The sequence below is a fragment of the Polypterus senegalus genome, chromosome 4 (assembly GCF_016835505.1).
Source record: "Polypterus senegalus isolate Bchr_013 chromosome 4, ASM1683550v1, whole genome shotgun sequence".
Classification (NCBI taxonomy): domain Eukaryota; kingdom Metazoa; phylum Chordata; class Cladistia; order Polypteriformes; family Polypteridae; genus Polypterus; species Polypterus senegalus.
Window position 1 is genome coordinate 140,872,877 of NC_053157.1, and position 52,919 is coordinate 140,925,795.

The 52,919-nt window shown below is 37.0% G+C and overlaps 1 protein-coding gene across 1 annotated transcript; it reads right to left on the reverse strand.

The window, feature by feature from the left end:
- Positions 1 to 9,080: 9,080 nt before the first annotated feature.
- guf1 (GTP binding elongation factor GUF1) lies at positions 9,081 to 50,939 on the reverse strand. Its single transcript, XM_039751379.1, has 17 exons — positions 50,504 to 50,939; positions 49,772 to 49,883; positions 49,371 to 49,519; positions 46,703 to 46,783; positions 43,821 to 43,898; positions 42,123 to 42,206; positions 33,114 to 33,178; positions 32,711 to 32,914; positions 32,195 to 32,334; positions 26,034 to 26,157; positions 25,458 to 25,590; positions 24,823 to 24,966; positions 24,172 to 24,305; positions 23,796 to 23,897; positions 17,087 to 17,206; positions 9,677 to 9,713; positions 9,081 to 9,580 (listed from the first exon to the last, which is right to left on the reverse strand). Exons 1-17 carry the CDS (start codon positions 50,687 to 50,689, stop codon positions 9,446 to 9,448), a joined length of 2,028 nt encoding a protein of 675 aa, XP_039607313.1. The 5' UTR covers positions 50,690 to 50,939; the 3' UTR covers positions 9,081 to 9,445.
- Positions 50,940 to 52,919: the final 1,980 nt, after the last annotated feature.

The window sequence follows — 52,919 nt, forward strand, 5'->3', positions numbered from 1 at the left end:
CTAACCGCAACTGTCAGATAAGTAAATCGGGCGCCACTGCTTAAAGCAAGGGTGGCAAACATAAGTTTGTCCTTGGCTAAGTTGTATAGCCAGCAGCTGCAACCATGCACTTCAGACTAGGTTGTCCACCTGAAGCTATGCATATTTGGGCCTGGCCAGTACTTGGATGGGAGACCAACCACAATAAACTTGGGTTGCTGCTGGAAGAGGTGCTGGTGAGGCCAGCAGGAGGGATTTTACCCTCTTGTCCGAATGTGGATCCCAATGCTCCAGTGCGATGAGGGAGACACTGTGCTGTAAAAACAATGCCATCCTTCGCATGAGACATAAAGTTGAGGTCCTCTGTGTAGTCATAAAAGATCCTTGGGCCTCCTTTGTAAAGAGTTGAGTGTCGCCCATTGTCCAGGCTAAACTGCCCACTGCAGCCTAGTCATTTTGGCCTCCTAATCTTCCCCTGCCTCTAACAGGTTAACTGCCTCTCATCCCTTCACCACCTAACAGCTAAATGTTTGGTGAGTATAGTGGTGCAAAAATGGCTGCCGTCACATTAGCCAGGTAGATGCTGCACATTGGTTTAAGTGGCTCCTCACTCACTATGCAAACTGCTGTGTATAGTGGGAAAAGCACTATACACTCACCTAAAGGATTATTAGGAACACCTGTTCAATTTCTCATTAATGCAATTATCTAATCAACCAATCACATGGCAGTTGCTTCAATGCATTTAGGGGTGTGGTCCTGGTCAAGACAATCTCCTGAACTCCAAACTGAATGTCAGAATGGGAAAGAAAGGTGATTTAAGCAATTTTTTGAGTGTGGCATGGTTGTTGGTGCCAGACGGGCCGGTCTGAGTATTTCACAATCTGCTCAGTTACTGGGATTTTCAGGCACAACCATTTCTAGGGTTTACAAAGAATGGTGTGAAAAGGGAAAAACACAGTTGTGTGGGCGAAAATGCCTTGTTGATGCTAGAGGTCAGAGGAGAATGGGCCGACTGATTCAAGCTGATAGAAGAGCAACTTTGACTGAAATAACCACTTGTTACAACCGAGGTATGCAGCAAAGCATTTGTGAAGCCACAACACGCACAACCTTGAGGCGGATGGGCTACAACAGCAGAGGCCCCACCGAGTACCACTCATCTCCACTACAAATAGGAAAAAGAGGCTACAATTTGCATGAGCTTACCAAAATTGGACAGTTGAAGACTGGAAAAATGTTGCCTGGTCTGACGAGTCTCGATTTCTGTTGAGACATTCAAATGGAAGTCAGAATTTGGCATAAACAGAATGAGAACATGGATCCATCATGCCTTGTTACCACTGTGCAGGCTGGTGGTGGTGGTGGTGGTGTAATGGTGTGGGGGATGTTTTCTTGGCACACTTTAGGCCCCTTAGTGCCAATTGGGCATCGTTTAAATGCCACGGGCTACCCGAGCATTGTTTCTGACCATGTCCATCCCTTCATGACCACCATGTACCCATCCTCTGATGGCTACTTCCAGCAGGATAATGAACCATGTCACAAAGCTCGAATCATTTCAAATTGGTTTCTTGAACATGACAATGAGTTCACTGTACTAAAATGGCCCCCACAGTCACCAGATCTCAACCCAATAGAACATCTTTGGGATGTGGTGGAACGGGAGCTTCGTGCCCTGGATGTGCATCCCACAAATCTCCATCAACTGCAAGATGCTATCCTGTCAATATGGGCCAACATTTCTAAAGAATGCTTTCAGCACCTTGTTGAATCAATGCCACGTAGAATTAAGGCAGTTCTGAAGGTGAAAGGGGGTTAAACACCATATTAGTATGGTGTTCCTAATAATCCTTTAGGTGAGTGTACATGTAAGGATTATTATAATATGTATTATGCTTTAAGATGTAAAGGAAAATTTATCACTGTTAACTTTTACACCATATGACCAGTTAGAGTCAACTGAAAGTGGAACTTTCTTAGGATCATCTAAACTAACCTATTAAGCACAGGTAGGGGGGCTGCAAGACAAAATGAAATGTTTTACCCAAGCCCACAGCGTCAGGTGAAATGGTAATAGATGAAAGGCTTGAGAATATAGGTTGTGCCTGGCCAGGGCTGGTCCAGAAAATTATAACGAGGGCACAGAAAGGGAGTTGGCCCTAAACTATGATGTCCCATAGGTCCAAAGAATGCAGTAAATTAGAACAAAGCTGGCATAAATACAGGGGATGTCGTCTCTCCTTCCATCAATATGCGGCTGGAGACTTAGAGTGAATCAAAGATCCATCAGCTCAGAAGCACAATGCAATGGTTGCAAGAAGAACTGCTATCCATCGAGGTTGTATTTCCTGATTGCCACACCAATACTACTTTAGGCACATTTAAAACCACTAAAATTTTTCACGGTCCTGACTGCTTTGTCTTTACCATGGACATCTCCTCTCTACCCAAATTTATTCCTTACAATGAAGGTCTCCATGCCCTCAGAAAGACATGCACCAGACAACCAATATCCTGGCACAGCAGCCTACCAGAACTGATTCTTACCTGTTTTCCCATTTGACAACAACTTTATTCAACAGCTCAGTGAAGCTGCAGTGGGTATCAGAAGGGGACCTATCTATGCCAACATTGTGGAACAGTGCTTTTTTCCCTTTTCTTTCTGCCTAGGCTTTGTACTAGACCTGTGCAAAAGATATACTGATGATTGTGCCAGTACTGTGTTTAGCACCAAACGCCAGCAACACAAATTTATTAATTCGTTCATTTACTAGACATTTAATAGTTTCCATCCATCTCAAGGGATAACAGATGTTTCCACCACAACTCTTACCAGTTTTTGATATTCTTTCTACCAGCTTTCCAGGACTTACCAGTGATATTTTCATAATGAAAATGAGAACTTAAAATATTGTTTTTCATTTTACAAGAACGAGAACTGAAATTAAGGCAAACAGAGAAACTAAAAGTCTATGAAAATTCTCAGTCATCCAGGTGAAATTATCTGGTAGCTGAGTCATGGCAACTGGACATCGTTCTTGTTAGATAGATATGTTTCACTGCTCATCCAAGCAGCTTCTTCAGTCTGAGGAATGTTGTTAAAGACCACAGATTTATCCTCCAGGTTAGTTTCACTTCACACCTGCCCTGAATAGGCTCAATGAGTAAAACAAAGGAACGGGGAGTGGGTAGATGTTACCATCACACCTTTTGACAGCCCTTCCTACCCCCACAGTATGGGTTGTTAAGAGTGGTCCACCTGGTGGAGGTGTGAATTGAGCATGATAAATTGAAGACAGGTGATGCCTAAGGCCTCCACCTCTGTTGAGTGAGGGGTTGTTGATTTGCACATGCAAAGCTTCCCTCACTCCTCTCTCATACCACTTGTCTTCTCTATTCAATATCTGGACATTAATGTCCTCAAATGAGTGTCCTTTGTCCTTCAAATGGAGGTACACAGCTGATTCTGGTCCTGCGGTGTTACTCTATTTGTGCTAGGCTATCCTCCTGTGTAGTGGCGGTTTGGTCTCTCCAGTGTACAGTTCAGGGCACTCTTGGCTGCACTGAATGGCATATACTACATTGCTCTTCTTCTGTTTTGGTATCCAGTCTTTGGGGTGGCCGAGTAAGAAAGAAAAAAAAAAACAGTAATAGCATTTTCGTTCAGTCCGGATCAGTCGTGCAGAGGGGTTGTTTGTAGGTCGCCCTGAGCGTACATTTATGTTGCGCTGTTCACTATGCGGTGATCTTGTAACTTGGGCTTACTATAGTCACGTGGCACAACTTCCGTAAAGGACCGTTGTCTGTTTGTTGAGCACATTTGGTTTGTCGGGGTGAAGCAGTAAGCACTTGTGGTTGATGATGGCGAGTTTTACACAGATGTTTGCAGGCAGAAAGCAAGAAAGTAACGTGTGAAAATACTTTAATTACAGCGCAGATGATAATAAAAGTAAATGTAGCGTGCAAGAAGGAGAAAAGAGTTTCAGTGCAGGACCAGCTGGATCAGTACTTGGTGGAAGTCCAGCACTTCTCTAGCACCTTGACTGCACTTCATACAGGGACATGCGGTCTAGCCTGTCATCACGAAAAGTAAAAAAAACTAATAATAACATAAATTAAATTTGTCCACTGGTCTATGCTATAAATTTGTTTTCAGTATGATTCCAATAATTTTGATCATTATAATAGTCAAAATCGCTGAATCTACGCATTTCCTGATCAAATATAGGGGAGAAACACGAGGCGTGGCTGTGACGAGACGAGACAAGCCTCCCCTCCCCTGAGACTGCGCTATCCCTCACACACTGGGTTTATACATGCAGTTGGCGCGTACATGTTGCTGTCTCTCTGTATGTCGCCAATATAATGTTTGCACACGTGTTTATTATACACCCTGACTTTCCACAGTCTGGCTGATATCTTTAATGAATGTGTGTGACATATCTAGTCTTGCTGATTGGACATAAAACCGCAGTGAAAAGCTACAAGGTGAGGCAGACGGTACCATGGCACACTTTTGGAGAACTGCTGCCTGCAATACCTATGACGTCGGAGGTATTGCAGTCTGCAGCTTCACTCTGTTGCACTGAAGGGGGCGAATGTGAGCCCAACAGGTGCTTCTTGCTGCTGCTCTTCTACTCAGAGGCGTCAATACGTTAGCAATATCAGAAAGTCAAGTGCACTGCAGCGGCCTGTTTATTTTTATTTTTTGTTCCGACTGACTGACAAAATGGAAGATTAAGGGTTAGGGTTAGGGTTAGAGTTCAAACTAACAGAAAATAAGGGGGACTTTTACAAGAAAGTAACAGAGATTTTCGTGGAGAAGGATAGGAGCATGGACTTCATTTACAAATAAAGGTAAGACCATAACCAGTTTTCAATTTTATAAAAAATGGGATCAGACTAAAAAAAAAAAACTATTTAAAAACTAAAGTTTTCGTTTTTCATGTTACCCTTTTGTTGAGCACCATTCTATACTCTCATTTTGATTGAATGAGTGTGAATTGTGAAATTGCAACAGCAAATTTAGAACACATGGAGGATGCAGAGCAAATGCGCTCTCTCTCAGCACTATAAATGTAACAATCTTTCTTAGCCAAACATGTGCCTTACCTGCAGTTGTGGTTGAAAGTTTCTGAACCCTTTAGAATTTTCTATATTTCTGCATACATATGACCTAAAACATCATCAGATTTTCACTCAAGTCCTAAAAGTAGATAAAGAGAAACCAGTTAAACAAATGAGACAAAAATATTATACTTGGTCATTTATTTATTGAGGAAAATGATCAAATATTACATATTTGTGAGTGGCAAAATTATGTGAACCTCTAGGATTAGTGGTTAGTTTGAAGGTGAAATTCGAGTCAGGTGTTTTCAATCAATGGGATGACAATCAGGTGTGAGTGGGCACCCTGAGTTATTTAAAGAACAGGGATCTATCAAAGTCTGCTCTTCACAACACATGTTTGTGGAAGGGTATCATGGCACGAACAAAGGAGATTTCTGAGGACCTCAGAAAAAGAGTTGTTGATGCTCATCAGGCTGGAAAAGGTTACAAAACCATCTCTAAAGAGTTTGGACTCCACCAATCCACAGTCAGACAGACTGTGTACAAATGGAGGAAATTCAAGACCATTATTACCCTCCCCAGGAGTGGTCGACCAACAAAGATCACTCCAAGAGCAAGGCGTGTAATAGTCGGCGAAGTCACAAAGGACCCCAGGGTAACTTCTAAGCAACTGATGGCCTCTCTCACATTGGCTAATGTTCATGTTCATGAGTCCACCATCAGGAGAACACTGAACAACAAAGGTGTGCATGGCAGGGTTGCAAGGAGAAAGCCACTGCTCTCCAAAAAAAACATTGCTGCTCGTCTGCAGTTTGCTAAAGATCACGTGGACAAACCAGAAGGCTATTGGAAGAATGTTTTGTGGACGGATGAGACAAAAATAGAACTTTTTGGTTTAAATGAAAAGCGTTATGTTTGGAGAAGGGAAAACACTGCATTCCAGCATAAGAACTCTATCCCATCTGTGAAACATGGTGGTGATAGTATCATGGTTTGGGCCTGTTTTGCTGCATCTGGGCCAGGACGGCTTGCCTTCATTGATGGAACAATGAATTCTGAATTATATCAGAGAATTCTAAAGGAAAATGTCAGGACATCTGTCCATGAACTGAATCTCAAGATATGGTGGGTCATGCATCAAGACAACGACCCTAAGCACACAAGTCGTTCTACCAAAGAATGGTTACAGAAGAATAAAGCTAATGTTTTGGAATGGTCAAGTCAAAGTCCTGACCTTAATCCAATCAAAATGTTGTGGAAGGACCTGAAGCGAGCAGTTAATGTGAGAAAACCCACCAACATCCCAGAGTTGAAGCTGTTCTGTATGGAGGAATGGGCTAAAATTCCTCCAAGCCGGTGTGCAGGAATGATCAAAAGTTACCGGAAACGTTTAGTTGCAGTTATTGCTGCAAAGGGGGGTCACACCAGATACTGAAAGCAAAGGTTCACATACTTTTGCCACTCAGAAATATGTAATATTCGATCATTTTCCTTAATAAATAAATGACCAAGTATAATATTTTTGTCTCATTTGTTTAGCTGGTTTCTCTTTATCTACTTTTGGGACTTGAGTGAAAATCTGATGATGTTTTAGGTCATATTTATGCAGAAATATAGAAAATTCTAAAGGGTTCACAAACTTTCAAACACAACTGTATGTATGTGTAAAAAATGCTGATGACATATGAAACATAACCAGTAGTCAATGGGCATGCTGCCAACTGAATGGTGAAGAAGCTACTCTTTTGGGTTCATACAGTATATTTGTAAATCTGACTCAAGAGTCGGTGCCTCACCAGCCACGAACCTCACTGCATGTCACTGCTTCAGTACTGCCAGCAGAAATCGTCAACATACAGTCTACTGGCGTCAGTGGCCGAGGACCTCGTCTGTGCACCTGCATTACAAGCGCTCATCAAGCTAATATTTTCACTATGTGGCTATGCTGTTGCAACATGAACAAATCTCTCGAAATGCGTGCTCGTTTAAAGCTTAACAACAACATGCTTGCACAGACTGGTTTCTTGGGTTGAAACATTTGATCTTGCTGTCTGTACTCTTTAGGCCACTTAATTTGTTTGATCTTTGATAGTCAAGCTGTGTTTAATGGCATTATGAACTGTGAGTGTATTTTGTTGACTGAAACATACCTTGCATTGAAATGTGTGTTGGCTAGTATTTGTAGTCTGTACTAATAAAAAAACTGTACTAATATTATGCAAAAAGCGAGAACTAAATAAAATAAAAACTAAAATTTTAAACACAGAACTAAATAAAAATACAAATTGATGACTCCACTGAAAACTAGAAAAATAAAAATTAATTTTATAAAATAAAAACTAAAACTACAAATAATATCAGAACTGAAATATCACTGCTTAAAACCTCTGCCTCTTACAAGTCTACTGACTCACACATTCACCTTCTCAACAGCTTCTTCCATTCTTGGCACAATAAAAACATTCTACCTCTTTCACAACTCCTTATACTCTGTTGTCTCTGCAATGATAGTCACTTCTGTAATGTACTCAGAGTGAGGATTTTCTTAATTGATAGGTGATACCCTTCTCAGACTGTGGACAAGGCCCACAGCCAAGCTTGGTGAACTCCACATAACATCCACTCCAAAAGCAACACCAATAATGAAACTGCATCCCACTGGTGCTCCCATTCCAACATAACACTCTGACTGACTCAAAGGTCAACAAACACAATTTTCCAGTTTTGCAGACTGATCCTTCCACAGCAGCCTTTTATCCTAAAACTCCATTGATCTTCCTTCGACCATCTAACCTGTGCAAAATTCTCATCCACAGCACACTTCACAGTAAAAAGCAATATTCTACAATAGACTTTTTGAGCTGTAAAAGGAGCCACTGGGTCACTTGCAAATATGTCACCAACATTACTCTTGTATCTGGTCCCTTTGGTAAATTCAATATTAAGCTATGGTCCTCTTGCCAGTCTACAAATCTTACTTCCTGCATTTCCTGCAGGAAGTGTCCAGTCATCCACATTGATGAATGTGAGAAAATGTAAGACAATGATTAAGGTTTCAAAAGAATGAGAAAACAAATCCAAGTTCAAATTTATGGAGCCTACAAGACACCACTTCAGTACACCAAGGGTTACTGTACATGGTTGGCAGAGCGGGGCAGATAAGTGCGTGCAGACATTGTGTGCCAAAGGCACAAAAGTATGGAGGACAGATTTTTTTGTGCTCAGTCCCAAGAAATTGTCAATAACTCTGACTAGAAAAATGTAAAATGGTACATTCCAGGACACACCTTAGTTAAGAAATTACTTCTGTGGAAACCAAACATGAATTCTACATTTAGACATTTTTCCACCATATTTTGCCACCTATGTTTTGTCTTAGTCCACTTTGAGGTCAATTTAAATAATATACTGTATGTGTAGGGTTTGGGGAGAGAGTAGCTAATAATAAAAACTTGCCATAACATCACATACTACCATCCATTAAGAGAAAGCTGTAATAGTGAATGGGTGCCTGATGCTTGCCTGTAGGTGGCAAATTAAGAATGATAAATATATCTGTATACTTACATAAATCCTGCTTGAATTTAATGACATGTTTAAGTAAAAAGTACTTGTGCACAGTTTTTTAAGTAAACACTGTCTTCATTGGCAATTAAGTTTTCCTTGCTTTTTTGTAAAAACTTTTGCTCTCGAGGTTGCTCTTGGTCATGTATAAAAACTGGTGATGATAAATAAGTACCACTAATGTATTAAGTTTCCTGACCAATGGAGATGGAGGAGAGGGTTTGCATACCAAAATGTACAAAAACGAATGTAACAATACAGTTATAAACACACACATCTGCATTGGCCTTAAAATCTGTATTCTTTAAGCAGGTTGTCCTGCTTCTGCATATATGTGTTTAATACTATCTGCTTATTCAGTGCGTCCATTTACACATGTTGCGTAGCTTTATGCAATTTACTAATTATGAATATAACCACGAGATTGAAATTTGTAAAATCTGAACTGTGTTGTCCATGGGCTGTAAATAGATATAAGGACTACAAAATAATTAAAATAAATGTCACATAAAAACAAAAACTTGAAAATGAAACCAAGCCTGTAACATAAAACTGATATGACACCTCTCATAAAACCACTACCAGCTCTTTTATGTCTATTTGAAGCTCTGTTTCCTTGGACCTGGATCCAAATAATAATTATTACTTGACTCACATCATTTTGTATGTTATAATATACATTAGTGTCATGCAGGAATATTACAGTTCAATGTTAAATAAATATACATTTTATTTTCATTCTTTTTTAATCTGAAAAAGTCTCAATCCTTGTGTTTTAATATTTTATATTCACATTATATACCATCAAAATTTATGACACTGTGTTGCACTATTTTTCATTTCTCTTTAAAACATTTATAAACGTGTCCTTTGGCACTTCAATATTTCCAATTTTTCTCATCTTCTTTTTACCTTCTGCCTGTCTCTTTAGTAATTTCATCTTGCGTGTTATGTCACCACCATACTGTAAAACAACAAAAGAAAGTTAACAATCAGTTACATATGCAGGTCTAGAGACATGCATTTAAAAAAATCTGTAGAACACTCAGTGTTAACTTACACATTTAGCAAGCACATTCTTCCTATATGCTTTTATTCTGAAAGGCAGAAAACAGAAAACGTTAGTATTTCAGAACAGGTTTAAAATATATTGTAATCATGTGTACAGTCTTTCTTCTTCTCTGTGAGGAAACCGCACCTCAAAACAGATAGCTTAAGGACTATGACTACACAATAGATAACACAAAATCTGAGGGATGATGAAATTGTTTTGAGCCTGAACTTGAATGGGGAATTCTACAATGATGGTTTAGTAATTAGCAAAATATTTGTTCCTGTGTACTAAAATATCTCAATTACAGGTGTTTAACACTTGTGATTTCTAATGTACGCTCTTGGTTCACAATCTAGTCAACATGGAATATGAAAACCGCAAAATAATATGTGATATTACTGAATTTCTAATGCAAAAGAACAACATGCCAATAGGTTGGAGTAAAACAAGAAACAAACACTAAAAAAACTTTGGAAACTCCCCAAAATGGGTGCATAGTCAAGTCAGTTTACTTTTGGGTTGTGCTCCTCACTCAGCTAAAGGGTCAAAGTGGAGACACCCTTAGTAGCATGCCTGTTTGTAACAGACATCAAGTGTGAATCAGTCCTTTTCTGTGGCAGAGAGCACTATGGTGGTTGAGAAGTTCCATACTATCAAAACTGCAGGAGAGGATGAGCAGCCTGGAAATGCTGAAGTTCAGCTTTATATACAAGAGACACAATGAGGATTAACACTAGAATTACCAGAGCCTACGAAAAAACTTGTAAATCCGTCCCACCTTAAATCGCTTCTTAAAATCATTCACAGCTCTCCGCCAGCGTCTTTTGTCATCTAAATGTGCTGATAAAATCAGGCTGCAAGCAGCCGGCTATTCCATCCCCCCACCGACTTAGAATGTGCACAAACTTCTCCCAGCTCATGCCTTGATTGATTTTCTGGGAGTGAAGTGGAGTTTTAGAGTGGAAATAATAGATCGTTGTTTGGAACACACGCATTTCATGTCTGTTCCGTTTCTACAGTAATCTGTTTAAACACATTGTTAAAACAGAAACGTTTTTTATATTCTACTAGTAGATGACAAAATGTAGGCATAAACTATATAATGTATGAAGCCTGAAGTCCAAATATCAAAGAAATATTTTCACAGAAGGTACAAATCTAACACAACAATTGCGCTTTTACTCAAAAATATAACTGCAGAAACAAAAAGCCGCCTTAACATGCGACATTGGCACTTGTTTATTATGACTGCCTCCGTAGCACAATAGAATCAGCTCCCACCTGGGAATAAAAAGGTCGCGAGTTCGATCCTGCACCACTCCGTTTTGAGAAGTAAACTGCTCTTAGTCTTACTATTTTAGAATAAAAACATACATTTTATTTCAGTCTGTAACAGCCGGTGTAATTTATGATACTTGTAAAGGTTAGCTTTGGTTTTTTTTTAATTCACTTTTTATTCTCTCAGTCGCGTTCAGGATCCTTCCCAAAGCAACCCCTACCCCCATCTGATACTGCTGTTTTCACATAGACGCGCTGTAACTGAGGTAAAACTCAGCTCCCTTCTACATGAACAAGAATGCACATACCATTGCTTGCATACTAAAATGTCAGCAGGCACTTTTCGTGGCATTACACATGTATTTTATAATTTTTCCGCCACTAGCCATGATTAAATGAACAGTAAAAACTAAGAGCGGCGAGGATGATTTATTCAGGCAGGCAGGCGACAGCTCAATAGCTCAATTTGGATATAAGTACAGTAGGTTCTATTTAGTCGGCAGAAATATCTTTGTTACGAATGGAAGTTGAATTTAGTCTTTAAATTTCTATGGTAAAGAAAAGTTATGCAATGATGACTAAATTTAACTATATGAAGTCAAAACTTGTATCTATAAAGTCATTCCGAATATATAAAGTCAAAACTTGATTATATAAAGTCAGCTGGAATATATAAAGTCAAAACTTGAATATATAAAGTCATTCCCAAAGTCAAAACCTGAGTATATAAAGACGGTGTTGGAATATTTGAATATATAAAATAATCGCTGGAATATATAAAGTCAAAACTTAAATATATAAAGTCAGCGCTGGCCAATCCCAGCCAAAACTGGGCACAAGGCAGGAACCAATCCTGGGCAGGGCACATGCATCATTTTCAAAACATTAACCGAACAGTGTTTTTAAATTTATTTTTTGAACACGTTTTTGTTAACTTAGTTCAGTTCAGAGTCGTTTCAATCAATAGATTTTGACTTTCACTTTATATATTCAGGAGTGAGTTTATATACTCCGATGATGACTTTATATAATCAGGAATGACTTTATAAATTCGACGCTGACTTTATATATTTAGGTTTTGACTTTATATATTCTGACAGTGACTTTATATATTCAAGTTTTGACTTTATATATTCGTGAATGACTTTATATATTCAAGTTTTGACTTTATATATTCTGACGCCGACTTTACATATTCACAAAATCAATGTATTTGCCTGTTTGGCACCCCATAGTATATGTGTGTGTGTATATATATATATATATATGCCAGCAACACTCATGACAATGACAAAACATATATATATATATATATATACAGTGGTGTGAAAAACTATTTGCCCCCTTCCTGATTTCTTATTCTTTTGCATGTTTGTCACACAAAATGTTTCTGATCATCAAACAAATTTAACCATTTGTCAAATATAACACAAGTAAACACAAAATGCAGTTTTTAAATGATGGTTATTATTATTTAGGGAGAAAAAGAAATCCAAACCTACATGGCCCTGTGTGAAAAAGTAATTGCCCCCTGAACCTAATAACTGGTTGGGCCACCCTTAGCAGCAATAACTGCAATCAAGCGTTTGCGATAACTTGCAATGAGTCTTTTACAGCGCTCTGGAGGAATTTTGGCCCACTCATCTTTGCAGAATTGTTGTAAATTCAGCTTTATTTGAGGGTTTTCTAGCATGAACAGCCTTTTTAAGGTCATGCCATAGCATCTCAATTGGATTCAGGTCAGGACTTTGACTAGGCCACTTCAAAGTCTTCATTTTGTTTTTCTTCAGCCATTCAGAGGTGGATTTGCTGGTGTGTTTTGGGTCATTGTCCTGTTGCAGCACCCAAGATCGCTTTAGCTTGAGTTGACGAACAGATGGCCGGACATTCTCCTTCAGGATTTTTGGTAGACATTAGAATTCATGGTTCCATCTATCACAGCAAGCCTTCCAGGTCCTGAAGCAGCAAAACAACCCCAGACCATCACACTACCACCACCATATTTTACTGTTTGTATGATGTTCTTTTTCTGAAATGCTGTGTTCCTTTTACGCCAGATGTAACGGGACATTTGCCTTCCAAAAAGTTCAACTTTTGTCTCATCAGTCCACAAGGTATTTTCCCAAAAGTCTTGGCAATCATTGAGATGTTTCTTAGCAAAATTGAGACGAGCCCTAATGTTCTTTTGCTTAACAGTGGTTTGCATCTTGGAAATCTGCCATGCAGGCCGTTTTTGCCCAGTCTCTTTCTTATGGTGGAGTCGTGAACACTGACCTTAATTGAGGCAAGTGAGGCCTGCAGTTCTTTAGACGTTGTCCCGGGGTCTTTGTGACCTCTCGGATGAGTCGTCTCTGCGCTCTTGGGGTAATTTTGGTCGGCCGGCCACTCCTGGGAAGGTTCACTACTGTTCCATGTTTTTGCCATTTGTGGATAATGGCTCTCACTGTGGTTCGCTGGAGTCCCAAAGCTTTAGAAATGGCTTTATAACCTTTACCAGACTGATAGATCTCAATTACTTCTGTTCTCATTTGTTCCTGAATTTTTTTGGATCTTGGCATGATGTCTAGCTTTTGGTCTACTTCTCTGTGTCAGGCAGCTCCTATTTAACTGATTTCTTGATTGAAACAGGGGTGGCAGTAATCAGGCCTGGGAGTGGCTACGGAAATTGAACTCAGGTGTGATACACCACAGTTAGGTTATTTTTTAACAAGGGGGCAATTACTTTTTCACACAGGGCCATGTAGGTTTGGATTTTATTTCTCCCTAAATAATAAAACCATCATTTAAAAACTGCATTTTGTGTTTACTTGTGTTATATTTGATTAATGGTTAAATGTGTTTGATGATCAGAAACATTTTGTGTGACAGACATGCAAAAGAATAAGAAATCAGGAAGGGGGCAAATAGTTTTTCACACCACTGTATATATATATATATATATATATATATATATATATATATATATATATATATGCCAGCAACACTCATGTTAATCACGTTATTATTAAAATGTTTCCTTTTCATTTTACTTCTCCGCTGCAAGCGTAGGTATTTTGCTATATATATATATATATATATATATATATATATATATAGTGGAGGATGGCGGTCGTTTATCCCGCCAATACCCCCAAGCCGCCAGGTGAAGCCCTCCTTGCAGCATGGAGGTCCCCAGAAGACCAGCAGGGCATCATGGACAATGGAGTGTTTATGCACCGCCCTGCTGGATGCCATGGGGGCCACGAGAAGGAGCTGCAGGGAGGAACGAAGAATTCTTTGTGCCCTATGACCCGGAAGTTCGTCATTGGAAGAGCGACTAGTACTATTTATAAAGTACTACTATAAAGTACTATTTACCCTGACCCGGAAGGAATAAGGACTTGTGGAATGTTGGCTAGGAACACTTCCGGGTCAAGGAGTATAAAAGGACTGTGGGAGCTCCCAGACGGCGAGCCGAGCTGGGTGGAAGGGTGGCAACGCGTCTGGGAGCTGGAGGATTGGTTTATTATTGTAGTTATTGTTATTATATGAGTATTGTGGTGGAGAGTGTGCTTTGTGCACTGTGGCAACAAAATAAAGTCAACAATTGGACTTTTACCTGGTGTTTGGAGTCGTGGACAGGGGTTCAAGGGAGCGAGAGCGCCCCCTATCTAAAACAATATATATAATATATAGATAGATATATATATATAAATATATAGATATGACAACAACACTCATATCAATGACAAAACAATTACATTAACAATTATGTTACGTTATTTTAAAAATTTTTCCTTTTCTTTTTCATAACTTTTTTAACACACTACTTCTCCGCTGCGAAGCACGGGTATTCTGCTAGTACATTATATAGTTTATGCCTACATTTTGTCATCTACTAGTAAAATATAAAAAACGTTTCTGTTTTAACAATGTGTTTACACAGATTACTGTAGAAACGGAACAGACATGAAATGCGTGTGTTCCAAACAACGATCTATTATTTCCACCCTAAAACTCCACTTCACTCCCAGAAAATCAATCAAGGCATGAGCTGGGAGAAGTTTGTGCACGTTCTAAGTCGGTGGGGGGATGGAATAGCCAGCTGCTTGCAGCCTGATTTTTATCAGCACATTTAGATGACAAAAGATGCTGGTGTAGAGCTGTGAACGATATTAAGAAGCGATTTAAGGTAGGACGGATTTACGAGTTTTTTCGTAGGCTCTGGTAATTCTAGTGTTAAGCCCTGTTCAAGTAACAGTTCTCCAACTATTTGCCCTTGCATAGGTATATTTGGAATACAGTAATCCCTTGCTATATTGCGCTTCGAATTTCACGGCTTCACTCCATCGCGGATTTTAAATGTAAGCATATCTAAATATATATAACAGATTTTTCACTTGTTCGCGGATTTCAGCGGACAATGGGTCTTTTAATTTATGGTACATGCTTCCTCAGTTTGTTTGCCCAGTTGATTTCATACAAGGGATGCTATTGGCGGATGGCTGAGAAGCTACCCAATCAGAGCACGTATTACATATTAAATAAAACTCCTCAATGATATACGATATGCTTCCCGCACGGTACTTTGCACACTTAAAAGCTCTAACAGCCCACATTGATTTTTGATTGTTTGCTTTTCTCTGTCTCTCTCACTCTCTCTGACATTCTCTGCTCCTGACGGATGGGGTGTGAGCAGAGGGGCTGTTTACTTAGAAAATATGGACGCTAATCTAAAAAATGCTGAAAGACTATCTTCACATTGATCCCTTCATTCCGGCCGCTTTATCGCAGTGCTTGGCATACATAAAAGCCCAACAGCCCAATTGATTTTTGATTGTTTACTTTTCTCTCTCTCTCTAACATTCTCTCCTACGTGCACTTCTTTGAAGAGGAAGATATGTTTGCATTCTTTTAATTGTGAGAAAGAACTGTCATTTCTGTCTTGTCATGGAGCACAGTTTAAACTTTTGACTATAGGGTATATCTCATGTCTAGAGGGCTCTAATAATGTTAAAAAACGTATTTAGAAGGTTGTAAACAGGTTTCAATGCTCTAACTGCAAAAATACTAGATTTATAAATAAAGAATCCTACTTCGTGGAAATTCATTTATCTGTCTGGAGCGGATTAACCACGATAAACAAGGGTTTACTGTATAACTGTGCAGAGAATATTTATAAACAGTGTGGGAGAGTTTCTAAGGGCTTAAAATATATAAAAATAACCATACAAACATATGGTTTCTACTTCGTGGATTTTCATCTATCGCGGGGGGTTCTGGAATGCAACCCCCGTGAGCTAGGAGGGATTACTGTAATGAATTTTGGCTATTTTAGTATAAACACACAGCTTACAACGTACTCCATGTAAACCTGCTGGATGTGCTACAAGAGTATTAGGTTCAGGGGCTGTTTCTGTATGATGTTTGGACTGTGTCTGTTTCCACAATGATGGCTAAGTTTTTGTATGCTTGGCAATAAGCTGGATTGGATAAAAGAAGATAAAACATGGTTCAAAGGATGCATATTGTCTCTTCTCTTGTAAATGGTCATTACAAAGAAGATATCAAGGTGCAGCCAAATCTTATAAACCACCCAGTTTGGGGACCTATGGGTTAAATCTTGGCTATTTATGAATGCAGTTGTCTTTTTTTGTTTCACTTGACTGGAGTCTACAGTACAAAACACACAGGAGTGGTGCACAGCTAAGTATAACCTATTTGGGAGGAGAATCACCACCTTCAAACGTGTGGATATATTCTTCTTTTGGATATATTCTTCTTTCCTTCCTACCAGTGATGTGGAAGTAGTTGTCACATGTTGAGAAGTTTTAGTGCCTAGCAGCAGTACCATGTCAGTGTGCCAATTAATGGTGCTGGTGAATCATGAGTCAATTCCTCTAACAAAGTTCTTGCTTTACTAATTAACTTAACTCTCCACTGTCAATGTTCTATAAATCCTATCTCTGATTGAAAAATGTTCATGAAAAGATAACTATTAAAATTACAATCAGGATGTATGTAAACATGCTTCCTAAGCTTTTGCATTGGCTTCCAGTTCTGTTTAAGGGTCTGATATTTTTCATCTAGTTCACTAAAATGGCTTTAGCATAAATTGCACTAAATAGTCATTTTCAAAAATATGAAATATTTACTTACGTTTCTCTAGCAATAATTTTACTTCCAATGGCAGCCTGAACAGCTATTTCAAACAATTGTCTTGGAATGCTTTCTTTTAGTTTCTCACATATTGCTTTGCCAACGGAGTATGCCTTGTCTCTGAAAGATAAAAAAAATATTTTTTTCTTTTTCAATAATTTCAAAATATGATGAACACAACAGGAAAGACTGGACAGGAAACGGCTACCTTGCATAGTAAAGAAACATTTATACTGAATGGACGCAGACAGAGGATGTGCACCCTGTTCTTTTTATGGTACAGTTGTGTATGTGTGGCTCTGCACAGAATCATTCCACATGCACTGGCCTGTTCTTTGAATGTGTTCATAGGTAGTTCTTTAGCACATGTTCATTGATGCATACATGTGTGCAAAGGGCAGAGCATCAAGGTTATTATAGTTTTGCTTTTTTATATTAGTTTTTATTTCTATATTTTTTCTTACCTTACTTGGAAATTCAGTTTACTTTTATTTTTCCTTCATCATGTATTTTTAGTTTTAATTTAGTTTTTATTTTACAAAGACGTTTCTATTTTATTCTTATATATATTAGTTTTATTAATTATGGTACAGTTAAAGAGCTACTATGGAGTTTAGTTTTTGTGTCACAATGAGACAGAACTGTACATTTAATGAGTTTGGAAATGAGTTCAATGTTAGTGGACACTGACTATACTACACAACATCGTTTACTATTTGGTTTTGGTTTTGTCTGATAAAAAAAGCAGAATCAAAACCAGGTACTGAATATGAAAAGTTTTACACAATTTTATAATTTTTAAAATATTTTCTATGTCATTTGTGCTGTACAAATATGTGCTGCCTGTTGGCATTTTTTCTTTTTCTTTTATTGCCCAGAATGGGCCAATCTGTAATGAAATTTATGTGAATTTTAAAGGTGTGAGGGTTTTTTACTCTAAATGTCTACAGCACACAACATCTCCTGCTCCAACAACAATGTGCTTATAATTCTCAAATACTGGGCTTTCTTATTTTCTACCAGCCATATTGAATTCTTATTCCATCTCAGGCACAAGCAATTTATAGACAGAATTTTGCCGCCTCCAGGCCTGAAAAGATATAAAAAAAATTAGAAAACAGATTCTGCTGTGTTCTGACAGCTGTGACAATGAAAATTACAGGCGCTTAGGAAGAACAGGACTCTTACACTTGAATCAGTGTGCAGACCCCACGTAGCTGTATTGAGGGAAACAAAGAAAAACAAGCATGTAGTGTGAGGGTTAGGGGCAGTGAGACTTGAATAGCCCATCATAACAACAGTAAACCCATAATGAGCATAGCAAGAGCAGGTAATAAGAGTTTGGACAGGTACAAAACGACAGGGACAGCATCTGAGATTAAGAAAAATATTTACATTATCTAAACCTGTTTATCCAGAGCAGGATGGCTGGAACCTGGAGCCTACCCCTGCAGGTTTGGATGCAAGGCAGTAAAAATCCCTGGTATGCAATATGTATGAAATGGCTGATGTTAAGAACAAAAAGAATATGATATTTCAACTATCCACTTTGAGCAAGAGAAACATTGAAAAAATGGGGACAGATATTTTAAAACATAATTACGCTACTGGATTATTTTCACAATATTAGGTATTTTGAGCTGTGAATATTAACTAAAAAAGATAAATTAATAAATATAGCATAAATACAAAAACAAATTAGTATGTTTAGCTTTTCATCACTTGGCAGACTCTCTTCGCCTACCTACCTGTAGTTCAGTAGAGACATTGCCAACTGAGGAATTTTACAAGGTTTGTATTACTTCATTGTTAAACAATGTTTTTAAAGCAAAAGTGATTGGTCAGCAACAATATGCTAATCTTGTCTGATGACCTAGTCAATCTCTCGATCAGTGTCGTTTTATTTTCATAAATCGGGAGAGGTCTCCCCTAGACATTCTTGTGTACTTGGATATGGGGATGGATATTTGAGGAGTAAATTGCATGACAATGATTATATTATGTACATTAAAGAACCATCAACAACAAATTAAATTCATAATATATTGAACAATTATTATAAAGTAATGTTGAATAAATCGGACCCTGCATCTGCATGAATAAAAAAAAATCGAGTATGTGTTCATGTAAACTACCACTTCCGGTTGATGGACTTGGCCCAAAAATTAATACAGATCTACAATTCTACAACCACATGCCAAATTTCATCTATCTATCTAGTTGTGTTTTTGAGTTATTGTGTTTACACACACACAAATACATAATTCCAAAAAATAGTATTTTCAGACTCGGGGAGGTCTAAAACGTCACGATTCATCAAAATCTTACTATATGATTACTATACTTTCTCTATACTTCGTATGCAATGTGGCAGGTGAATTACTGTCAACAAAAAGCAGGAACCTGAGAAATAAACTGAAATGTTACTCGTGATTTTTCTGTCCATACGATAAAGTTTTTGTTGAGCAGCACACTCCAATTTCATGCATTTGAATTACATCTTGATATACAACAAGTGCAAAGAAAGTCAGCACGTAAGATGCTGTCTATTCCACACGTTTTACGCGTGTATTCAAATCGCTCTGTCACTGCGAATGCTATGTGAACACCAGCCGCCATTTAATGGGTGAATATATGCGGGCAGCTCATGGTGGATGACTTTCAGTTTTACAGTTAAAAGTTATAAGGGTTAAAAACTAACAGCAAGAATATTCATTCAAAAAACGAAACAAAAATTATTTTTAGTAAATTATTATTTTATTTCAGTTAGTCTTTCCAGCTACCTTAATAGTTTCATTTAGTTTTAGTTTTTCATTTCGGTTTTGTTAACTATTTTATTTCACTTAACGAAAATGTGTTTTTATTTATAGTGCCAGTTTTGATTTTAGTTTTCGTTAACTATAATAACCTTGCCGAGCATACACAAAAATCTGGAGACACCTGTTTGCAAATTTGACTGCTGACATTTTTCATCATGCAGACCATCACATCTACATGGATGAACAAAGCATGAACAGGCCCTAAAACTCGCACAACAATCAGACACAAAACATAATAGACATTACTAAAATACAATGCAAGTCATTATGAGCAGGATTCTTGTTCAAGACACACTGTAAGGAAGTTCAATGTATTTGTAGGAGGAGTTCAGTTAAAACATGCTCTTCTATGCAGTTTGGGCAACTGGAAAAATACATGCTGAGACAATATTATAAAAGTAATAAAATAAAAAAAATGGGCTCTTACCAAAAACAACACGTATCTGGGGAAGCATATTTGGAATTTGTCTGGCTAAATACAGTATTATATAATAAGATGTCCAGGCACAAAAAATTAATTTTAAAAACAAAAACTTTCAGAAAACGTAGTTGCTATTTCAGGAGGTTCATCACTCCTTTCATTCCAATTGAAACATCATTCAGATTCATGATTGTTCCATATCAATTATAATTTTTAAATGTAGTTTTTTTTTCTTCAAATGATCTATCCTATTGTTTATTGATGGCCTATCAAGTCTCTATAAAATTTTTAAAAATTATTCAGGTTAAGTATTTAGACAAAATTTAAGCAGTCAAGATTTCCAATTCAACTACAGTCATGCTGAAAGTCTGGGAACCCCTTCAAGGTGGTCATTATATTAAAGAGATATTATATGAACTTTAATCTTATGCCTAACTTTTAAAGACACACAGCTTACACTGATTGTTAAGTCTAAATACAGAGTCAATATAGGTTTGGGGGTATGTCTTTGTTCTTGACTTGCACATGAAACTGACAGGATAAGTAACTCTTTCACAAAGATATAAAACCATAAAAAAAAATTATGATATGATTCTAAAAAAGCTGTATATCTGGTTGGAAAGAGTATGGACGCGATGTAGGACTAAAAGTACTTTGGTAATTGAGAAGTATTATGGAAAGCAGATAAACCGTATTACTGACACCAGGTAAAACTGGTGAGGAAGGCAGGCTCTATTGTAGGCAAGGGCCTGGACAGTTTGACATTCGTGGCAGAGCGACAGGCTCTGAGCAGGCTCCTGTCAATCATGGAGAATCCATTACAGCCACTGAACAGTGTCATCGCCAGAAAGAGGAGCAACTTCAGCGACAGCCTGCTGTCACTATCCTGCTCCACTAACAGACTGAAGAGATCATTCCTCCCCCACACTATGCGACTCTTCAATTCCACCCAGGGGGGTAAACGTTAAAAGTTAACATTATACAAAGTTATTGTCTGTTTTACCTGCATTTTATCACTTTTTAATTTAATATTGTTTTTTATTGTTTTTTTTATCAGTATGCTACTGCTGGAGTATGGGAATTTCCCCTTGGGATTAATAAAGTATCTATCTATCTAATCCACAAATAAGCATACTCACTAATACCAATTAATCCACAGATACATGAGGAAAACATTCAAACTCCATGCAGACTCCAAACCAGGCTAGCAATCAAACCTGAGTTCCTGCTGCTGTTATGGAGGAATGCTAGCTTTGTGCCATCTCTTTATCCAAGTTAAAACATCTGTACTTAATTTATGGTAACATGATAAAACTATCATGTCATGTATAAACTATGTTAAGATCATGATATTAGCATGATTAAAACTAAATGTACACCTATAGTGTCTGTTCAGTTTTTATCAAGTGAGTGGATGCTTTGCAAGTGCTTAATCTCTCTCTGCCACTAGATGACCACAGCACATGAGTGTGCAATGATACCGTGAAGTAACACAATAATAACTATGAAAAAATGCAATACTTTTGTATAATAAATAATACTTTAGTGAAATAACACAATTAAATAATTTTTTAATGGCAGGAACAAGCTTCAATAAGGTTCTGTTATTTTGTGTTTAAATAAAGATCTATGTTGAGAGAAAAAAAAAATACATTATCTCACTGGAGACATTTCCTATCACATGCAGTTATTCTGTTGAGCCATAAGGCATGTGTTTTGATGTTCTTATTGTACAATGCTCATTTCGACAATTATTATCGCAAACGTTACAGTTAAAATCCAAATGATGCATCAGACACAGAAACAAGAATGGCAAGGCATTGTGGGATATGGCCGATAGCTTATCCTAGCCAATACCCCCAAGCCGCCAGATGGAGCCCTCCCTGCAACATGGAGGTGTCCCTAATTCCAGCAGGGCATCATGGGCCTTACAGTCTTTCATAACAGCCCTGCTGGATAATGTGGGGGCCGCCAGGGGACGCTGCAGGGAGGCCCAGGGACTTGTATTTTCCTTATAGCTGAAGAAAAGGAGTTTTCACTTGACCCGGAAGTGTTATAAAGTCACATGGACTGAGGGACAGAAACACTTACGGGTCAAGGACTTTAAAAGGACTGTGAGAGATCCCAGCAGTGGGCCAAGTTGGGAGGAACGGTGACTGAGTTGCTGGAAGGTGTGGAGGATTGTGATTATTGAGTATTGTATTGATTATTATTATTGTATTATTGAGAATAGTGGAGGTGGAGGTGCTTTGTGCACTATTTAAAATAGTAAAGTCATTATTTTGAACTTTTATCTGGTGTCTGGCGTTTGGTCTGAGGGTTCAAGGGGACGACAGCGCCCCCTATCTGTCACAGCATACATGTGCTCAACCTCATCTGCAAAAATCAGAAACCAAGTAAGGGCAGTTGCCTAGGAACAATAAGAAGCAGGCTTCCCATAATGTAAGTTTACCTTTGGAGGAAACAAAAAGAAGAAAAATGTCCAAAATAATGCACTTTGACACATCTTCCTGCAGAAAACATACAGGATGTCAGTTTTTTTAAAAAATGTTATAGTACACTGTGCTGATGTGAAAGGGGGGAGGGGGTAGAACATAAATAATTTTACCATTGTGCTGTAGAAAAAACAATGGTAAAAGCAAAAGTGTAAACAAGGCCTTAACAAATAAATATAATTAATATCCTAAATAAAACAATCCTACACATATAAAGAAATTTGAACTCATAGATTATCTGTGATATTTGACAAATCACCATACATTCTAGTATGCAAAACCCTTTTCAGCAAATAACTTGACACCTCCTTTTCAGAAATATCTTTACACAGTCTCCTCCTGTAACAAATAAACAGTCTTTGCTCAATGGATTTTTTCAGCTCAGGGAGGTTTGAAGGAACAGCCATCTTCAAGTCCTGCCACAGGTCAGGGCTTTGCTTTAGCCTTTCCAGAATGCAGAACATCATTCTCCTAAGCTATTCTTTGGTGGACTTGACTATTTTGGACTGTGCCTATTAGTAGGCAATTGTAGATTCTTTAAAATGTCCAGATTCAAATGAATAAGGGTATATGCCAATGATAATCTTAATTTCTTGTGGCTGCAGAAGAGACAGGTTTTTGTTGAATTCATTTTCTTTATTATGAACCAAACCTTGCTATTAATGAAACATGTTTTGTTCCTTCTGTAATTCTAGTGCAATATTTTACATTGGAAAACACAAGTTTGAAAATGGATGGATGAAAACATGGATGTGTAAATTAACTCTATATTTTCTAAACTGAAGCAGATTTTTCTGTTTTCCTTCTCTTAAAGACACTTAGTGAAGTCATAAACAACAGTAAAATATTCTAAATTAAAAGAGACCAAGTTAACTAAGCTGTACTTTACAGAGTATTTCAATTGTTGAGCTGGCTTAATCCAGTTGAGGGTTAGGCGTTTATTCATCAGGTCAATGCCAAATACATATACATACCTATGCACAATAGTCACTAGCTCTTCCACTGGTTTTCCATTCAATAAAATGTCCATTTTTATAAGATCAGCTGGCTGGAACCCTGCATCTTCATAGTCAAAACTAAAATAAACAGGAAAAACCTTTTTTTTATTACCCACATTATGAAGAAAAATAACTCTATAAATGCAACAGATTTATAAAGTGAGTCATTGGGCTATACACCTAAACACAATGCATTTCAGAACTAGAATTTGCCTAAAAAACAAACACATTTTAAAGTAACATTCTTATTTTTAGTTGTAAAACTCAAGTATTTAGGGTATGCAAATTCTTAACCTAAAGACTAGCAGTTTTAAGAATATTTAGCCATTTTCTCAAAATCTTGTTCATTTACCTAGCATATCCAGAAGAAATAGATTTTAGCTGGTCATAAAAGTCCACAACAACTTCATTAAGTGGAAAAAGAAATTTCATCAAAACCCTTTGGTCATCAATATAACTCATGTTCTGCTGAACTGATCTGCGGCTCTACAAAACACAAATATACATAATAGTTTACACAGAAATACCATTAAAATAAAATATAAAAAGCCAGTTTCCAATAAACCACATATATTAAGGAAAACTATTCTGAGCAACCTATTTGATCAAAAGAAGATCTCTTTATATTTAGCATTTCTCTAAGAATGAAGCCATTGTATGCTACAGTATATAAAGACATTCAACTTTTAGCTACTTCTGTCTAATATGGTGAAATTATTCCAAACATTTTTTGATGAACTTCTGAATTTATAGTTGGTGTAAATCCTCAAATCTTTAAAAAAATAAACCCTGCTACAATCCAAATGTGTTCAGGGTACTTTGATTTTGACTTAATGGGTACCTCATGATATTACTCAAATGTCTGGTGTATCAGGATAATTTATTCAATATTTGGAAAAAAAATTCACAGTACTATACATATCAAAACAGTATCAACTAGATGGAACATCTTTTTTGTTTTTTTGTTTTTTTACAAATAAATAGAAACAAGATATTCAATTACCAGGCAAAGTGTCATGATCTTGCCAATATAATTGTCAGGTGTGATTATTGTGCCAAGAATTATAGGCTCCAAATATTCAGATACTTGGGATGATTCAGGGAACTGTGCAGGGTTGACTATGGTAATTTCCTTTTCACCATAATCCTGTAAAAGGGAAACAAATACCGTACATGTATGCATCAAGATTATGCATTTAATGTATCATATAACCATGAATACTAATTTCTCTTTCTTTGTTTTGTAGGCTTTAAGAACTGGCAATTTACAAAATGTTTTAAAAGAATACTTTTGTAGTCAGGTGGATAAAGCCATGTATTTTAGTCTTTTTGTATAGTAAAATATATACACTTTCTCAAAAAGAAAAGTGAGGGAAGCTACCAAGAGATCTACTGAAGGAGTTACAAGCAACAGCAGAAAACACTGGAGACTTTGAGTACCCCAACTGTTGCCCAGATGGTTCTCCAATAATAGCTTTGTTGGAGACAGGCAAAGAGAAAATCGCTTTTAAAACAACCACATAAGACATCCTAGCTAGAGTTTGCCTGAAAAAAGTCATTTAAAAAATACTTTTCTTAAAATGTATTTTATAGTAATAATAAACAACAAAAAGCTTAAAAGCAAAATTGATAATATACCTTTATGAGTTTTGCTGACTTAAGAACAGCCTTGTATGGAACAGTTGGCGCAGTGACAATAACTGATGCATTATATTCTTGTTCCAGACGCTGGTTAAAAACCTCCATATGGAGAAGGCCAAGAAACCCCAATCTGTAAATTAGTAACTGTTCAGTATAATTGTAAGCTGGGACATCTGGATTTATTAAACTTAAGAAAAAAAAAAGTCTGTGCTTGACACAACCCTCCTCCCCCAATGTTTAGACTTGCTATCAGAACTGTAACAAACAATGATATTTCCATTTATTCCAGGAATCTTCATGGTATGGGCAGCAAGAAGTAACAAAGCCCTGCATTCCCATATTTCTAAAACACAGAAATCTAGAAATGGATTCTGATTCTCCAAGGATGTGCAATCAGTGGCACGTAAATATATTCTATCGCAATAAGGAATACTATGGCCTATAATTCAAAGAAGCTGTAAGAAAAAAAATGATAATTTTGACTAAAACCGGCAATTTTGTATATGTAAAAACTACATCCAATTTCGACTAGATTATAATACAGTATGTTATCTATTGTTAGCCATCTCTTACCTCCAGCCAGCACCCAAAGCTTGACTGCTATCTCTGTGCACAGTTACACTTGAGTCATTAAGAGTCAACTTTTCAATTGCATTACGTAGGTTATTGTACTCGGACTGATCCACTGGATATAAACCTAAATGATAAAGAAAATGTCAGGTTAGATACATAAGTATAAATTAATACAACTAAAGAAAATAATTATTATAATGTAATTTTCTTAACCTTATAAAACCCTAACCCAAGATAAAGAGATAACCTTGTTGTTATACTGTGTTCTTCAATTTACAGAGTCATCAAAAAATAAACATAAGTGAGGTTGATAATAAATACTAATGAAAAACTGAGAAAAGATCAAACAGAATAGTATTCTCTTTTCATGACTTATTTCCCTGTAAGTTTTCAATCACATTCAGAATCTTTTTTAACTCCCTCTTAGCTCAATGAAGCTCATTCTGTAAAATAGTTAAATAAAAAAGGAGTTAATTAACTGTTGTGTCACTGTATTCAACTTCTTCTTGTAAAGGTTATCAGGATGAAAACTGACAAAAGGATTATTTAAGTGGTTACTTTAGTCCACAACACTCTTTACATTAGATTCAATTCTATATACAACTCCAATTCCAAAAATGCTGTATAAAATGTAAATAAAAATGGAATTTAATGATTTACAAATCTCATAAACCCATATTTTATTCACAATAGAACACAAAAAATATACCCAATGTTTAAACTGAGTAAATTTACCAGTGTGAAGGATGGCCGGCCATTTATCCCGGCCAATACCCCCAAGCCGCCAGGTGGAGCACTCCTTGCAGCATGGAGGTCCCCAGAAAACCAGCAGGGCATCATGGACAATGGAGTTTTTATGCAAAGCCCTACTGGATGCTGTGGGGGCCACAGGAGGCAGCTGCAGGGAGGACCGAGGGCTTCTTCGTGCCCTGTTACCCGGAGGTTCATCATAGGAAGAGCGATGGACTTCCGGGTTGAAGAAAAGGACTATTTACCCTGACCCGGAAGGAATAAGGACTTGTGGACTGTTGGGCAGAAACACCTCCGGGTCAGGGAGTATAAAAGGACTATGGGAACTCCCAGACAATGAGCTGAGCTGGGTGGAAGGGTGGCAACGCGTCTGGGAGCTGGAGGATTGTTTATTGATTGTATTGGTGATTTATATGAGTATTGTGGTGGAGAGTGTGCTTTGTGCACTGTGGCGACAAAATAAAGTCAACTTGAGGACTTTTACCTGGTGTCTGGAGTCGTGGACAGGGGTTCAAGGGCGCGAGAGCGTCCCCTATCGTTCACACCAGTTTAAGAAAACAATAAGATAATTTTGAATTTGATGGCAGCAAGACGTCTCAAAAAAGTTGGGAGAAAGCCATGTTTACCACTATGTAGCATCCCCTCTTCTTTTAATAACATTCTGTAAATGTCTAAGAATTGAGGAGACCACTTGTTGGACTTCTGGGAGAGGAATGTTGGACCATTCTTGTCTGATATATAATTCTAGCTGGTCAAACATCCTGGGTCATCTGTCATATTTTTCATTTCATGACCCACCAAATGTTTTCAATTGGTGAAATTTCTGGACTGCAGGCAGACCAGTTCAGCACCTGGACTCTTCTACTGCAAAGCCATGCTATTGTAATACTGTAGATGCAGTATGGGGTTCTAACATTATCTTGCTGAAATATGCAAGGCCTTCCCTGAAAAAGATGTCATCTGGATGGGAGCATATGTTGCTCTAAAACCTGTATATACCTTTCAGCATTGCTGGTGCCTTACCAGATCTTCAAGCTGCCAATTCCATAGGCACTAATGCACCCCCATACTATCACAGATGCAGGCTTCTGAACTGAGAAGTGATAACAAGCCAGATGGCCGGAGGACACCACATCCATGCTTCCCAAAAAGAAGTTCAAATTTCTATTTGTCCAGTCACAGAACAGTTTTCCAATTTGCCTCAGTCCATTTTAAATGTGTTCTGGCCCAGAGAAGACACAGCATTTTATGAACATGTTCACATATGTTTTTTTCTTTGTATGATAGAGTTTTAACCTGCATTTGTGGATGCCACAGTTAACTGTATTCACAAACAATGATTTCTGAGTTGTCCCTGTAGATAATGAGATATTCAAAATCTATATAATTTTACATTAAGAAACATTATTCTGAAATTGTTCCACAATTTGTAGACATAGTTTTTTTGCAGATTGGTTAACCTTTGCCCATCTTTACTTCTGACTCTGTCTCTCTAAAATGCACTTTTAATGCTCAACCATGTTAATGACCTGTTGCCAGTTAAACTAATTAATTGCAAAATGTTCCTCAAGCTGTTTCTTTTTAGAACCGCTTACTTTTCCAGCCTTTTGTTGTCCCGTCCCAATTTTTTTGAGACGTGTTGCTGCCAATAAATGTAAAATGAGCAAATAATCAACATGTCCTATGTTCTACTGTTAATAAAATCATTGTATTGTTTTAATTTACATTTTACACAGTGTCCAAACTTTTTTTTGGAATTGGGGTTGTAGTTCAGGTAGCCGTGCCTCAATATTCTGTAAATGTGTCATGTCAATGTAGATTTTAAATCTTTTGTCAAATTGTTCACAAAAGGTTAAACACAGGTTTAATGCAGTTGAAGAAAACTGTACACAGTACTCCAGATGAGGCCCCACTAATGCATTATAAAGCTTTAGTATAACCTCCTAGGACTTTGTACTCCTCCAACTGCCAACTATACAGTACTGCCTCCTGCGTCTAAGCCAATTTTGCACCTATCTACAAACAACATCCTTCATTTCTTTTAGTTTGATACCCAACCTTTCATGTGGCACCTTATGAAATGCTTTCTGAAATTAAGCAAAGTTTTATTTGGTTTTGGGGTCTTTTCAAGGGTGCCTCTATCAGGCCACTAAATATTTATATAATTAAATGACTTTAAATTAATACAACAAGCAAACAAAACCACATCTCACCCAGAAGACATGTACAGTGATCCCTCCTCGATCATGGGGGTTCCGTTCCAGAACCCCTCGCGAAAGGTGAAAATCCACAAAGCAAAAACCAAACGTTTATTTTGTTATTTTTATATTGTCACGCTTTTGTCACAGATTTGCACAGAAACACAGGAGGTTGTAGAGACAGTGACTTTAAAACACTGCAAGCAAACATTTGTCTCTGTTTCTAAAGTTTAAACTGTGCTCCATGACAGGACAGAGATGACAGTTCCATCTCACAATTAAAAGAATGCAAACATATCTTCCTCTTCAAAGGAGTGTGCATCAGGAACAGAGAATGTCAGAGAGAGAGAGAGACAGAGAGAGAAAAGCAAACAATCAAAAATCAATATATGCTGTTGATACTTTTAAGTATGTGAAGCACCGCGATAAAGCAGCTGCAAGGAAGGGAGCAATGTGCAGGTAGTCTTTCAGCATTTTTCAGAGGAGCGTCCGTATACTCTAGGTCAGTGTGCAAACAGCCCCTCTCCTCACACCCCCTCTGTCAGGAGTAGAGAATGTCATAGAGAGAGAGACAGAGAGAGAAAAGCAAAAAAACAAAAATCAATACGTGCTGTTTGGGCTTTTAAGTATGCAAAGCACCACGTGGGAAGCACATCATATATCATCGAGGAGTTTTATTTAATACGTAATATGTGCTCTGATTGGGTAGCTTCTCAGCCATCCGCCAATAGCTTCCCTTGTGCGAAATAAACTGGGCAAACCAACTGAGGAAGCATGTACCATAAATTAAAAGACCCATTGTCCGCAGAAATCCGCGAACCAGCGAAAAATCCGTGATATACATTTAGATATGCTTACATATAAAATCCACAATAGAGTGAAGCCGCGAAAGTTGAAGCGCGATATAGCGAGGGATCACTGTACATTGAACACACAAGGTTATACACATCAAAGAAAAAGCAACCATTTAGAAAAGTTAACTGTAAAAGTAAAAATTACTGCCAAAAATAAAACAACCAACATATGCGATAGCTTAATAAAGTAACTCACATTACAGTATTGTGGAATTAACCGATTATAGTTTTACTTTCTCATATACATAGTATGGAGAAAGTATAAGGATAGTGAAAAAAATTCAACCTTGAGATATTGAAGAATCTTGACATTTTAGACCTTCCTGAGTCCAAAAATACAATTTTTGAAATTATGTCTGTCTGTGTAAAAACACGGTAACTCGAAAACAATTTGACCTAGTTCAAAGAAATTTTGTACACCTGCTTTATATCAAAAATAAGGAATCTTATCAACTTTTGGGCCACTTTCAGCAACCAGAAGTGGTACTTTAATACTTTTGCAAATTTTTAAGTAAACTATGGCTATTATTACAGATAGATGATTCTAATTTTGTATAGACATTTATAATGATAAAAAGCAAACAGATATGAAATTTGATAAAAATTATTCAACCGGAAGTTGTATTTTATTTAAACAACCATTCAAATTTTTTGTATCATGGAAATATAAATGTGTACACAATATTAAAAACTGTATTCAATATAACACATATTCTTTCAATAACTATTATTCATATTATTTTAAATTATACATCATCAGTTTAACAATAACGTGTAAACATTGAACATGCAATGTAAATATAAGGATGTAATGGGAACAATGAGCTGCTAAATCCCCATCGTGTTCCTGGTAATACATTTCATTTTGTATATTTTTTTTTTATTTCCGCCATCATTATCATAATTAAATGTAGCTAAATGCAGTTTTATCTATAGCAATTTATTGCAACAAATATTATATAATACACTTTTTCTATGTTTTTAGGTGACTATAACTCTTTTTACTTTGCACGTAATCTAAGTAATGCATATGTAATCATGAAAAAAATTCCACCACCATTTTCGACCTCCTTAAGTGCAAAAATATAATTTTAATATAAAGTTTGATTATAAATAGGGATAAATGATTGTGTATCGATATTATCAATTAGTTATAAGAAACAAAGAGATATGATATTCGAGAAATATTGCGCAACTGGAAGTGGTTCTGATGACCTTTCCTTCTATCTCAGTATATGAGAAGTCGAGGTGAGCACACTGCAAATTTTTCTCTTATGCTAATCAATAATTTACAAGTGGACTGCTGTCCTTTGGTCTGCTCCGTCTTGTTATAAAATTTTATGCTCAATTTAAAGATTTGAAAAGCATAATTAAGGAAGCAAATGCTTTGGAGTTTATCTTTATTTGTGGGAAAGTTACATGTTGCCCTAAAATATGCTTACACAAATCCCAACTTCTGACACAGAATCCATACTTTCAAATGAAAAATACTGCAATTTAAGAGATCATTTGAACAACAGTAAGGCTATTATATGGTAAACTGTAGGTAAAAAGGAAATGTAATGAATTTCACATAACAGCTACTGTCAAAAACTTAATATTACTTTTTTAACAGAACTTGAAAAGTGAGGTTATAAAATCAGCTTTTAAAGTGGTTGTATAAACAAGATGTTGCCAATGAAAGTATCCTGAATAATTTTGGAATTTATTAATTTATGTATGTAACATAGTGTAATAATGCTTGCATTTTGATTTAGTTAGTTTTGATTTTTACTAGTGCTTATTTTTCATTTACTAAACAAAAAATATTAGTGAATAAATATTATGTGTGCATACTGTGTAGGATGAATTAGGTAGTCTATGTTGAATATGCCATTCTAAATACCAAGTAGAAATCCTCCTCCTTTTGGTTACATGCATCCTCTGTCAAAACTGAAATTCAGGCCTTATGCAGGAAACAACACATAGTGCAAAAAAAGATTAATCAAATGTAGAGTTGTTTTGCAGTTAAAATCTATACAATAAATGCCAGTACCTTCCCAAAAATGAAGTGTTTTCTTATCAAGAAATAAAGAATAATCAAGCATAAGATGTAAAAAATAGAGGATCCAAGGAAGGTTGCTCTACCTAGCACACAAAAATAATTATGCAGATTTTACTATGACTTTAATAACCACAATCATTGTGTTCGAGAAATCATTAGGCTCCCTCTGTACTAAGCACTGTCATGTCCCTGTTTTTGCTTTGAAGACAGCAACCGATACGCATTCACACAAAAGTTGCATTCAGGTGACAATAATGAAGCTGATATGGTAGCCTATATGGTAAATATTAAAATATGTTTCAATTTTAGAGTTACCTGCAAAAACCATTGGCTTAGCAGGTTTGAATCCAGGCAATGGCTGAACTGGATGCTTAAGCCAATACAAAGTATCTCCAATCTGAGCTTCTTTGACCTCCTTCATTCCAGCAACCACATAACCAACTTGACCAGCATATCTAAAACAGAACAGATAATGACATAAACTGTCTAAGTGAAGACACAAAAGTGACTAAAAAAATCACTTAAAATTGATGAAAATATCTTGGATATTAATTGCAAAATAAATTTTAACCAAAACACAAGCATCTTATGCAACAACATTGTGATAATCTACAATACTAGTATGCACTAAATTATCTACCACTGGGAGAAAAATAAATACTGTATACACTGTGAGACATACAATTAGCTGCACTTTAAAGCAGTGTTTGAATATGCTTAAAAACAAAATAATAACAGAACAAGTAAGACAAAATTCATGTAAGATAATATTTCATGTGTATTTAGTATAATGAAATTCTAGTACTATAACTTATAATAATATCCTCTTACAGTTTATCTGAAGGTTTCTCTGCAGGTGTGAAAATCCCAACTTCATTAACTTCATAGGTTTTTCCCAAGTGGGCAGACACAATTCTGTCCCCTTTACACATAAAACCACCAAAGAGGGCTACATTTGCTATGACTCCTCTGTAGTGGTCAAATGTAGAGTCAAACACCAATGCTTTTAGAGGCTCATCTGAACTTGCAGTAGGCCTAAAACCAGAAATTTACAAAATTCAAATCTGTTAAATATTTATTGAAATATACCCCACACATTTTCTAGTAGATAACATATTATAGGTATGATTAAAGTAAGATTTATTCAATTTACAAATTATATAAAACATTACATTGTGGCTCTCACTAATGAATGTCACAATTTAATTTAAAAACAAAATAAAGTGAGACTTACGGTGGTATTTTGTCCACAATTTTCTGAAGTACCTGATCAACATTTGTCCCCAGTTTAGCAGATATCTAAGAATAAGTATTAGTAAAAATAAATTAAGTAATATCATGCAGGACCTCCAAACTCTTACAGCAATGTCAGGTGCCTTTGTGAGTAAGCAATATCTCTTTCAGCACTTCACTGGCCGACAGCACTTATAAAAAGTACTTTATTACTGATTAATCAAGAATGTCAAAGTAATCCAAGCTTGATTAATACTTCTAAATTTCAGCTTTTATTTCTTACTAGTTCAATTCACCATGAGTCCACCGAAATCACAGAAATGTTTGCGATATTCACTGAACTTGGCTATATGCATTAAAGTCAATGGGTAAGGATTAACTGAACTAGATATGTCTGGATTACAATGGTGTAATCATCTTTCATGTGTCCCTGAGGGCTAGGGAAACATCTGCCAACTATACAGGACTGATTAATGTGGCCAAAAAGGTGATATGAGCTGTGCAGCAGCAGTACCAACCACTCCACCAATGTGCCTCCATGAGATCAAAGAAGAAAGAACCCAGACAGAGACACACAATCATATATTTTGTCTAAACAAAGCAGACATGCCAAAATCATATGGGTGGGGGTTGATTTAATTCAAATCTAGTCTTGTAAAATTTGATTTGCTTGTATGGAATGTCATTTGATTTTAATAAATTCAATAAAATGTTAAAAAAAATGCAAAAATTTTAGTCAAAGGTTAGAAATTGAAACATCTTCCAAATAGCAAGAAATCTTTCATTATTATTACTGCATACAGTCTCCTGTGTTTGGGGGGTTGTCAGGCTCCTTCAATGTTTGTTTTCATGTAGCTAATTATTATGCATGCATAGGGCACGCACCTTCTGTTATGTTGACATTTGGCTGCAAGAACAGAATACTTGTCCCACAAAGTCTGCAATACAAATGATCAGCATTATATAGCCAGGGGGCAGTCCCATCAATATTGGCTTTTACAACTCCAGAGGATGTCACACTGACCTGGCAAAGCATTATAGGCGCTGGTATTAAAAAAAAAAATTCTCCTAAATCAGCCAAATTATCAGTAAATCCGCTGCGAATAACGCTTTGGTGAACTTCACTGATCAACACTACTTACTGAATGTGGTTCCTGGCTTCTGTCTTAAATTCACTGCCCTTTCATTGTCAATGGCATCCCTGAGTAAGTGATTTTGTTATTAAATATACTAGGGGGCTTCACTCGCCAACACACTTTGCATTTCTGCCGATCACACTTTGCATTTCTGCCGATCACGTATGTGGATTTCACTTTCACCAAACAACAAAAGTTTGAATTCTCGCAGACAGGCCTCTTCATTGAGAAGAAACACTAGTTTTCCCTGATGGCAACACAAATTTGATTATCTACAATACCTACATACTTCTCTCATATAACCTACGTCCATATATTCAATCTCTTTTTGCTTTTACCTTTTTATCAACATCACATTCAATTTTAATTCCGCGTTTGGAATTACATTGTGACAACGCAACGTATAACTACCCATGAGTGAATATCGTTTCTTTCTCTCTACAAGAAATGTGTCTGAAAATAGCATTCACACAAATGAGAAATGATTGAACCGTGTGCGTGGTTATGTGGGCAGGACTTTTCCAAATATCTTGGCATAAGCTCTTGTCTCGTGGGGCTTGAAATTTTCTCTTGCGGGATTTCACTTTCATCAAACAACAAATCTTTTAATTCTCGCAGATATGCCTCTTCATTGGGAAGAAACACTACTTTTTCCCTGATGGCAACACAAATTAGATGATCTACAAGTTTCTGACTTCTACTTTGTGATCTACTCTTTGACTTTTATTTCCTGCCCTGGGCATGGTTAAATCTTTTGGCACAATGTCTCGGTCTCACAGGACATGAAAGTGTCTTTCTGAGAAAATCACGTCTTGCCTCCTTCCAAGATTTTTTTTTATAATAGAAAGAAATAACTTCAAGAAAGTGATTCCTTTAAAAAAAAAGATAAAAAGGTAAAATAATTAACTATACTGTAATAAACAGTGACAGATGCTGTAATTTGTGAGTAGTTGGCTTAAAGTATAATAACCTCTATGAAGGAGTACAAGAAACTAGGTCTTTGGTATCAGTGTAGACTTTATGGAGGCACATTTCTGACCCAGTTAACATTATTCTCTTAATCAGAAATAGCTTAATACCTGTTGAATTAATAAGTCTTGGATCAGTTTACTATTGGAACATAGTAAAGACCTTACGGTGTAGTTATTTGCTGAAGATGAATTAAAAAAAAAACTTTGGCTGCTCTTCAAACAGGACAGGCATGATTTTATTCTTAAAGTGGCGATTTGTTTTATTTATATTTCCCAATGCATGTATAAAGATATCAATTAAAAATTATTACTATCTCAAAAGGTACCTCTCTGTGAGCTGTTACAATTGTTATGATGTATATGATGTATACTTTGTAAATAAAAATTTGATCACAAAAAAAAGTACTAAAAATATTTATTTAAATTTAAATATAAAAAGAATAAACCTCAATCCTAAATAGACCATCCGTTTTTGAAGCAATACATGTTGTCATTCAAGAAATACCTAGCTGAATCAATTACATGCTGAAATACAGGTAACTAAAATTGGCCGGTGTCACTCATGAACACACACACACACACACACACACACACCCACACACACACACACACACAAGGGATGCTTTACTATCATTAGTTCACGTAACCTGCATGTCCCTGACAGTGGAAGGAAACCAGGGTATGCCCATGCACACCTACACTACTGTATATGCAAACTCTTCAACTCCTTACTGCAAGGGAGCAGCACTTCCACTGTGTCACCGTGTGTCTAATTAGGTAATTATTAACATATATTGTATACTTTAACTGTGGCCTAAAACAACTGGTGAAAGAATACCCTTTATTTCACACTTATTTTAGTAACACAGTGCGTCCTATGGGGTAGCCAGACTACCCCAGCCACTACTTGCACTCTGTCAATGTCAGTCAGGAATACCTTAAGTTCACATTCACTGAACTTTTGTTTCCTCTTTTTTCCCATGGTTTGTAGTAAAGACATCACTCAGAAACATGGGCAAATTATATGGTGATTAGATAACGAATGTTCAAAAATTGTGTTCCATTATGGGCTGGAGCTAAATGAGTAAAAAAGTGTGCATGTGCACATAGTTTTAAGTTGATTTGAAATTTATAAAGAAAGATGGAGAGGCATATAGCATAGGCATGGTTTTAGAAACTCAGTTTTAGCATGGATTTACTTAAGATTCCATACATGAGGGCACAGGTATGGGATCCACACTGTCGAAAATGGATGAATAAAGCAGAAAATCTGTCTACTGTGTCACCCTGCCACTAACATGTTGAATGAAACTAAGTTACACCACCTGTTCAAATCATTGATGAGGCCATATTTCAGCATTCTACAGCAAAAGTACATATTTTATTTTCTAAAGGATGGCATGTTTTGTATGTTAGCTTTAGCATCAGCAAGCGGAAGACAGAGTGCAAAGCATAATGGAACAATGTCATGGTTCTTCAGGACACTAACAGGAAGGCATCACAACATCTAGCAGGGGTACATAATTCTCTCTTTGAAAACAGAGTACAGGAGGAAGGAATAGGCAAAAACAGAACATAAAACACCTCCTAGTCACAGGAATGAACACAGTCCCACTTGTGAATATCCACCAGGCAGCTGGCTACCTTTCCTATAGACATGTACTATTAAGGGCATGACACATAGGGCTCTAACAAATATAGTATGCATGATATGCAACCTAGGCAAACACTAGTCTGGCAGCATGGTAGGGGGTTAAGAGTTTGAATGAGAGAAAATGTTGGGTGATGGAAGATTAACAAGGCAAATTTAGTTTCTGAAGTACAATTTATTAGTAAATAAGCAAGACACTCCATGGATAGTATGGCACATCTAACATGGTATAGAAGTCCCAGACAGGCATTAGACACTTATTATATTGTTTCTGTATTGTTCTGTTTATGTTGCCCATATAGAGTTTTTTTAATAAACTAGGGGGCTTTGCCCCCTGCTCACATCATGCCGTTGTGAAGAGGGGGGCTGAACGCACCCCAAGGAGAAGCGGCCGCTCCTCCGAAACCCCTCTAAATGGTGATACAATAGGAAACAAGTTCTTTTTTTTTTTTACCCCCTCTTTGCTTAATCAGCTGCTGTGCCATGTGATCCGCACTTCACTCGACTACCACTTGTCCCCCACAACCCCCCCACCGTCCCCACCAGGGCTACATGCTGTTGTGAAGAAGGGTGCTGAATGCACCCCAAGTAGATGCTTTCATGCCTCCGAATCCACTCTTAAATGGTGATACAATGGAAAACAAATAACATTTGTGTTTTTTACCTCCTCTTTGCTTGATCAGCTGCTGGATTGCTGCAGCTCCCGTGCCGTGTGATCTGCATTTCATGTGGCACTTTAAACGTTTTAAAGTCACTGCCTTGTCTCTTTTCTCCACCAGACAACCTCAAGCACTATTCAATCTTTTTTCGCCGTTCCATTATTTCACCGAGTAATATTTTTCATTTGTTTGCACTAATGTGATCTTTACTGTAATTTTTTTTATACTTTTGAATTTTCCTACTTCCATTATCTCTAACCTGCTCTGCATGTGCATCACGGGACTTGCTTCCAAAGGTTGTAAGTATGATGTGTCTTGCCTGTCTCGCGGGACGTGAAAGTGTCTCTCTGTCTCTCTTCAAAAGATCACATCTCACCGCAGGAAAAAAGTCTTGTCCCAAGTTTTATTTTATAACTAGCAAAATACCCGCACTTCACAGCGGCGAAGTACTACCTTAAAATTTTTATTAAGAAGAAAATGAAACCTTTTTAAACTGAGGGAAAATATACCAATAATTATTTGTTAAGGATCTCTTTGTATACCACATCGTCAGTTCGGCCCACCGGTTGTAATATGACCAAGCTGTGCGCAGAGCTTACAATCTTGAGCATGCAATTTACAGTTGGCCATGTGAAAAGTAATCTTGCCTCAAATCTCACAGCTTGGATTGCTGCTGTCATAATCGGCTTGAGTTTCATGGTTTGTTTCAATTACGACAGTATTTGCAGGACTTGTGTTGAAGTGACATTCGGTATCTGTCAAGCATTGTAAGTATACAACCGGTTTCATTGATAACTTTACATCCAGCTTTTGAGAGTTTGAACATTCATAAACATCAAAGTGTCCACTACTGAAATCGTCACCTGTGAATCTAAGATGTTTAAGAGGCATTGGCTGTTGTCGAAAGGTGTAAAATATTTGGCCATTTCGGTACACCTGAAAGCAACAACCGAACAATTCAGCGGCAGCCATCAACTCACATGCAGAACCATAGGTGAAGGGCTTAAGCATTTCACTGTTATAGTGCTCCTGTGTAGTATAATTATCTCTTGTACCGTCATCAGTCCACACCTTGAACCTGTCCCAGTCATTCAATACATAAGACACAATGTTCCTCCGGATATCAAGAGTGAGCCTGATATGGCCGTGCATTATGTAACAAAGACAATGGAAAAGGCTGGTGCAATCTCCAGGCATGGAAACCACTCTGTAAGTGGCAGTTCTCTGATCGATGGTGATCGACTCGATAGATATGTTAATGGGGGTATGGTTGGAACGATAAAGGAAATGGGCACCTAAACAATGTAAAGTAAGTCTAAAATACATACACAATAACTATAATCGTAATAAACGAACAATAAAACAGCAGAGAAGCCGCGGATTAAATAGAAAGGCTGCAGTTATCGGCAGGAAGACGTGAATCCGGTGGCGAACCAAGGAAGGGAATGTAGAGACTGGAGTGAAGGACGACCTTTTATAGGCAGGCAGCCAACAAAGTGGGAGGCGTTGGGATGGGGGACCAAACGCCGCCTCACACAGTGACCGAGCTACAGGATGTATATATGTACGTAAGTAGGATTCAGTTAGCGTTGGGAACCCGCGTGCCAAATTTTTTGAAAATCGGCCTATAAGTAACAAAGACCGTTGGAAAGTTCAAAATGGCGACTGACAGTGGTGTCATACCACTGAAATAAGTACGTACATTGGTTTCGGTTAGCACAGGGAAGCCGTCTACCAAATTTCGTGAATATGGGACCATAAATAAGAAAGTTCAAAATGGCGGACGTTGTTGATCGTTATGACCATTACGTGTAGAATTTCAAAATGAAACCTGCTTAACTTTTGTAAGTAAGGTGTAAGGAATGAGCCTGCCAAATTTCAGCCTTCTACCTACACGGGAAGTTGGAGAATTAGTAACGTTGGAAAGTTCAATATGGCGGCCGACAGTGGCGTCATACCACCGGAATAAGTACGTATATCGTTTTCGGTTAGCGCAGGGAAGCTGCCTACCAAATTTTGTGAAGATAGGGCCATAAATAAGAAAGTTCAATATGGCGGACGTTGTCGAGGTTGTCTACCGTTATGACCGTTACATGTAGAATTTTGAAATGAAACCTGCTTAACTTTTGTAAGTAAGCTGTAAGGAATAAGGCTACCAAATTTCAGCCTTCTACCTACACGGGAAGTTGGAGAATTAGTGATGAGTGAGTGAGTCAGTGAGGGCTTTGCCTTTTATTAGTATAGATAGAGAGATCTCTTTTTTTAATTCAGCCTGTTTGAAAGTACAGTATTCTGGATTAAGGGATGTTAACAATACCACCAGCTATACTTTAGACCGGATAATACAGTAGTTCACTACAGCAAATGTCAAAATATGATATAACTAGCAAAATACCCACGCTTCGCAGCGGAGAAGTAGTGTGTTAAAGAAGTAATGAAAAAGAAAAGGAAACATTTTGAAAATAACGTAACATGATTGTCAATGTAATTGTTTTGTCACTGTTGTGAGTGATGAGTGTTGCTGTCATATATATATATATATATATATATATATATATATATACACACACATATATAAATATATATATACATATCTACATATATACATATACACACACACACACATACATATATATATATATATATATATATATATATATATATATATATATACACTCTTTGGGGTGCAAAGTGCAAGTCTGCGTGGATATTATGAACTATCGTATCTGTTCAAGTTCTATTTAAATTTTAAATAGAAGGAATTTTTATTTAGTCGACAGAAATGTCTTTGGTAGGAATGTAAGTTAAATGTAGGCATCATTGCATACATTTTTCTTCACCATAGAAATGTAAAGAGTAAATTCGCCTTACATTCCAACCAAAGATATTTGTGTCGACTAAATAGAATTTGAAAAGATATATTTTTCGAATGTGATCGTGCAATTCAGATCGAGTTGACGCGCACTACATCGAGCTCGCGTGCTATTGTGGTTTCGCCTGCATGCCTCAATAAGTCACCCTCCCCTCGCTCTTACTTTTTTACCGTTCATCTAATGATTACACTGAGTATGGCTTTAACAAAACAATCATTGATGGCGAATAAAGTATCCATTATTCATAAAGCTTCAATTGGTGATCTGTCTTTCTGCGTTAACCGCATATTTTTCCATACGCCTCAAACCAAGGGGATGCGAGGGTAAAATGAATCGGGAAGCACTGATATATATGTATGTGTGTGTATATATATGTATATATATATATATATATATTGAAATAGTTTTACTGTGAAATAATGCAAAGGGTACACAACACTTGTTTCGCCCTAATTTTGGAGTCATCAGGCGTACATACTCAGTGCACCCCCTCTCGGGAATCGAACCTCGGACGTCGGCACTAGAGGCGAAGCCTCTTCCATTGCGCCACGGCGTGTGGTTTGTCTATTTGAGAGAATGTAGATCAGGGTATATACACACCCGCGCTTCGCAGCGGAGAAGTAGTTTGTTAAAGAAGTTATGAAAAAGAAAAGGGAACATTTTAAAAATAACGTAACATGATTGTCAATATACAGTAATTGTTTTGTGAGTGTTATGAGTGTTGCTGTCATCAAGGATTTGATTATCATTATTTCTTTAAATCAGGTTCGTATTTGTAGGATGTGTTGTGTTCAAGTTACATTCCGTGTTTGTCAATCGTTGTAAAGATAACAGGTTTCATTCATCGATTCCTTTCTTACTGCATCAATAAACAGCTCGTCTTCCTCTTTATCTGAGACGTGACACACTGCATGCACGGGTTTTTTTTTACACTGTCTTCCTTTAGCGGGACATTGACTTTTTCCACCGTTTGCTTTGTTTCCGCAGTAGCTGCACTTATGAATATGCTTGTGTGTCAGACGCTTCATATTTTTTTGCTGCCTTCTCAATTGTGTAATTCGGTTTTTGTTCAACACTCTTTGGAGCTGTTGCTTTTTGTCTGTGCACTGCGTCAGTTCACGTGAGCCGCTCGGTGTACATGCATCGAAGGTTCTCTGCTGTGCTGGTGCCATCTCGTGCGATGTCCATGGCTGTATTTAATGTTAGCTAAGACCCGGCACTTAAAAGTTTCTCTCGCAGTTTCGCTGAGTTTGTGCCAAACACCACCCTGACCATCTCATCATCTGCATAAGCACAGTCCTTCACCCATGAATATTTAGTGGCAGTGTTTCTATTGGATTGCCGCTGACGGACGGCCTTATATGGACAGGCACTAAATTACGTGGGAGGCGTAACTCCGCCTCCCACGGCCATCGAGCAGAAGTCTACTATAGTATATGGACAAAAAAATAGGTTCCAGTTATGACCATTACGCGTAGAATTTCAAATTGAAACCTGCCCAACTTTTGTAAGTAAGCTGTAAGGAATGAGCCTGCCAATTTTCAGCCTTCTACTTACACGGGAAGTTGGAGAATTAGTGATGAGTCAGTGAGTGAGTGAGTGAGTGAGTCAGTGAGGGCTTTGCCTTTTATTAGTATAGATTTAATCTGTGCATTTTGAAGAATAAGACAAACATTCATAAACTAAAACCACACTCTTCACAAAATATATAAATGCTTACCTTTATACATTCTTCTTTAGGAATATCAAAAATTTTTTCTATCTGTTTTGCCACTTTCTCTGGGTCTGCATTCTTTAAGTCAATCTATTGTAAATTGAAAACAAATAAACAAATAAAAGCCTTTTTTCATATTTTTATTCTTATTTGAGTATTCTAAACTACTATTTCCATTACATTGCTGAATAACTAAAGCTTGTTAATAGGTAATCCTGTAACCAGTAACATTTTATTGTTTGGTTAGGTACTAGATAATCAATTCATCTAGGTCAGGGGTGCCCAATGCCCAATTTTTAAATGTTAGTTTATCATATATCCTCCCTATGCCATTTGCCACTTGATTGACATACAGGCCAGTCTGGGATCTCTCTTCTTCTCACACACTGGTCATCCCGCACGCACGAACAAACGCGCGAGCTACTGCAAAACTCCGGATGTGATCTAGTTAGCCTTCCAATTTATATCGACTAAAGAAGGGATTAAAAAAAAATGTTTAGGGAGGGTATGGGCTGGAGGTGGAACTGGAAGAGGATTTTTTTTCTCACAATGTCACAATCGAAGTACGTTTGTCTGACATCCGTGGTTCGATCCCCGATGAAGGGTGCAGTGGAGTGTGTACGTCTGATGAGCCCAAAATAGGGTGAAACACGTGTCACATACTCTTTGCATTATTTGACAGTAAACTATGTAACATTCTATGATCTGCTTCTCGCAACTGAAAGGGCACCCGTGGCGCATGTCTGCCGACTTGCAGGCCAACCACATGCGTTACCTGGTAGCTAACCACCCATACAATCAGATTGTGATTCAGACTTCGAATGATATATATATATCATATATCTATTTTAATTTAGGTAGATCATTTCGACCTGGTCATTTTAAAAGCAGCTCGCAAGCCGAAAAAGTGTGGGCACCCCTGATCTAGGTAACTCTTAAATAATGGCAGCATAACTGCTCCAGCAATGGGTAGCTCATTTATGAGTGTATTCTTTATTTTATCTTTAGACTGAAGTATGGTTCCAGTTTTATTTCAACATTTATTGAGAAACAAAAAAAACAAATCTCTACAAAAAAAAAATCATATCAGAAGTTCTTGACAGGCACAGTAATTGAGTGTTTTACCATGTTAGCCATAATGGATGCAATGAGATGTCAAGCAAAATTACACCTTTTATTAGCTAATTAAAAAGACTACAATATGCAAACTTTCAAAGCAGCTCAGGCCCCTTCTTCCAGCATCTTGCAAACTTTTTATTTAAAAATCCATTATTAATAAATTGGTTTATTGTGATGGCTAATTCTTCAATCACCTAATGTGTTTTTCATTACATGAAATAAAACAAAGAATGATTTAATAGTACTTACAAAAGCTCTGGACACATGTAGAACAACAGTACATAATAAAGATAATGACATTTCATACTAAATATGTAATTTTTTCAAAATTATTGTATATTGAAAATACAGAATTTGAGGTGCTTACTTATACATGCATACTACAGACATGTTATTTTGTGAACTTCAATAAAGTGCGTATGGAGCCATCAAGTGGCTGAAGAAAGGAGTACATTTAGAATGCAAATATGGTTTTGTTCATTGGTAGCTTTATATGTAGCTAATACCTATATTGAAAATACTGTTTTAATTACATGAGTATTAATGATTGAAGCAATTTATATTTATTTTGAACACCATACTTACTTTGTTAATAACAGGAATAACTGCCAGTTGAGCTTCAAAAGCCAGAAAAAAATTTGCCACAGTTTGTGCCTGAACACCCTTAATTAAAACAAAACGTAATTGAAGGTAATTTAAAATATATAGTCAGAAAAAAAGATGTTATTATTCTTATTTTAAGTACTTTATTTAATGAACCTATAATTGATGGATATGCCAATCAGAACATTGCCACACAGGGGAAATGTTAAAAACCTGAAAATCAAAGTATAGTTAGATAGAAAATCTACATTCCAAGACATAGTGCAGTCAAAGAACTGGTAGTAGATAATGAAAACTTTTACAGCAAAACAAATTCTTTCATATTATTTTTCTTCCTTCGCAACAATAGAAGTATTCACCTGTTCATCTCACAAAACCTGTGAGACAGCAGTGTAAACCGTTGTTTCACCATGCCACCTTTACAGATATACTAGACATCCATCCAGGGCAGGGTCGCAGGACAGCTGGAGCCTATCCAAGCAATCACTGGGTGCAAGGAATGCAGTCCATCACAGGGCGAACAAACACACACTCACAAAGGCCAGTTTAGCAATACCAATACACCTAACTTGCATGTCTTTGGAAGGAGACTGGAATACCCTGAGGTAATCCATACTGACACAAAGAAATTATGCCAATTCCACACACTGGGAGTACCTGGAGTGCTAACCCCAGTCTTCTTGTTGCAAGGCAGCAGCAGCACTAGCACTGCACCACAGTGCCATCCTATAGATATACCAGTACCAGCTGAATCATCCAGTAAGCATCCTGATAACCTTTACTTTACCTAAGATTATTGCTGATTTTCGTGTCCCGAGTTCAAACTCTGGCCTAGGCATTCTCTGTGTGGAACTGTCACATTTCCACCAAATCCCATATGAGATTTTCTGGGTACTCTGGTTTTCACCCTTATTCAACAGATTTGTATATGCACATTTAAGGAGAACATTTTATGTTGTTACAATTTAAAACATACACACTTCAAAAAAGGGTACTATTACAGTATAACAGAGAGTTATGTACTTTTATGGAAAACTGTATTACTGTTTTTATTTTAGAGTAATTACTAATTATATATATATATATATATATATATATATATATATATATATATTAATTTGACCAATCTCTGTCATTTTATAATTAAAATAGCCATTTCTATTTTTTACTGTAAAAAAAATGTGATATTGCACAAGATACAGTGCATCCAGAAAGTATTCACAGCGCATCACTTTTTCCACATTTTGTTATGTTACAGCCTTATTCCAAAATGGATTAAATTCATTTTTTCCACAAATTCTACACACAACACCCCATAATGACAACGTGAAAAAAGTTTACTTGAGGTTTTTGCAAATTTATTAAAAATAAAAACACTGAGAAATCACATGTACATAAGTATTCACAGCCTTTGCCATGAAGCTCAAAATTGAGCTCAGGTGCATTCTGTTTCCCCTGATCATCCTTGAGATGTTTCTGCTGTTTAATTGGAGTCCATCTGTGGTAAATTCAGTTGATTGGATATGATTTGGAAAGGCACACACCTGTCTATATAAGGTCCCACAGTTGACAGTTCATGTCAGAGCACAAACCAAGCATGAAGTCAAAGAAATTGTCTTGAGGCACAAATCTGGGAAAGGTTACAGAAAACTTTCTGCTGCTTTGAAGGTCCCAATGAGCACAGTGGCCTCCATCATTTGTAATTGGAAGAAGTTCCCAAGGTCAGGGAGTCAGGAAGGTGACCACGAACCCGATGGTCACTCTGTCAGAGCTCCAAAGGTCCTCTGTGGAGAGAGGAGAACCTTCCAGAAGGACAACCATCTCTGCAGCGATCCACCAATCAGGCCTGTATGGTACAGTAGCCAGACAGAAGCCACTCCTTAGTAAAAGGCACATGGCAGCCCGCCTGGAGTTTGCCAAAAGGCACCTGAAGGACTCTCAGACCATGAGAAACAAAATTCTCTTATCTGATGAGACAATGATTGAACTATTTGGTGTGAATGCCAGGCGTCACGTTTGGAGGAAACCAGGCGCCGCTCATCACCAGGCCAATACCATCCCTACAGTGAAGCATGGTGGTGGCAGCATCATGCTGTGGGGATGTTTTTCAGCGGCAGGAACTAGGAGACTAGTCAGGATAAAGGGAAAGATGACTGCAGCAATGTACAGAGACATTTGGGATGAAAACCTGCTCCAATATATCAAAGGAGTGGCTTCAGGACATCTCTGTGAATATCCTTGAGTGGCCCAGACTGGAATCCGATTGAATATCTCCGAAGAGATCTTAAAATGGCTGTGCATCGACGCTTCCCATCCAACCTGATGGAGCTTGAGAGGTGCTGCATGAGGAATGGGCGAAACTGGCCAAGGATAGGTGTGCCAAGCTTGTGGCATTATATTCAAAAAGACTTGAGGATGTAATTGCTGCCAAAGGTGCATCAACAAAGTATTGAGCAAAGGCTGTGAATACTTATGTACATGTAATTTCTCAGTTTTTTATTTTTAATAAATTTGCAAAAACCTCAAACTTTTTTCATGTTGTCATTATGGGGTGTTGTGTGTAGAATTCAGAGAAATAAAATGAATTTAATCCATTTTGGAATAAGGCTGTAACATAACAAAATGTGGAAAAAGTGATGTGCTGTGAATACTTTCCGGATGCACTGTACTTAAACATTTTCATGTAAAATTAACAGGTGAAGGGGCCTAATAAACAAGTATGTTAAGGTGCTTTGTGATGGATATGGAAACAAAACACTAAACAAATTTGAATCTTCTTAATCTAACCTAGAAATGCTGAACATATTAATATATATTTTATTTGTAATCTAGTATTTGCATAATAACAATAATGTGCACAGTACCTCATTGGCATCAACTACAAGAAGTACACCTTGACAGGCTGAAAGGGATCTTGACACTTCATAGCTAAAATCAACATGTCCCTATGAAAAACACAAATAAACAAATAAAATAAGTAAAATGAGCATAACACTTCAAACTTACAAATATAAATGTAATATTCTAAAATGCAAGTTTTGGTTATAAACATTATTTTGTGCAAAAAAATGCAAAACCTCTTAAATACCTGCAAATTAAAACACGTTACTTAAATATTTCTGCTAAATGTTTTACGTGTATGTCTGGAATTTAACAGCGCTGAACAATCACTTCAATCCTTTTAACCTGCAATTCCCACTAATCAATAAGTTAGTGTGCAGCACTTCAATTGCAAATTACATCACTGTTAAGATAAACAACCAAAGTACAATTTCAGCAGACATTCATATTACAATGCTAACTATTCTAGGATTTTCCCATTAAGTGTCCGTACTGAGCCACCTATATAAATATTAGGAACTAGATGCAATAATTGCTGTTTGTGCTGTATACCAATGCTGTAGACATTCTTAATTTTAATAAAAACCAGAATAATCTCAAATAAGCACAGGGTGCCACCTTTTATTTTTTGATATTTTTGGGTATTTCTGCATATATGCATGTTTCATATTTTAGAACTTTTTCATTTTTTGTTTCATTTCAAAGGAAATCATCTTTAAATGAAACTACTGACGACTTACAGTTGTGCTTGAAAGTTTGTGAACCCTTTAAAATTTTCTATATTTCTGCATAAATATGACCTAAAACATCATCAGATTTTCACTCAAGTCCCAAACGTAGATAAAGAGAAACCAGTTAAGCAAATGAGACAAAAATATTATACTTGGTCATTTATTTATTGAGGAAAAAGATCGAATATTACATATTTGTGAGTGGCAAAAGTATGTGAACCTCTTTGATTAGCAATTAGTTTGAAGGTGAAATTAGAGTCAGGTTGTTTGCAATCAATGGGATGACAATCAGGTGTGAGTGGGCACCCTGTGTTATTTAAAGAACAGGATCTATCAAAGTCTGCTCTTCACAACACATGTTTGTGGAAGTGTATCATGGCACGAACAAAGGAGATTTCTGAGGACCTCAGAAAAATAGTTGTTGATTCTCATCAGGCTGGAAAAGATTACAAAACCATCTCTAAAGAGTTTGGACTCCACCACTCCACAGTCAGACAGATTGTGTGCAAATGGAGGAAATTCAAGACCATTGTTACCCAACAAAGATGTCAACCAACAAAGATCACTCCAAGAGCAAGGCGTGTAATAGTCAGTGAGGTCTCAAAGGACCCCAGGGTAACTTTTAAGCAACTGAAGGCCTCTCTCAAATTGGCTAATGTTCATGAGTCCACCATCAGGAGAACACTGAACAATGATGTGCATGGCAGGGTTGCAAGAAAAAAGCCACTGCTCTCCAAAAAAAGCATTGCTGCTCATCTGGAGTTTGCTAAAGATCATGTGGACAAACCAGAAGGCTATTGTAAGAATGCTTTGTGGACGGATGAGACAAAAATAGAACTTTTTGGTTTAAATGAAAAGCGTTATGTTTGGAGAAAGGAAAACACTGCATTCCAGCATAAGAACCTTATCCCATATGTGAAACATGGTGGTGGTAGTATCATGATTTGGGTCTGTTTTGCTGGATCTGGGCTAGGATGGCTTGCCTTGATTGATGGAACAATGAATTCTGAATTATATCACAGAATTCTAAAGGAAAATGTCAGGACATCTGTCCATGAATTGAATCTCAAGAGAAGCTGGGTCATGCAGCAAGACAATGACCCTAAGCACACAAGTCGTTCTGCCAAAGAATGGTTAAAGAACAATAAAGTTAATATTTTGGAATGGCCAAGTCAAAGTCCTGACCTTAATCCAATCGAAATGTTGTGGAAGGACCTGAAGCGAGCAGTTAATGTGAGGAAACCCACCAACATCCCAGAGTTGAAGCTGTTCTGTACGGAGAAATGGGCTAAAATTCCTCCAAGCCGGTGTGCAGGAATGATCAAAAGGTTACCGGAAATGTTTAGTTGCAGTTATTGCTGCAAAGGGGGGTCACACCAGATACTGAAAGCAAAGGTTCACATACTTTTGCCACTCACAAATATATAATATTCAATCATTTTCCTTAATAAATAAATGACCAAGTATAATATTTTTGTCTCATTTGTTTAACTGGTTTCTCTTTATCAACTTTTGGGACTTGAGTGAAAATCTGATGATGTTTTAATTCAAATTTATGCAGAAATACAGAAATTTCTAAAGGGTTCAAAAACTTTCAAGCACAACTGTAAGAATGCAATCACAAAAAGTATAATTTTTATTACTGTGTCTTCATTTCCCTGTTGAGACAAGGCCATACAGTATTTTCAAAAGTTAATTTAAAATATTTATCCATTACATAAAGTTCACTTTACAAATTAACTATAAGAACATTTAAAACAAGTTCAACAATACATGATTACTGGACTCCCTGTTCGGATGTAGATACATTTATATGAGTTCATTTTAAACTATTTCAATTTTAAAGCTTAAACATCCAAATGAAAAATATAACATAGCTTCACAGAAACACCTAAAATTCAAAATGTACATTTCTTTTTCCATAAGAAGACTACAGAAGAGGCCAGAAGTATCTACTTACTGGGGTATCAATCAGATTTAATAAATATGTCTGATTTTTATAATAATAAAACAAAGAGGCGGTTTGTGCCTTCACTGTGATTCCTCTTTCCCGCTCTACCTGTAGTTTATCCAGAACTTGTTTATTGCGGTCAGTTTTGTCGATTGCTCCTACATAGAAGAAAAACAAAACAGTAATTTAAGCCATTGTTTTCTTCTTCATTGTAATAAAATTGGTATAATAAGTATATTCTGATTTTATGAAAGGGAAGTCAACAGGTTCAAATCTGCATTCAAGTTAATATGCCCTTTAATTCAAGTTATTGTATATCCTATTTTTATTTTTAAGTATGAAAAGAAAATTAGTTTGCAACGCTAAGTATTTTATGATTAACTCATAATGTTACTTTTACATAATTTTACCTGTTAATTCAAGCAGTCTGTCAGCTAGGGTACTTTTCCCATGATCAACATGAGCGATGATTGAAAAATTTCTAATGTTTTCTGTCGGGAACTTTGACATGTCGACATTTTCCTGAAAGTCACAATAACACCAACCAAAAAAAAATTATGAACATGCTTGTACTAAATCAATGTATCTGTGCCACCACTATATTAAATGCATCTATTCAAGTGGAATAACTTAGAAGTATCACACTTCGTAATGTATACATTTTCTGCTTTTCAAAAGTGCAAAACATAGAATTAGAAATCCAACATGCACTCTGATTTAAGAATGTAGAAATAATTGACAAAAAATTGGTCTTCAAAGCTAAATAGTCCAGTTTTGTCAACATCTCATTTAAATACTATCCACTTCAAATACAGTACGACTCAGTATTTTATTACAGATTCCAACAGCCTTTGTAGGAAATAGTGCTGTCTACAGATTTAAACATATGATATAGATGATGGTATAGAATATAAATGTGTTTGTGTATCTATATACATTTATTATTTATTTTTCCACTTGCAGTAAAAAAGCAGATTATGGGACATACTGGGGATAACCAGCAACTGCGTGGTGGGGAATGAACCAGCAAACCTGCAGGTTTTAGTCTGATCACACGGTCTTTAATAGAAATATGCAGATATTATTCAGTTATATGGTACTTTTAAGAATTAGAAAACAGAAGGGTGAAAAACAATTATTACCTTATCTCGTTGTGAAACGTAATGTCGACAAAGAAATACAGTGAGAGTGGATGCATTTTTCTTCCATGAGTGCCTCACGGTGAGGACATTGATGTCTGGATTTTTGCGTTGTACTTTGATTTTAAAGTCTACGAGACGCCTAACTCCTGATATTACGTTCTTCTGACATGCCAAGGCAAGGTTCATTTTTTCCAGTCCCAAAACTGAAATGTCACATTATACTGAATCCAGAACTGCTACTGATGCACTGTAATGCAAAAATGTGTATCGGTTTATTGTGCGTAGATACCGGATGGAATAATTTATCTTTCAGGCGACATTAATTACGCATTACGTTTTTATGTCCACATTATTTGTTATTTATAACGTGTATTCTTAAAATTCACGATGAAGCGTGACTCGTAGGCGCGGCCATATTAGGCTGAAAGGTCATATGTCATCGTTCATTGTCTATATGCTGTATGTAAAATAAATTTGCATACAACACAACATATACCTATTCTTTTAATGTCTACTTCACATATCACAGTTTACCAGATGTTGGATTCTCTTTTGTCCTAAACAGTCTTTTAAAAATGGCATCATGGGAAATGAAGTTCACTGCTAGATTGAGATTTCACTTCAAATTGGATTCGTCACGTCACTGACGTCACTGACAGCCGTTCGAAAACGAAAGTAGTCCGAACCATCAGTTTATTCAAAGGAATGCTTAGTCAAATCCACTGCTCCAAAAAAGTGAAAATCAGTACTTAAAACCTTATGAGAAAAACTCAAAACTCCCGCATTTGTTTAGAAAATGTTTTAAATTGTAAGAGTAAGCAATGTTTTCAAATGTATTCCTTGTTATATACAGCATTAACCGTTTTCTTATAAATATTTTTTTAACTATTTGAGAGCCGAGTTAATAATTGGGCATAGCGTATTTAAAATAATTAATACTTTAAATTAATTATAAAAATGTGATTTAATTAAAAATGTATATTTCATATGTCGATTTATGTGATGAATACCCTTTTGCCTGATAAAACTAAGGGTATAGCTCCCTGTAGCCTTGAACTGGAATAGAAAACGGACGAATGAATGACATACACCTAATACTAAAATCTCCTACAATAAATCAGCCAGTAATGCTGGGGTGCTCATTTCCTGGTTAGCGGACCAGGGGTTGTGGGTAACTTGTTAGGAAGTTATTTCCTGCTGTTATCTGTAAGAAAATGAACAGTAGAGTATTAGAATTTGGAAAATTCAAAAGAAATTGTCCATACAATGTAGATCCTGTATTTTCACCACCTTCTTGCTGCCGACTTTATTCTCCCCTGAAGCAACAGCTCACATCGCTGTCAGTGCTGACACACTTTAACAGAAACTACCTTTGTAATGTGTTATATAATTCTCTTATGCCATTGATGCTGCACTCCTAGAAATACTTAAAGGTTAAGGGTATTACTTTTTCTGTTTTGACACCCTTTGAACACAGTTATTACACTGTCCAGCATAAAAGTTTGGTGTGGCTTCTTATGTATTCACTGTTTATTTGTATGGCAGAAGCTTCACAACTCGAGGTGCCGCAGGTACGCACCACCATCATAGCTGCCCCACACAACTTCAAAGCATATCTAGAGCTGCACTGTCCAGTCAAGAATATTGTCCTTACAAGAACTGCAGAAAATTTCCCATTTAGGCAATCCTTTTCACCTATATCACTAAAAGATTATTCTGCTTTGAATCATGCCATGGTTTACACTAGCCTAGAAAATCAGAAGGATGTGCAAGAATTTACTGCCCCTCTGCAACCATGACAATTGAATGATCCTGTTAGTGTTGTTCATCAAGTATCTCTCTCTATTGACATCGGAATAAAGGCCTCAAGGTGCTCCTGTGTATCAGAGGTCCTCAGCCTATTCCCCACAAAATTCAGTGTGAAGAAGCTTTGTTCACAGGCCACTTGTGTCACAAGCAAGGTCTGCAGGAACTTGTAGCCAAAAGCCAATTACATGGTAAGCATCAGTCAACAGGTTCTAGCAAGACAGAAGGACATGTTGGCATATGGTACACTTTTTGTAAAATGAACAATTTCTGCTTATCACCTCCAGGGTCTTCTCACAATCTTGGGGATTATCATCCTGCCCAGGATTGGTTCCTGCCTTGTGCCCTGTGTTGGCTGGGATTGGCTCCAGCAGACCCCCGTGACCCTGTATTCGGATTCAGCGGGTTAGAAAATGGATGGATGGATGGATGAAATATAATTAAACTCAGACATTCATACAATCCCATACCAGCCACCCCCTTGAATGTCATGAATACAAAAATTAGAACACAAATGTTAAAGGAATGAATCTAAAATAAATCAGATGAAGTGCAAATATGTAGCAGCACTGTGTCTGTAAACAAAAATGATAAATGTTAGGTATAGGCC

Excerpts from the sequence above, each read along its gene's own strand:
- guf1 (XM_039751379.1), bottom strand. The coding sequence starts at position 50,689 with ATGAACCTTGCCTTGGCATGTCAGAAGAACGTAATATCAGGAGTTAGG. Across the intron at positions 46,784-49,370 it reads TAAATCTGATTGATACCCCA|GGACATGTTGATTTTAGCTA; the intron begins GTAAGTAGATAC and ends TGTTTTTCATAG. Across the intron at positions 26,158-32,194 it reads TAAGCCAATGGTTTTTGCAG|GTTTATATCCAGTGGATCAG; the intron begins GTAACTCTAAAA and ends TTTATCATTTAG.